At 44.7% G+C, this 72089-nt stretch overlaps 1 protein-coding gene across 1 annotated transcript; it reads right to left on the minus strand.

Moving 5' to 3' along the window:
* Window positions 1-2251: 2251 nt before the first annotated feature.
* On the minus strand, window positions 2252-40683 carry SNRNP70 (small nuclear ribonucleoprotein U1 subunit 70). Its single transcript, XM_068241140.1, has 10 exons — window positions 40546-40683; window positions 30964-31119; window positions 27250-27312; window positions 24212-24266; window positions 24021-24085; window positions 22553-22615; window positions 22172-22253; window positions 12597-12698; window positions 9459-9546; window positions 2252-3341 (listed from the first exon to the last, which is right to left on the minus strand). Exons 2-10 carry the CDS (start codon window positions 31108-31110, stop codon window positions 2570-2572), a joined length of 1437 nt encoding a protein of 478 aa, XP_068097241.1. The 5' UTR covers window positions 31111-31119; window positions 40546-40683; the 3' UTR covers window positions 2252-2569.
* Between the last annotated feature and the right edge of the window lie 31406 nt (window positions 40684-72089).

A 72089-nucleotide genomic window follows, 5' to 3' on the forward strand; every position in this document is an offset into this window, starting at 1 on the left:
TCCACAAGTTTGGATAGTGACATTAACACATTTACCTTTATTAATTTTCAGCCCTGAAAGAATATAAGAACGCCCAGAAAATCTTTAAAACCTTGGTAATTTGAGAAACCGGATCACCACAAAACACAAGGATGTTGACTGCAAAGGGCCTGTTGTAACTCAACAACCTTGATCTCAACTCCCCTAATGTGGTTCCTCAGTGTAGTAAGTGGCTTAAGTGCCAAGTTAAACAGTAAGGGCAACAGGCGGCACCCGTCTCACATAGGGAAAGCCTCTGAGACTGAGGCTGCCATATTGATTTCCTTGAAAAAATAAATAAAATAACCAGTTGCCTGGCAGCCCTGCTGATCTATGTAGCTGTAGTAGTGTCTGAATAATGCCAGAAATAAGCATGCAGCTAATCTAGTCAGATCTGACAAAGGTCAGAAACATCTGATCTACTGCACGCTTGTTCAGGGTCTATGGCTTGCCTTAACCACTTCAGCCTAACTGGACAAAAATTTTCGTCCAGTTAGGGTGCGCACACTCCCGCGGGTCGCGGTCGCTCCCGCCCCGCGCCCCCGCTGCTGGCCGTTAGCCCCGCGATCAATGAAAGGGATTATAAATCCCTTTCACTGATCGGACCCCCCCCCCCCCCCCCTGGAGAAAAGCCGACAGCGTCTCTGCAGACGCTGCAGCTTTTCCGAGATCAAAAAGTTCCCAGTCTTCATACTTCTTCCTGGCAGCGAGATCAGTCGCTCCCAGGACTTTTTGACTGTGGCCATCTTGTGGCCAAATAGAGCAAATTACACCAAAACACTTTCAATTGAATAAATACATTTTAAAACATTTAAAATCCTGTTTACCTCCCACACCAAAAAATACCCACATACAAGTTTTAATAAAAAATAAAATGAAAAATTACAATAAAAAAAACAACAAAACAAACAAACAGTTACCTAAGGGTCTGAACTTTTTAAATATTCATGTCAAATGAGTATATCAATATGATTTATTAAATTATGGGCTTCTAAATAGTGATGGACGCAAATTGAAAAAAATGCACCTTTGTTTCCAAATTAAATATCGGCACCATACATTGTGATAGGGACATAATTTAAATGGTGTAATAAGCGGGACAAATTGGTAAATAAAGTATATAGGTTTTAATTATGGTAGCATGTATTAACTTCAAACTATAATGGCCAAAAGCTGAGCAATAATTATTTGTTTCCATTTCTTTCTTAATATTCCTGTTAAAATGGATTTAGAATAAATTAATTCTCAGCAAAATGTATCACCCACAAAAAGCCTAATTGGTGGCGGAAAAAACAAGATATAGATCAATTTATTGTGATGAGTAGTGCTAAAGTTATTGGCAAATGAATGGGAGGTGAAAGTTGCTCAGATGTAAAATCTCAACCCTGTAGGCTGAAGTGGTTAAAGTATAAGAGGCAGAGGATCAGCAGGACAGCCAGGCAACTGGCATTGCTTAAAGAGGAGCTGTTATGTATAAGGTCTCAGAGAAAAATAACACATAGATCAGTAGCTAAAAATTGGCTGTTCTTACATTACATATGCATTTCACTGTCCACGTTTGGATTTCACAGAATTTTTTATATAGTATTTGCAGAGAATGATGCTCCTGACAACTCATGGCAGGTTCCATGTTTGTCTGTCTCCTATGAAGCATATTGTGTCGTCATGTCCTCCCTGCTTCCTGATGATTTGACTCACAAAAAAACCCCTAATGGCTCATGATCCGGACAACACTAATGTGCAGTGAATATTATTTAGCCTTGTGGCTAGGAACAATAGCGGACTCATGCAGTATACTCTAACGGAACATATGCCGTGATTTTTCAGTGCTGTGAGCTGGGCTGAGTTACAAGATGCTGTAACTTGAGCCTGTAACTTCCCACTAGCAGCCGAGGGGAGGACCCAAGGTGGGAAGAAGCAGCCCCAGAATGCTTTGCAGTATGTTTTGCGGCCTCTCGTACTTTTAAGAGCTTGGGAATAACAGCCTTGCTGTTCAGCACACATCAAAAGTAAGAGAGATTTTTAACTTCAGTATTGCCTTTTTGGCTTCCTTCTAAACTGTTTAACACAGGAGAATAGAGGTTTAAATTAGCTTTTGCAGCCTGACAGTTACTCTTTAAAAAAACAAATGGCAGCCTCCCATTTCCCCCTCACTTCAGTTGTCCTTTAATTTACCCTTTTTATGCCTAGGTTTGCTACGACTTCCCCAAAATAAGTCACAAGAATACATGAGTAACATTAAAATGATTTTATTCTTGAGAGGCCGTAAAAAAGAAAATAAAATAAGTCAGCAATTTTACACAAGTTTGGGGGGATGACAGTTACGCAAATCTGTAAAACATACCCACCTACGGAAAAAAAAAACCCTAATTCAGCTGCATGAAATCAATGCTGTATAGCGTTGCTGTTTTGGACTCCACAAATCATCACAGATGGCCAAGAGGGAAACCAGAGTCATACACACAAGTGAAATCATTGTGTAGATGTGGCTCATGGATACGCACACAGAAACGCTGTTATGGAAGAAAAGTTCAGTTGAGGATGAAGCAGGTCACTCCATAGGAGGCTCCATGATATAGCCATTCTCTGTGGATAAATACCCATCTCCAGACTGCATGGATTCCTGGTCTAAGTACATATCCTGGCTGGTCTCTTCCACTGGAGGTTCTGCAATTATACCATTATCGGGAACCCTCTCCTCTCTCTTCTCACTGCGATCACCCCGATCTCTGTCACGCTTGTGATCCCGGTCCCTATCTCTGTCCCTATCCCGTCTCCTATCTCTGTCTCTATCTCGATCCTTATCTCTGTCCCTATCTCTATGGCTACGCCTCCTGTCCCGATCCCGGTCTCTATCTTTATCCCGGTCCTTATCTCTATCCCTCTCTCGCTCACGTTCCCTAGGCTTTTCTTCTGGCTCTGGCTTGATCTCAATGCCATCCACAAGCCCATCACCTGCTAGTGTTTCTTCAGGAATACAATCCGCTTCTGGAACATCTACTTCTACACGCTCTTCCTTCTTTTCCCTATCACGGTCTCGGTCACGCTTGCGGTCTCTACTGCGACTCCTGCGTTTGCGTTCTCTATCTTTATCCTTATCCTTATCTTTATCCTTATCTTTATCCTTATCCTTATCTTTATCCTTATCCTTATCTTTATCCTTATCCTTATCCCTACTCCTTTCTCTGCTACGTTTCCTTTCCTCCTTTTCTCGGCTTCGGGTCCTCCTCCTAACACGCTCCCTGGAACGGCTTCTTCTCCTTTCTCGTTCCTTGTCTCGGCTGCGCTCTCGGCGGTCTCGCTCCCTTTCACGGTCACGATCCCTGATAAAAGCAAATAAAGGTCTTACAAAAAAATGCATAATGTCTAAAGAGTAGAAAAGTCACCTATATGAAAAAAAAGCTAAACAGAATTCAGGCAGGGTTCAGGGAAGAGCAGGGAAAAAATAATAATTTTGCATAACACTTTCTCATAATCCGCTACTGTGTTAAAACATGCAAGTTTAAAGTGAACCCAAGGTGAGAGCGATATGGAGGCTGCCTTAATTTTTTCCTTTTAAACAATACCAAGTGCCGGCCAGCACCACTGATCTATTTGGCTGCAGTAGCACCATCAGTAGTCCGAAAACCACCAGAAACAAGCATGCAGCTAATCTTGTCAGATCTGATAATATTGTCAGAAACACCTCATCTGCTGCATGCTTGTTCAGGGTCTATGGCTTAGAGTATTAGAAGATAAAGATCAGCAGAGTATCCAGGCAACTAGGATTGCTTAAAACAAAATATGGCAGCATCCTTATCACCCTCACCTCAGGTTCAACTTAAAAACACACAGATGCCGTAGTGTCAAAAAATATGCATGTACAAAAAGGCAGACAAATGAAAACCTTTCCTGTGTGACCAGCAGAGATTGTTAATGGGATGCTTCTAATTGAGTTGATACAATTTTGGGTAAAATGTATGAGCCTTGGAACTGGACCAATCAAAGCCATCAGATTCTGCATTTGATCCGGCCAGTTTAAACTGTTAGATTTGCGCCTAATTACAGGGAACCTGAACTGTGAAAAATGAAGCGTATCTACCATCCCCCTGCAGCAGTCCTGTGCCCACGCCAGTCCTCCACGATCCTCAGTTCTCCTGCTGACAGTTTAGTTTTCGCCGACTCAGCGGACCACTGCGCCTGCGCAACCCTGGCAACACGTATTCTTGCTTGCACTACCGTCCGCAATAGCGTCCTGCGCAGGACACCATTGTGGACAGCAATGCGAGCAAGGATACCAGTTGCCATGACTGTGCAGGCGCAGTGGCCCACCAAATGAAAATCCAGACTTTCATTTTACCTTTCACATCCAACACTGTGTTTGTGTGTGTTGCGGTTCAACGCTCCCCGGAGCTTTTAATCGCTCGAAGCTTGCGTTACGCATTACAATGAAAAGTCAATATAAAAAGCCCAAGAAAAGAGCAAGCGTTTTTAAAACGTTTCAACGCAGTTACAGTTGAAAATCAAAAAAATAATACAGTCACGTGCTGTGATGGATTGAAAAAGCATTAAAAACATATACTCATTGCGGTGAAATGAAACGCACCACAACGCATGAATCAAGATGTATGCATTGATCCATCACCAATGCCATTTCAGATGTGAAAGAGCCCTCAGTTCAGCTAGGAATATACACATGATGTATGTACAATATATCACTGGTAACATTTAGAGACTCTGAAGTCTAATTTTTTACCAGTTTCTTTAATTTAATCTTATTTAGCATTATAGCCTTAGTTGAATTGCCGCAATTTCGCCACGAAGAGTGTTTTTTTCATAGAGAAAATGACCTGCAAAGTTCCACAACTTTGCAGGTCGCAGATCGTGATGCCCTGGAGGCAGAGCATTGCGCTGTAGCTCTGCCTCTCCGCAATCAATCTCCGCCTTCTCACCGCCCCTCTCAGTGAAAGAAGAATGAGAGGGGCGGGAGGAGGCAGCGATCGCAGAGAATGATTGCAGAGAGGCAGAGCTACAGCTCAAAGCTCTGCCTCTTCAAGGAAGACCTGAGAGGTCAGGAACTTTGCAGGGCTTTTTTTCTATGAGAAAAAAAAAAAAACAACTTGTTTTGCGGCGGGACTGCGGTGATTCAACTTAGGCTATAATGCTAAACAAGATTAAATTAAGAAAACCTGGTAAAAAAACAAACAAACAAAAAAAAAAAAAAAAACGACTTCAGTCTCTTTAACCATTTCTGCCGCCCGGACGTGAAGCTCACGTCCGGGCGGCTGCTGGGATCAGTGAACAGAACATGGTTCCCGATCACCGATCAGTGTCCCCCGCAGAAAAACTGAAGCGCTCTTACAAGCAGTGTTGCCAACCGCCCGTAAATTTACGGGCAGCCCGTAATTTTTTATACAAATTAAGCTGCCCGTGAATTCCGTAAGGAATTCAGCAGCGTCCGTAAAAGGGCGGCCGATTGGCCGCCCGCCCTGTTTCAGGAGGACAGCGGCGCAGTGGAGGAAGAGCTGTTGGCAGCGGTGGAGAAGGGGGCAATCTTCCCTCCCTTCTCTCACCTTAGAGCTCTCCCTCCCTCGTTGACTGTCCCCCTCCTAAGTGCGGAGTGGCGCTTGGCAGCGGGCGGGACTTACCTTCCGTCTCGCTCCTGCGCCGGAAGTTCTGCTGCTCTGGTCTGCACCAGACCAGAGTAGCGGCAGATCATCCCGCGCCGGCGACGAGAGAAGTCGTAGGTAAGTTCCGCTCACTGCCGCCTGCCACTGCGCTACATCTACTGGGCACATATATACCCCTGGCTACATCTACTGGGCACATATATACCCCCTGGCTACATCTATTGGGCACATATATACCCCCTGGCTACATCTATTGGGCACATATAACCCTGGCTACATCTACTGGGCACATATATACCCCTGGCTACATCTACTGGGCACATATATACCCCCTGGCTACATCTATTGGGCACATATAACCCTGGCTACATCTACTGGGCACATACATCTGGCTACATCTACTGGGCACATATAACCCTGGCTACATCTACTGGGCACATATACCTCTGGCTACATCTACTGGGGACATATACCTCTGGCTACATCTACTGGGCACATATAACCCTGGCTACATCTACTGGGCACATATAACCCTGGCTACATCTACTGGGCACATATAACCCTGGCTACATCTACTGGGCACATATAACCCTGGCTACATCTACTGGGCACATATAACCCTGGCTACATCTACTGGGCACATATAACCCTGGCTACATCTACTGGGCACATATAACCCTGGCTACATCTACTGGGCACATATAACCCTGGCTACATCTACTGGGCACATATAACCCTGGCTACATCTACTGGGCACATATAACCCTGGCTACATCTACTGGGCACATATAACCCTGGCTACAGCTACTGGGCACGTATAACCCTGGCTACAGCTACTGGGCACGTATAACCCTGGCTACAGCTACTGGGCACGTATAACCCTGGCTACAGCTACTGGGCACGTATAACCCTGGCTACAGCTACTGGGCACGTATAACCCTGGCTACAGCTACTGGGCACGTATAACCCTGGCTACAGCTACTGGGCACGTATAACCCTGGCTACAGCTACTGGGCACGTATAACCCTGGCTACAGCTACTGGGCACGTATAACCCTGGCTACAGCTACTGGGCACATATAACCCTGGCTACAGCTACTGGGCACATAACCCTGGCTACAGCTACTGGGCACATATAACCCTGGCTACAGCTACTGGGCACATATAACCCTGGCTACAGCTACTGGGCACATATAACCCTGGCTACAGCTACTGGGCACATATAACCCTGGCTACAGCTACTGGGCACATATAACCCTGGCTACAGCTACTGGGCACATATAACCCTGGCTACATCTACTGGGCACATATAACCCTGGCTACATCTACTGGGCACATATAACCCTGGCTACATCTACTGGGCACATATAACCCTGGCTACATCTACTGGGCACATATAACCCTGGCTACATCTACTGGGCACATATAACCCTGGCTACATCTACTGGGCACATATACCTCTGGCTACATCTACTGGGCACATATAACCCTGGCTACATATACTGGGCACATATACCTCTGCCTACATATACTGGGCACATATATCTGCTGGCTACATATACTGAGGACACTGGCTGTTTGCCATTATGTGCATTTACTGGTGAAAAGCTGTCTCTCATTACGTGCATTTACTGGTGAAAGGCGGTCTCTTATGTGCATTTACTGGTGCAAAGCTGTCTCTTATGTGCATTTACTGGTGAAAAGCTGTCTCTCATTACGTGCATTTACTGGTGAAAGGCGGTCTCTTATGTGCATTTACTGGTGAAAAGCTGTCTGTCATTACGCGCATTTACTGGTGAAACGCTGTCTCTCATTATGTGCATTTACTTGCCATGCCCACTTTAGTCGCCGCAAATTTCCTCGAACATGTTGCCCCCTACCCATTTGACTGCCCCCTCATATGTGCCAGTCTAGAACCGGCCCTGTACCCCTGCCTACATATACTGGGCACATATACCCCTGGCTACCTGTTCTGGGGACATCTCTCCCCCTGGCTACCTGTTCTGGGGACATCTCTACCCCTGGCCACCTATTCTGGGGACACCTATAGACCTGGGGCTACCTATTTTTGGGGAACCACTGCTGTCAGATTAAATGTATTTTGGGGAACTGCTGCCAGATTATGTGTATGTTGGGGGAATCGCTGCTGCCAGATAACATCTATTTTTTGGGAACCACTGCCATATTATCTGTATTTTGGAAGAACCTCTGCCAGATTACGTGGATTTTTGGTGAAATGCTGTAAGATTACATGTATTTTGGGGGAAGGGGGGAGGGAACACTATGGCAGAGCTCAAACTTCCCTGGCAGACCTTTCACAGCAAAATTAAAATCATGTATATTTGGCTCCACCCATGACCACGCCCACATTCTGTTGCGTGGCCACGCCCATTTTTCGGCAAGCCACGCTACGCGCGGCGCAGGGGGTTTTGTCAGTAAAAAAAATCTTTTGTCAGTAAATTTTTAGGTATTAGTCAGTAAAAAAACAACGTGAAAGGTTGGCAACACTGTTTACAAGAGGCTTCAGTCTTTCTGCACGTAAAAATTTCAACATCCCCCTTGTTCTTCCGCTTAGGGAGAAGCACAAGGAGGGAAAAAAAAATTCAAGGCGGCCATCTTGTAGCCAAATAGTAAAACTACATCTACATATTTTTTACATTACAATTTACACATATAACATTAAAAATTAACTATTTCCCACACCAAAATATTACCCCCCAAAAAATTACAATTAAAAAAAATAACCCCCCCCCAAAAAAAAACAGACAAATAGTTACCTAAGGGTCTGAACTTTTTAAATAAGCTTGTAAATAGTGATGACTTAAAACGGAAAAAATGCACCTTTATTTCCAAATAAAATATTGGCACCATACGTTGTGATAGGGACAAAATTTAAATGGTGTCATAACCGAGACAAACGGGCAAATGAAATACAAAGGTTTTAATAATGGTATTTTGGTATTTTAAAGCTATAATGGCCGAAAACTGAAAAATAATGAATTTTTTCCATTTTTTTTCTTCTTATTAATCCTGTTAAAATGTATTTACAAAAAAATAATTTTTAGCAAAATCTACCACCCAAAGAAAGCCTAATTAGTGGCGGAAAAAACAAGATATAGATCAATAAATTGTGATAAATGGTGATAAAGTTATTAGCGAATGAATGGGAGGTGAAAATTGTTCTGGTGCATAAGGTGAAAAAATCCCCGCGGGCTGAAATGGTTAAGCACACAACCACTGATTGGCTCTAAGGAGATGATCCAGAAGTCACCTTAATTTCTAATAAAAGTGTCTGACAGCAAACCTATGAAAGTGGTGCTTTTAAATCCCAGATGTATCCTTTAATGGACAAGCTATTGATACAAGCTATTATACTGGCACACATTACCACCAGTACTAGCAGCAATTTAATCCACAAGGCCCTCCCCTCTCTGCTCCTAGTACTAGTGGTAATGTATGTGTATGTATGTTAATGTATACATTACAAAAAAAATGCATCGATAGTTCTTTAATTTTAACATTAGTGAAGAACTATGGAAAACACATGAAATCTGTATAAGTCAGTCTGCATAATACAAACAAATATATATCACGCTTTTCTCCAGGCGGACTCAAAGCGCCAGAGCTGCAGCCACTAGGACGCGCTCTATAGGCAGTAGCAGTGTTTTAGGGAGACTTGCCAAGGTCTCCTACTGAATAGGTGCTGGCTTACTGAACAGGCAGAGCCGAGATTCGGAACCCTGGTCGCATGTGTCAGAGGCAGAGCCCTTAACCAGTACACTATCCAGCCACTAACTATTAAACCCCAATAAGGCAGCACTGTAACACCCACCTCTCATCATATCTGGATGTATCATCTCTCCCAGAATGCCGTATGTTGACATCAGCGCCGCCACGTCTTGTGCCTCCGAGACCACCACCTAATAAAAGCAAAGGTGAATTTCATAGAGAATAATGAAGTCAAAAGTGATCCTACTGATAGGCAGCTAATAGTAAGCAGCGCTGCTGAGGTTACGCTAACACAAACTAGTAAAGATTAATGAGATGCAAATAATTCTGACTTGCATGCAAATTTGATGCACAATGCACGAAGCTTGAAACTGGGCCAATGCATACTGGCAGGAAGTGGTTTTGATTGGCCGAATTCTTGAATTTTGATTGGCAACTGCATACAATAAGCATGACATCTGTGTGCAAGTGAGAATTATGCCTAAAACATACACAGATTTTCTTGCAGATTTCTTGCCAGATTATTTCCAGCATGTCCATTCTGATTTCCGATTGATTTTCCATTCACTTCTATGGAAAAATCGGTTGGAAATCAGATCGGACATGCTGGAAATCAATCTGGCAAGAAATCTGCCAGAAAAGCTCATCGTGTGCATTAGGCATTACAGTAGAATCTCTTTATAGTAAACTCAAATGGACCTGGTCAAGTAGTTCACTATATCAGAATTGGTCGTTCACTAATCTATATTCATACAGGTGCATGGTCGAGACCCAGGGACTGAGTTTACTATACCCAGAGGTTTACTATATCAGAGTTTACTATAACAAGATTCTACTGTATTTCAATAACAATTTCTATTACATACTTTGAGGTTACACACGAGTGCTGCACAGCATGCTAATCCCAAATACGATTGGGTATATAATCTACTTAGATTTCTGTCTATCAAAAAACAACGTGTCCTGAGTTTTTAATTCCTTAACATATTAAGAAGCTGTTCTCTGAAATAAGGTGAACAGTAGGAGTCACTACAAGAAACTCAGAGGCAGTAAAGAGCTTGGTAATTTTGTATGCAAATTTATGTAGCTTGAAAATGAACCAATCAAATCCTGCTGAGGTAAATTTCAATTTGTCCATTTTCAAACTGCATAAATGTGCACATAAAATTTGCATAATCCTGCATCAACTCGAAATTTGCTTCTCTTTGACCATCACTAGTAACTAGTGCAGAAAATGCCACGCACTTCTGTCTACTTCACCAACAAGACTGCTTCCAGAGAAGGCTAGATCTGGTGTTAAAATGTACCTGAATGTATTTAGTAAAAATGCATTTGATGTTCACCTCTTCAGTATAAGCCATGTACTTTTAGCTTTATCTCTTAAGTCCCATTCCTCAGAAAATTCCTCTTCCTGCAGACTTTTTGCAAGCTTACAGGCAGGAAGTGGAAATAGAGTTCTTCAAAGGGAAAGTAAAAGCATGCAAGTCAATCATGCTTCAGAAGAACAGGTACACATTTTATTTAAAGAGACACTGAAGCGAAAAAGAATTATGATATAATGATTTGTATGTGTAGTACAGCTAAGAAATAAAACATTAGTAGCAGAGACATAAGTCTAATATTGTTCCAGTACAGGAAGAGTTGAACTCCAGTTATCTATGCAAAAAGAGCCATTGAGCTCCACGACTTTCAAAGTCGCAGAGAGCTCTGACTTCTGAAGCTTGTTATCTCAACTGTCACTGTATTTTCTTTTTCTCTCCAGAGGACAGGTCAATAGTTCACTGGGCTGCTCTGTAAAATTATTTAGAATGTTGAGTAGTGTGTGTGAACTGCAAATTGAGAATGATGCAATATTATAAAAACACTAGCAGAAAATAAATATTTTATCTGCTACTAATGTTCTAGTAATTATCCGTACTACACAACCAATTCGTTAATCATTTTTTTCGCTTCAGTGCCTCTTAAACCTCCTGAGCGTTACGCCGCTCAGGAGGGTTTGCAGCAGAGAATCCCCCAGTATAATTTTTAGAGATCCCATGGCTGTAATAGCTTCAGCTAGCACTAGGCTAGCTAGCAGTGGTGGCTAGCTAGCAGTGGTGGCCGGCAACCCCCCCCCCACCCCCCCCGATTACTTTTGATCCCCCCCGATCGCCCGCTAAATACATTACCCAGCCTGGATCCAGCGATCGGCGCAGCCTCCCCAGACAGCTCCGCTCTTCTCTATGGGGAGGATCGAACATGACGTCATGACGTCGGCGGCGTCATGTGCAGACCCGATACAGGGGGGGTAATGTATTTAGCGGGCAATCAAAAGTATTTGGGGGGATGCTGGCCACCACTGCTAGCTAGCCTAGTGCTAGCTGAAGCTATTACAGACATGGGATCTCTAAAAATTATACTGGGGGACTCCTGAGGACAGCCGGCGGAATTCCCGATAGTGTCGGGCATACCGCTAAGGAGGTTAAAGACCGAAGAATTTATATACACATTAAACTCTAGTTTCTTTTAGAATACAATGGACTCGGCATAGGCCTGAACGATTTTAGGAAAAAATTTGAGCGCTTTCTTTCTGAAATTGCGATTTCGATTTCCTTCAAATCAAGCTTTGTTCCCCCTCAGTGCCTGTTTGTACCCCCTCTCTTTGTGCCCCCTTTGCCTCTTCATGCCGCCTCTGGGTCTCTCTCTTGCCCCCTTTGTGTCTCTGTGCCCGCTCTTTCTCTGCGTCTCTCTCTGTGCCCCCTCTGCATCTCCTGTGTCTCTCTCTGTGCCTCCTCTGTCCCCAAAGCTGCATCAGTTCTGGACATAGCTTCAAGCACGAGTCCAGCGAAGCTAATATATCCAACTTCGCCTCCTGCAGGCTCTAATGCACAGAATACTTCCCGGCAACATTGGCAAAACGTTGGACTCATACGTAGGGTGTGTCCAACGCTGTGGGCCGCATGCGCCGGCCGGGACTTGGCCGGTTGAAACCACTTCAAACATTCCCTATGTGGAAATGACGTGATCACGATAATTGCTGCTTTGACGATTGTGACATTGTGATCTCGGTGATCGTGATTTCGGTTTAAATTAGATCTTTCAGGCCTAACTCGGCATGAAAGCTTCGGATTTATCACACTGCTAATCTAACATGTTCCTCGAGCAATTTAATCCATCGATATTTCTGTAGCCTCAACTGATGTTACTTTAAACACAAACCTTTGGTATTTTCAAGGGAGCAGACAGACAGTGATTATCTTACCCAGCCTCCGTGGGCGCCAGCCTTTCACAGTACGTCCTCTCTCAACATCAACCAACACGCGTCTTCCATCAATTTTCTTTCCATCTGCATGCTTGTAAGCCGCTGTAAACATACCATTTCCAGAAGGGCAGAACAGAAGCAATTAACCAAGGTGCACAACATTATTCCCCCCCTCCCACAAGCTTAACCTTTCACATGACACAAAACAGCATACAGAATTATGCAGGAGATCAAGCAGCTGCTCCTCCAGGAGGCATGTGGAGCACTGCAGAACATGGTGGTGTTGAGGTACAATAAATGCTCTTCTCTGTAGAAATGATTGACAGCTGATAATGCCAAAACCTCAGACAAGCAGAGGTGTATCTGCCCAATGGCTCTTTTCTGCCAGAGAACAGCACCTCTGTAAACAATGGTTATGAAAACCTTGACCGTTCCCATTCCCAAATGTGCCCCACTACCTCCCCGCTGAAAAGAAGAAAAACAGGTTATAGAAAACATTTGCTTATCCTCCTAAGTGCAACAAATCTGTCCTGTGTCTGCCTTAAGTGTTGCAGTAGGCCTCCCTCAACTACCAAAGAATAGGGGGGGGAAAAAAAAAAAAAGTGAAAAATACAGTTCTGGTCTTTCTTCTGTGTAGTCTTAGTCATCTTGTGAACAAAAGAAAAGGCTTAAATCCCTGAGACTAAAGTGTATGACTGAAGTGTGTCTGATAGGTTTACAGGTCCTTCTGAAAGATCACACACACACAAAGTCAAAGGCTACAGTTAAAATACAGCATAGAAGCACTAGACAGAACCAATAAAATAAAAGTTACCTGGTGAAGCTACTTACAAAATTTCTCAAATTACCGCCTCAAATTCAACGAATTTCATGACGATATCTTGGAAAAAGGAGGTCTGAATCTTGGCTGGTCCTTTTAAGGTTTTTTTTTTTGGAAAGTGATGCATTTCTTACAGCTGAGAAACGCTTACCTGTCCCAGCTGCACTACTGTATTCCACTCACATCGTTTCTTAACTTTGTGTTTGGCGAACAGCTGATTACTGCAGAGCATCATTGGCTGCTTGCTGACAGTAGCCAAAGTCCCACAGGCTCCACTGGGACTTTATAACTTTTTTTTTTTTAACCAGTCAATAACTGCCATCTTAATAGCAGTCCAAATAACGTGATTTGATATACTTAGCCTTAGGAGCGCTGAAGATTCTTTTATGCAGACTGCATTGGTCAGGAGTGGAAACTCCCATCAATCATTCTCGCCAGAAAGGTAAGCAACATTCAATACACAATTTTTTTTTAAACTTACAAAAACTGGTCCATGAAGCCAATGTTGCATTCAGTTTCCTGTTACCAACTGCCAGCAAGATTACCAAAACAGACCGGATACTAAAGCTACGTACACACAGGGGAAAACGTCTCATGAAACTATCTGGGATTCCTTTGTGGGACAACTTATCTAGGATAACAAAAATGAGCTACATTGCCCCCTGCTGAGCAGCCCCTTCTGTCCTATGAGGGGAAAGAGAAGGTTGATAGGGAGATCATCCTGCTGCAATGCACAGTGGGAACTACAATAGCAGTTGACTAAGCACTATCTAATTCAGCGGATTGGTGAAGATTTCCCATCTGAATCAGAAACTTTCAGGTGATAAAAATCGAGTGTGTGTACGTAGCACAAATCAAAACTATACCTTGGCAACACGATTACTGCCAGGACTGAAACTGACCTAACTTGCTAAATAAGGTGCTGTGCATTAAATGACACAGAAGATTGATGCAGTTCGATCCATTTGGGCCCAGCTTGCACTCTCATTTCTATTAGTACACTGTTGTCGAACTTCAGGCCTGGAGGGCCAGATCCATGCCAGTGTTTACGATGGACTGAGGAAGAGAGGAATGTGTTCTACCTGATGGACCACACATTCAGACCTATCAATTCATTTGAGCTGTGTCAAATATGTGAGGACCTCGGCCCTCATAGGACTGGTTTGACATGCCTGCATTAGTATGTGTGTTCCAGTGTGTGAATGGGTGCCAGAACACAACAAGCCAAACAGAAACAAATGCTCCAAAGAGGCAATCCTAGCATTACACTTTCTACAGTAAAGCAGCTTATTTAGCAAGAAAGGACTGCTCTATCTTTCATCTGTGGAGCAATCCTGCTGCCAAGATACAGTTAGTCTTTAACAAGGACAGCAGCAAATGGACTGGCAGTTATATTCCAGTAATTCAAGGGCTGGATAAGGTTCAGCCGGCAATAACACAAGCTTATTAGGATGGACTGAAGCAGTTCACGAACTGAACTGGCTGGCCCTCAGAATTAGTCACATACCTGTATGGATAAAGCCAAATGTCTGCACTGTATAAAGCCGCAAAAGTAGCAGTCATACATGGTCACTTACATAGGCAAGAGATAGTTCATCATGTGACTGCCACTTTCTTTTCCAGACAACTTACCAATTATCGATTGCTGGATTGCACCCCACCCCATTCAAAAAATCAATAAGTCTATAATGGCTCAATCCGCCATCACAATCTACATGGTGCGCATGCGCTGTTGTGTTCCCACCCATCAGGAGATATCTACTTCACCATGAAAGCTGAACAGCGATCCGGGGAAGGCTGTAACATTTGCGGCTGACTAGTAAAAACCAGTATCCCAGGGAGTGGATTACTTTGCAATCTTGTAGCTGCAATAATTTCACCCAAGCGATACATGCCCACAATGTGCAAATACAGGCATTATGTAATGGCTAAGGTAAGCATACATTTTCCCCAGGGGCTTGCCTGCAAAAATTTAGAAGTGTGCGCACAGTTGGCAGCCACAAAAGATTACACAATCTGTAAAGGCCCATACCCAACTTTTTACAAACAATTTTTGACCAGCAAACCTTTTTTGCGATATCGTGCAACATTAACGAAAATTTGTTAAACAAGGTTTCACGACTCATGCCACCTGTGGCGATCGTTCATTTTTGGACATCAACGTCTAATTGAATCGGAGGATCGTTCAAATCCTCATTGACTTTCGCAGGTTATGCTGCGATCATGTAAAGGATTGTTCATTTTCCAACACCGTCTAGATGGATTGGAGAACGATAGTTCGTCGGCGGAGATCCCTGAACCATTTGACCATGATCTTCCCGTGGGTGCTTTGCTTAAGGGATCATTGCAGACAGTGTGAGTTCCATCAAAAACACTGACTGCTTGGCAGAGAGAGACAACTGGCCATGCTGGATTTACCTGGCCACACAATAGCCCAAAAGAAAAAGGACTCCTGCTGATCCTCCCTATAGTACAATACACGTTGCTGCAAAGCAACCATGTATGTAAAAGGATCTCTGTAGGTCGAGGAGAATGGTCATATCTTGCCGAACCATTACCTCAACTGTGATCTACCTGTTTATTCAAAGGATTTAGTTTTTTTACTAAGCCTAAAAACAAAAACAAAGAAACCCTTGCTATTCCTGAAAAACCTTAGCTTGATGAACCAGTCCCCCACCAAGCCAAAACCTTAACCCATAAATAATAATAAAAAAAGAATCTTAACTCCTGGTGACAAGTGGCCTTAGACCGCATCAATTGGGTTGAGAGGGAGGGCAGCAAACACTGAAAACTGAAGAAAATGGCAGTGGCTGTTAAAGCTAGGGATTTTATTTTTATTAATCCAAATTGGGGGTTGTACCTTAAAAATCCATTTAATACCTGTATCACGGCCTTTTTATTACCCACACCTACCCCTCTCCATCCAAGCAGTCTTCAGCTTCGTCCTTTAACAAAAGTGAAGATTTACCATTGCTGGCTGGCGATTCTTTAATTGCCTCTATTTGATTGAAGCATCAAGTGCCAACGAGAAGGTGAAATAGATGACTCCACTTGCCGTGGCTTACCTGGGCCCTAACATCTCACTTTGCACAGCCTTACCAACTGTATCATCTGTGGCCGATGACAGCCAGCAACTACAACAAAAAAAAAAACCACTATCCCTAAACTGTCTCTAATCCTCACAAAATATGTCAATACTCTTCTACGTAGACTTACAGTAATGACACTGTACGCTAAACGTTTCCTTACATCTATGCTGGAGGAACTCAACTTGTCTAACCATATAAAAATTATATGGACTATAAAAAAAAATAAAATAAACTAAAAAGCAACTACTTTGGCTTATCTATTTTCTGACAAACTAATTAGCAGCTTTTTTTTGGTTCTGGGAAACTATGAGGTAATCTAACCGTATTCATCTTTTTGCTTAAGATACTGTATAAAAGCTAAACTAACAGAATGACTGAGTAATTGCTGCAACAATGCAGTTTACAGGAACTTTCAATTTCATGTGTACAATGGCCTCAATTCACTAACGTTAACTCCTGTCTTTATTAACTTTTCTGAGCTGTTTTACAGTTATCACAATGATATCACCATGGTGATAACTGTAAAACAGCTCGGAAGAGTTATTAAAGACAGGAATTAAGCTGAGTGATTTGAGGCCATTGTGTGCTACCACAGCTCAGAAGTAGTATGTGCTACCCATTTTAGTGACCCACCCACAGGATCCAAGCAGCAGAGTCTTTGCAGTTCACCTCAGTCTATTAAAGGGAACCAGAGACGCCAGAAAAAAAGATTTTATACATACCTGGGGCTTCCTCCAGCCCCATACGCACGGATCGCTCCCACGCCGCCGTCCTCCGCTTCCTGTATCCGCCGGTTCTGGGTCCCGTAGTTTCAACCGGTCGGCGTTAGCACGCGGCCAATTGTCCGCTTCACATGGGCTCCCAGCATACCCTTACGCGTGCGGCTGCATACTGCGCAGCCGCACGCGTAAGGATATGGAGGGAGCCCCTGATCATGCGGACAATTGGCCGCATCCGCCGGAAGTGACGGGACCCGGTACCGGCAGATCCAGGAAGCGGAGGATGGCGGCGTGGGAGCGATCCAGGCTTATGGGGCTGGAAGAAGCCCCAGGTAGGTATGAAATCTTTTTTCTGTTTCAATGTCCGGCGTCTCTGGTTCCCTTTAAGCCCCATCTACACGATACGATTCTTTGTTTCGATTACGATTCTATTTACGATCCGATTAAATCCGACATGTCTGGATCGTAAATAGAATCTTAATCGAATCGCACAAAGAATCGTATCGTGTAGACTGGGCTTTAGTCAACACCCAGATGAAAAGCCAAACTCTGCTGCAGTGATCAGCAGGCAAGCAAATACCAAATGCCCCACCAGTTTCTCAAGAGAAGAAAAAAAAAAAAAAAAACAATTTATGAACTATATTTAAGTTGACTGGGGATTGGAAGACTTTTTTTTCCCTCTTAAATGGTATGAGTCTCTAAAATGTCAGCAGACTTCCTGTGTGCTGTTGAAGCACACATTATGACCTTACTTTAACTACACGAATCCTGACAGGTGTACTTTAACCTATGTTACACAGTTCTCATTTAGCAAGTCGGAATTTAGAACACACTGTTTTGAGAAGTATTACAAGGCAGGCAGTCTCGTAATCCAAGTCAAAACCTTTAAAAGTATGTATTACATACTCAGAACCAGTGAGTTGCACAAGCAAATTAAAAAAATAAAAAACTGTGTCTCGAATCAGATTAAAGTGATGCTTTGTTGATAAGGTTACGGTCATCTTATTGGGTATCAATGAAAACCACCTTACATGGGGTTTCTGAATGATAAACCAATACCATCCAAAACAAACAAACTTATGGACAAACTTCCATAGGTTTCTTATATCTGTCAGGGACCCCACCAGAGTTCTGCTCAAACTACTTGACTACAAACAAGAAAACTTGTGCACAGCAGAAATCTTAGCAGAGTTCCTGAGACACACAAGTCAGTGGGCGCTGTAATCCACCAGCACACCTATGGGTTTTGGGTGATGACCCTTCAAAAGTTGTAGGATCTAAATTTCAATTACCTAGTAGCTCTAAGTATTTAAGTATTATGAAATAAAATTACTATAAAACAAAGCCACCCGTGTATCCCATTGTGTACATAACAAAACTACTGCCTACAGAAATTCAGTCCAGCCCAAGTTAATACTGTACTTCTTTGTAGTGTACTTTGAGGCCCCCACGGTCAGATTTTGGTTTCAATCCCATCTGTTAGGCTAGGCATACACTAAAATAATTATTTTAATTAACTGTTAAAATGTGATTAAAAAACAAACAAACCTGAAGCCAATAAAACATCCAATCAGTGTGATCCCTCCCATAGGCATCAGCCTACGAGGGGGATCACTTTGTGTGCCTCTCCTGTACAGCGCTGCAGTAGATCGCAGTGCTGTACCAGTGATTACGGGATTGTTTTATTTCAACCTGCCAGCCGCGATCGCGGCTAGCAGGTTGTTCACGGAGCTCCACAACTGAGCGGAAATGTGTGCATCGGCATATGTGATCCCCCGCTATTCTCCGCCTCCAGGACTTGACGCCCATCGGCGTTAGGCGGTCCTGGGGCTGCCACCTTCCCAACATCTTTCGGCGTTAGGGAAGGGGGTTAATTGCTTCAAATGTTGATTGGGTAAGATTAAACATCAAGCAGCTAGGATGTAGGCTGAAAGCTGGCGGTGTATAAAGTTAGCGTCTGTTCAAACTACCTTATCTGACCTAATGCCGGGTGCATCAAGGTGGCAAACCGGTAGATATCAATTGTTGACCACAATAGTGTATGCTTTCCTCTACAGTAACTAGACTTGCCAACAACTGTATGCCTAAACAAACCAATGTAATTGCATCAAGAAACCCACATGCTATACCCAGCGTTTCCCAAACCAGCCCTCAGGTTCTACCAACAGTACTTATTTTGTGGATTTCCATACAGTTAATCCACATAGTTCAAACGCTAGTTAACCCACTAGTTACCAGATCTAAAACGTTATTTACAAAACAAGCATTGTCGCTAGGCATGGAGGACGGCTTAGCAAAACACTGTACTGAAGTGGTTGTTGACAAGCCTTGTTCATCTGAGATCAAAGCCAAAACCTGAGTGTGTGAAGCCAACATTGATGCGCTGTATGAAATTTTGTGAATCTGCATTTGCTTCAAACATCCAAGGCACACTAAGGGCCCTTTTCCACTAGCAATCACTAGCGTTTGTGCTAAACGCTAGCGATTGCGATTCAGCTAAGTCCTTTTCCCGGCGATTGTGATTTTGCTATGCACTGCACAGCAAAATAGCGGCAATAATCGCTCCGCGTCGCGATCGCACTTTTGTAAGAATCGAATCGAGGTAGTGGAAACTACCTACCGCGATTCCTATGTTATTTAGTAAACCCTAGCGATTGGCGATTTTGTGATTCAGCAATCGCCTCTAGTGGAAAAGGGCCCTGTATCAGATACATGTTACAAAATGGTTATTTGAAGCAAACTATTCAAAAATCTGATAAACTCTTAAGCAAATGAACACATAGCCACCCATAATTCCTACCTGTAATACCCAACATCCCTGATGGGGGTCTGTTCACACCTCTCTAGCAGATCTGCCACCCCATAAATGCTGCACAGATGTTTTCTATCTTTGTTTTCAATGGCAAAGCTCACATTTGTGCAGTTTATAGTGGTTCATAATTGCAACTCTACAAGCAGGTTTTTGGCCGCAGCACAACTTAGTGCAGCAATACGTTTTGTTGTAAAACTCTGGGCTGGATACATAATTAATCTATCTGGAGAAAGACATCTCTAGAATGGCTCCTTATAGTAATTTATCCTCTTCTTGTTTAGCAGGTCTTTTCTTCAACAGAGGAGAATGTCCTTTAGTTGTGTATTCGGCTCCTTTCCAGTGGCCCACTAAAGTAAGGTAATAGGCAGCTCTACCTGAGAGTCTCTACTCATGGTTATGTCCATAAGTTACAGGGTGGACTGACACTGGAGGACCGATACCTGCTGCACACTCAGTGTTGTGCAAGGCAAGAAGAGATCTGTAAACTAAGAAAAGGAGGACAGGCCACTAGAGGGAGCCTTCCTAGTGACAAGAGCATAAAAAGCTTTTCTCCTGACAGACTTTTTCGGACTATAAGATGCTCCTGATCACAAGACGCAGGGGCATCCCCACACTAATTATTGAGTGTCCCTTGTACCTCTTCTGTCCACCCCTGTCCCCTTTGTGTCCTTTATTGTTCCCCTCCATGCCCCTTTTTGACACTCCACCCCCCCCCCCCCACACACACACAGTATAGTAGCGGAAGCTGATCATGTCTCATCTGATCCCCGGGCACCCACGGCAATCAGAGACCTCTCCCTCACTCCCTCCTCACCCCCCCCCCCCACTCTGTTAGTAGTGGAAGCGGATCACATCTCATCTAATCCGAGGTCGCACGCAGGGATCAGAGACCTCTCCCTCACTCTTCCCCTTAGTGCCGGTCACGTGCAATCACATGATCAGGAACAATCAGCACTAGGGAAACAGTGATGGAGATGCATATTATATTCCGAAAAATAAGGTATTTCTTTTTACAGCCCTAAGTCTTTAAAACGCAGAAACCTACAGATGTAAATTGCAGTTTCCACCACAGAAGTGTGAATAGGCCCACAGAACCTGGATTTTATTAAGTTTAAAATAAACTACTAGAAATACATGTGTACCGTTGGCAATATTTCTTTGCCTGTGGCACCTAATGAAGAGCAATGTTAATGATTTTTGCCTACCCCTCCCAGTTGTGTCTCTTTAGCCTAGTGATGAAGGTGTAATGCAAAGACTCACTGTCTGCTCTACATAAAGGCTGGGCTGTTGCTTAAACTACTCCTCTGTGTCTTGTGTGTAAATGCTGCAAAGTCTTACCCATCATACAAACCCTTATACCAACCATACAATGAGATGTTGTAAAGGGGAGCATTAGCATCAGCTGCAAGCCAGCAGTGACAATTGCCATCACAATGGTGGCTGCAGTGGCAATAAGAACACAAAATTAATACACCCCACTCACATTGCACTTTGTACAGTTTTTTTTTTCTACTAGAAAAACATTACACAGCACAGTGATGGGCAACAACTAGGGGGAGACATTCTAGATTCTAAAAGTGAAAGCACAGGGAGAGAGCTGCTGCATTACAGGCGGGTAAATGCGGACCTATAAACTAATGCAGCATTGAAATTAAATGCCATGGTAAAGATGCATTAAACATATTGTTGGGGGGGGGGCAGATTGCTACTGGAAATTATAATAAACTCATGGCATTCATAATTTATAAATTATTGCCCATCAAATTCAAGCAACAAATCATGGAACCCAAACTCCACTAACTCAAACTACCGTCAGCTGACAATGCCACAAGGAACTTCAGCAAGTACAGAATTTCAAAATAAAAATCTATGGAGATCATATGCAAAGAAAAAAATTGTAAGACGTCATTCAAGGTATGGGAAAAAAAATTGCTCATTTTCATAATCTGCACGCTGAAGAAGACCCACCCTCACTATGGTGAGTGCATCGATGTGGTTAATGGAATTTGAGTAGCCACTTCAGCAATACAATAACTTACCTTCTGGATCCAGCCCTTTAAGGGCATTTAAACCAAACATTTAGACAGACAGGACATGGTATATAAATAATGTACGGTTTACAAATAGGAACTTACAGTGCATGTCTCGCTCATGTTCATACTCTATGAAGGCATAACCGCGAGGTTTCCCAGAACGCTTGTTATAAACCATGTGAATCTGAAATGTGAAGACAGACAATGAGAACATGCTCCTGGAGTGCTCTGATGCACACCACCATACTAGCTTTAGGGGAGAGCACTCGACTAATGCTGCTGCTTAGTATGTGAAGTCTCATGCATTTTTAAATAAAGCACAGCAGAACCTTCCACAACATGGCAAAACAAATACTGGTACACAGAATGTATCTTTAGTTGTGGTCGCGTCTTTCTTCTGAGCAAGCAAAGCAAGAACAAAGCAAAACCCTGAAAAAAAGGGCGTATTATATGAAAAGAATAGCAGTGTAGAGATCAACATACCCGTTTAATGGGTCCATAAACTTCAAACTCTCTTCGTAGTTTAGACTCTGTTGTGTCATAGTTCTATAAGGAAAAAAAATAAGATGCTTACATTTTCGAACGTTACAGTAAAGCAGTTTCAGGATCCCAGATACACAACACAAGCCATGAACTCACACTTAAAAGTTAGCTAAACTGATAAATGAGCAAGGCAACATTTTTGATCAGGTTGGTAAATATAACCAACGTACACACAGAAGCAGTGGACAGAATAATTTTCATGGGCCAAAATGTGCTTGCCACTGTTTAATTCCTTCACCAAAAGCAGGAAGAACAGTGGTCTACAGCTACCAACGCGTCAGAAGTACTGGAGAAGCCATGTGTCTACAAGAGATAGGGCAATTTGCAGGCACAGGAAGTAGATGAGTGACTGTAGGACCTCAATTTTGAAACAGACCAGTCACCTGAAATCAGCAAGGGTAGGTGCATAGCTCTGTGGGGAAAAAAGTTGCAGAAAGTGCTACGCTGAAAAGTTAATATGTATAATTTACATTAAATATCATTGTCCTATTCAATTTCCAGCTTAGTTGGACTTTAAAGCAAATCTGAGTTTTGCATGGCATATTTATAGATAATTCCCTTGGGAGGGGGAAGCCTCTGGATGCTAAAGAGGCTTCCCTTGTGGTCCTGCATAGTCTTGTTTCAGCACCTCCGAAGTTTGGCCACCTCATACATGCACAGTAGCTCCATCCCGCTCTGCTTTCTTTGGTAGTAGCCGGTCCCATGCTATTGTGTAGGCGACTCATGCCTGTGCAGTAGCGTGGACCCCATCAGGCTATTGCAGGAGAAAGCTGAGTAGGACAGAGTTACTGCGCAGGCAGAAGAAGCCAACTTTTGGGTGTCCCACCACTGTTACAGCCACTGCTTACAAAGCGGACTAACCTGCCCATTAGCATGTGAAGTACTAACTAATCAGATGCTTCCCTCTGAGCTAAAGGTCAGAATCAAAACTAGAATCAGCAGTCATTTAAATCAAGACCTAAAACTGGTAAATAGTCCTGAAAAAGAGCTGCTGAGAAGTTTGCTTTCAATATTGTACCCTGTTCATATTTACTCGCTTTTTCTTAGTGGAAACCACATTCCATTATTGCAGTAGCACCGCTGACCACCGAGATTAATTTACTCCACCACTCCCACAAGTAGCAGTACAGGTGTGATTTGAAAATTTCATACTAAAATTTCAATAGCTGTCATGAATAATACACCTATTTTATAGACCACTGATTCTGTATGAAAGTATGCACCACGTTAAACCAGGTCATAGTAGGGGGTCATAGTAAGGTTAACATTAGCTCCAGTAGTTCCCGAATCCCAACAAACTCCCATTAATAGTATTCCCAAACTTGTAGAAAATTCCTAAATGACCTTTTGTGCTTTTAATAAACTGGAACTTATACATTGTTCTTATAAATGAAACAGAGGAACGTACCACTCTGGCAACAAAAAGTGTTTTGAAGGCGTCTCCTTGAGCATTCTGATCATTATGAGGATCCCCTGGTAAAGTGAAAAAACAAACTAAGGTCAAAGAAGTTCTTTGTTTCAAAATCTGCATGACTATAATGATATATAATTAAAGATTGAATCAAAGAACCTGTGTTGTATACAAAAAAAAGCACTTACAGATCTTCAGCTCGTTTTCCACGTCTTGCTGTCTTCTTTCGATCTTCTCTCGCCTCTGCAAAAGTTGTGTTTACATTAAATTCCTTAAGCCACAGTCATACTGCAAGCACGCTGCGCATGCATGTAACATTCCAACATTACCAAACAGACATACCAAGAAATAGGGATGATCAACGTGATGAAAACAATTCTGTATTGATGCAAATTTTATGATAATATGTACATTTATACAGCTTGGACATGAAGCTGCATGGATTAGTATACTTACTGCATCAACTAAGAATTATTTGCATCAACTTAGATTAACATCTCATTGCCCATTCCTACCAGGGCTGGTCAGAGTAACTCCACAGCTCTTAAAAAAATGAGCTATACAGTATTTGTCTAAGCATTTACATGTTTATCAAATTAAATAATAAAACACTTGACAAGGTGTGCAAATGTCTAAATACTGTATATTCCTGCGTATAAGACTACTTTTTAACCCTTGAAAACCTTTTGAAAAGTTGGGGGTCGTCTTATACGCTGGGTGTCATTGATGCCGCCCTATCCTGTTACCGCCTCTCAGATCTCCCTGCTAAGGGGACGCAATCTATTCTTCCATGCCGCTCTGATAAACAGGTAGACAAGGAGAGCTGACCAGTCTACTTAGTAGAGTTGACCAATGCAACAAGTCAATTGACTATATACTGTTATATACTGGGTAACACATACAGTACAGCACCAGTATCTGTTCATACACAGCACCAGTACATTTTTTTTTATTTTTATTTTAATTTGGTGTACATTGGAAGAGGGGTAGTCTTATACGGCGAGTATATCCCAAACTCTATATTTTAACTGGAAAAGTTGGGGGGTCGTCTTATACGCCCTGTCGTCTTATACGCCGTAATATACGGTATATATGAATATATATGACTAATATGATTTCTTAGCAAAAGAATGCTAATAGTATGAATGAGGACAATATATAAAAGCAGACCTTTGAAGTGAAGAGTAACTTTAAAGCTTAATGACTGAGATGACTATGACATGAACATACATTCTCTCAAGGCTCTGATCAGTTATTTGTCAGTCTATTTGTATTCAAGCATCAAGAGCACCAATCATAACAGTGGAAGCCCTAAGCAATAGATACATGAACATACAACTTAAAGTGGTCTAAAAGTCAGCATTTCTACTTTGCTGTAAAAGATTCCTCACAGCTTTAAAGCTACTATCACATAAATTTTTGTTTAGCAGAACATCACTGAAATGGTTAAACAAAGCACTTTGTCCTGCTATTCAAGTTCAAATCCACATCCAAACTGGAGATAACAGTATCTTTGTTTACATTCCAATGTTGATACATGTGTGTAACAAGTTAAAAAAACTGAGAAGCTGTCTCTGCTTCAGATTTTAATATATAATAAAAGCAGTTGGACTAAAATGCAATGGTAGCTTTCAGGGCAAGAAAACCTACACTTTGGAAACTTGTAATTTGTAGACAGACAATATTACTTGTGCACAAAAGCAAATATGATAACTATCTGAATAATAAAAAGTTGAAAAACATTTTTATTGAATGTCAGAGTTTCAGACCACTTTAATACTAGGCAACCTGACATTCTATAGAAAACGACACAATACAGCCACAGGTCCATGTCTGCATAGTTCACTCTGCACTAATAACCAGTCATACCAAACAATCTCTATGGCAGAATTTAAAATGTTCTCATTTGTAACACAAAAGTCATGTTAATATATGGCTTTGGCAGAATGACAAACTATTAAGCCCTAGTCTATCAGTAAGATTTGCAGATCTATTATTCATCATATGTCACTAGCAGATTAAATATTGTGAATACTGTAAAATATACGTGTAATTGTGCATTAGTCTCAAAGTAACATGCACTACAAATTACTTTTTTCCTTTGTTGCCCTCACTTACTGGAGGTACTGACAGCTCTAACCTTCGCAAGATGTTTTGGCCTACCGTAGTTCATCTCCTCAAGGGAAATTCGTAGGGTTTCCTTTATTATTTTCAAAAGTTTTCCCTGGAAAGGAGCTATACAAAAGGTAACAGCTGGTCTGCTCATTTGCATGCACACAATGTTGGCAATCGGATTGTACCTCTCCAGTCCAAGGAGTGCTTTTGAAAATAAAGAATCCTGAGAATTTCCAATGATAATTTGGTCTAGACCAAACCCAGAGGGTTCAGAGCCATCACATTACCAATGACCAAAGTGACTACAACTAATTTGGAGCACATTGTACTTTTATTTTAATTTATGTATGGGTTTTTTTTGCGATGGTGGTCCTGTAATGGTTTATAAAATGTGCAGAGAGATATAGGAGCAAACGCCCAACGCCTGCGGATAACCGTCTGAGCCCACAAATGATCCCATCCTAATGTTCTGTGCTTATATTGATGTCTGTGTCTCCTAACCATTTATTGTTGAAAACTCTGAAGCCCCTTAACCTCCTCGGCGTTCTATTGAGATCGCCAGGGAGGCTGCGGGAGGGTTTTTTTTTAATTAAAAAAAAACTATTTCATGCAGCCAACTGAAAGTTGGCTGCATGAAAGCCCACTAGAGGGCGCTCGAGGCGTTCTTCCGATCGCCTCCGGCGCCCATAATAAACAAGGAAGGCCGCAATGAGCGGCCTTCCTTGTTTTGCTTAGATCGTCGCCATGGCGACGAGCGGAGTGACGTCATGGACGTCAGCCGACGTCCTGACGTCAGCCGCCTCCGATCCAGCCCTTAGCGCTGGCCGGAACTTTTTGTTCCGGCTGCGCAGGGCTCAGGCGGCTAGGGGGGCCCTCTTTCGCCGCTGCTCGCGGCGAATCGCCGCAGAGCGGCGGCGATCAGGCAGCACACGCGGCTGGCAAAGTGCCGGCTGCGTGTGCTGCACTTTATTTGATAAAAATCGGCCCAGCAGGGCCTGAGCGGCAGCCTCCGGCGGTGATGGACGAGCTGAGCTCGTCCATACCGCTCAGGAGGTTAATGAATGCAAGAAGGGGGGGGGGGGGGGGAAGAGAAAGAAACAGAACAGCTTACCTTCCTTTCCATCCGCTCATCTCTGGTCTCTGCTCTTGTTGGTGGTGGAGCATCTCTTGGGTCCTATACATACAAAAATGTAAAAAAAAATAAAAATCTCAGGAATGAAAACTGGTTAAGGAAACAAAACAAAACTTTTGTTAATAAAATTAACTAATTTAATACTAATACAATAAAGATTTTGTAATTCAAGTTATATAAAATCATCTACTTCCGCCTTCATCCAGCTATGATTTTTCATTTGAGACAGCTTAAAATATGCTTATTTGCAACAGCAGCCAGTTATGCTATGGCAGGTTACCTGCCGCATCATTTTTGGTTCACAAGAGTCAGTCACCCTACAAAGTAAATCTCCAGGCAAAATCTAAACTCTTTCAGCAGACAGTATCCATGTATATAATTAAAGCCAGATCTATATCAATCTAAGCAACTCACTAAAGGGGCCCATACACCGAACGATTTTCCCGCCGACATACGGCCGATTCGTTTACAGCGAATGAATCGGCTGTGAAATCACGCACACCGCTGACAGAACGATCGATTTCCGTCCGAAGTCGAGCGTTCCCGCCGATTCGTCCGTGCGGAAGATTTTTCTCGACCGCCGGCGGGTCGGGAGTGTGTCGATAGCGGCGTTCAAATGCCCGACGCAATACATCGGGTATACATTACCTCAAAAGACAGCAAGCAATGGGCAGCGCTCACAGGCTGCAAGTGAAGTGAAAGCTCCAGAGATATGCCCAGCCCCTTGGGGCTAAATACACACCTTGAATACAAATCAGATGCAAATTATGTGCTAACACTAATCTAAATTCTAAAATTTGAATGCAAGCTGACACCCCTGGAGGCAGCTAGCCTGAAGTATACTTAAATTTTGTACAGCAGAAGGAAATGGCAGCGCTTCCAAACAGACGCTGCACCTGAATTGACTACCTGCACAAGTATGCAGAGCTCGACTAACGGGCAGGTTACACACCTTGCATTCAAAACAGGTACAGTAAAGGGGGCGTTAGCTTCAGCATAAGTTGTGCACACATTATCCCTAATAGACTCTCCTACGGCAGTGACGTGCCCCAACAGGAGAGAAACTAACCACTAATCTAGCAGTGAAACATATCAAAAAGTGAAGCATGTTCAAACAATGAAAATTGTCCAAAAAAGGAAAAAAAAGGGTTAAAACCTCAAACTAATGTAACAGTGAAGCATATTCAGCAGTGAAACATCGGGTATACATTACCTGTTCCGGCCGGCGCGAGTCCCCGCTGCTTCTTCGCGCTGGGCTCCAGCTACACAGAACTTCCTGTCTCGGCAGGAAGTTTAAACAGTAGAGCGCCCTCTACTGTTTAAACTTCCCCTGGACAAGAAGTTCAGTAGCTGCAGGAACGTTCTGGAGCCCGGAGCGCAGAAGAAACAGCGGAAGAAGAAATCAGGGGACTCACGCTGGCCGGAACAGGTAATGTATGCAGGGGGCGGCAGAAGCAGCAGCTCCACAGATTGTGATCGGTTTCAGGCTGAAGTCGATTCACAATCTGTTTGCAGTAAAGATGGCCATACAATCCCTCTCTGATCAGAGAGGGATCTATCTGTTGGTCGAATCTGATGGCAAACCGACCAGTGTATGGCCACCTTATCACAACCGTTAAGAGTACTTACATGCATTAGATTTTCTAAGGCCAATTGTTACAATTATTCATCGATATATTTTTCAGTTATCTAGCGATTACAGGTGACCAGACACTAGGCCTGAACAATTTTAGGAAAAGATTAAATCGCACGATTTCTGTCAGAAATTGCGATTTCAATTCGATCCACGATTTTCTTCAAATGAAGCTTTAGCAGGCTGTAAGCCTCATTCAGAATTCTACTGTGCAAAGGAGGCGGGCGCTGAACTGTGATCCTGTAATTCCATTTCCTGAGCCTGATTGCCTGCCACACTATTTTTAACTGACAGGCCCAGCTAGCAATGGAGGGAGAGGGAAAACAAGTGTGTGGAGGCTCTGAGGTAAAATAAAGCTTTACTTGCCGATGCACCTGCTTCTTCCAGCCACTAAAAGTCTACCTGAGGCAGCTTCCACTGTCCTGCAGAGGAAACGAGTGAGAGCCTGATGCCCGGCGCCCGCCCAGCTGATGACACGCTAGGCAGAGGAAGAAGCCAAAAGAGCTGATGACGGAGGAGGAGAGGCTGCGCACAGCGGGAGAATGAAGTTTGCAGGCGAACCGCCGGGAATGAGAGCCGCTGAGCTGCCGCGAGCAGCGAGGGGGAGTGCAGAGCGGGAGGGCGCGGGATATCGTAAAAAAATCGCCACTCTGACGATCACGGAATCACCGCATCCGTGATCGCGATTTCGGTTTAAAAACGATAAATCGTTCAGGCCTACCAGACACCATCGTTTAGTAATAAGTCATACTGTATCCCCAAAGAGCAACCTCTATAGCTACTATAATGTAGTTCCAACAACTCTCACTCATTCTCTTCACAGAATTGAACAAAATGTCAAGTTGTATGTATAACAACTTTCAGTAATTATTCTGTAACAATTGCCATACAGCTACTCCAACACGTGCCAAATCAAAAACTATTCTGACTAAGTACCCACTGTAATGCATCTCTGAAGGAGCTGCCAAAATACAGAGGTCTGGCATCCAGATTCAGATAAACTGTATGCATGCATGCATGCATGCTCCTGCCCTTTTAGCAATTTACATGTTCAAAAATCTGCCTCTGTAAGGGGATTTTGTTGTGAGAACCCCACCTCGGGTTTTCTTTAACCACCCCGTTTTAAAAGAACAGGCAAAGGTTTCTGATTTCACGGGGCAGCCAATTTTTTTGGTTGAAAGGAGGTGACAGGGAGCATGAGACAGTTCCAACTGTCCTGTGTCCTGATCACCCCACCCAGCTGGGCGCGCTAGGCTTCAAATCTCAAAAAAAAACAAAAAAAAAAAAACACAACAAACTTATGCCAATACAGCAGAACAAAAACATCAGAAATCCCATCATGCTTTACACAGCATCAGGGGAAAGATGCCCGGACGGTTATCTTTGATGGGGCGGCGCTTAGGTTCTGTGCAGCTAAAAATTAGGCTTGGGTAAGAAAAACAAAGTTCTGATGCTGTGAAATCTGCGCAGTTCGCCACGGCCCACGTGGCCATGATTGACAGCGGCGCTTCGCGCGGCTGCAGTAAGGCCGAGCAGGCGGCGTGGGACAGTCGGCTACAAGGTGCTGGAGAAAGCAGGTGAGTAAAGCTCATTTTACGAATTTTAGCCTGATAGCTCCTTTAACGGAACACCAAGCCTTTTCAGTGCTGCTGAGTAGATTTTTAGTCTGGAGGTTCACTTTAATATACCAAATTTCAGGACCCAAAGTGTCTTGTATGAATTTTTTTTTTTACAATATATCTATTACTGTAGCAACAACAGGGCTTTTTTCAGTGTAATGCCCAGATTTCCAACATAAAGGGTTAATTCATAACATTTGATTTCAGTTGAAAGTAGTTATAACATATAGAAGTTTCTTGCCGATTCTGATAGTGCTCAAAGGACCTGCTCACCAGTATGGCCACTACAAGATGGTTTAGAAGACAAGGCAACAAAAGTGGGATATGAAGAAAATAACTGCTGCAAGAGATTGCCATTTAAATGCAAGATGTACAAGAAACCATGTTTCTACAAGAATTCTGCCCACTTTACAATAAAGATCAAGCAATTCAAATTCTCACCTCAAATTCCTTAATATAACCAGCAATTCCACAGTATGGCTGATTGTGGTGCTTTTCATGAGGTAGTTTCTCCAAAGGCGGCAAATATGGAATCGGATCTCTTGGAGCAAATAGTGCTAACAAGTTGGGGGGAAGGAACTGCGTCATTTTGAAGACCTGTCAGAAGAAGGGAGAGGAAACAAAACAAAAAAAGGTTCAAACCAAGAATATAAACAGGTGAAAATGAACGTTTCATTGCATAGCTGCTCTCAATGTGTGCAATCTACCTTTAAATATTACATCAACTACTGACTCTCCAGTACAGCACAACTACAGATTGGCACAACTTGCAATTAAAAAACTAACTTCACTGCCTAGAAAGTCATTCTACCTGACTTTGGCCTAAAGTAATATTCTTGTGAAAATCAAATTGTGTCGTATTAAACCAGAAAGCAATGCAGGAACACAACAGACTACTAATTAGAATCATTGTAACACACACACAAGCCTTGTGTCCTACATTCAGATACAACATAATTTGCAGGTAGCCTGGACAGCCTAATAGTGACCATTAATTCCTTCCAACACTTAACCAGTTCGGCCGATAGGCACTGGTGCTGCCGCCGGCTCGTGCGCGCGATCGGGCGCGCCCCCGCTGCCCGCCGCTAGCCCCCCGATCAGTGAATGGGAATATAATTCCCATTCACCGATCTAACTTCCCCGCAGAAATACCGATGCTTTCTCTCCAGAGAGCGCGGTATTTCTGCCCCCAGGAAACAACTCCTCAGCATTTTAGTTCCTAGATGCGAGCTGGTTCGCATCTAGGACTTTTTTCACTGTGGCCATCTTGTGGCCAAATAGTAAACTGCACCCACATACATTTTTGATTAAAAAAAAACATTATTTTACATTTAAAATTAGCAGTTTCCCTCCCACACCAAAAATTACCCACATACACTTTTTTTATAAAAAAAAAAAAAAAACAATTAAAAAAACAAAACAAAAAACATAAATAGTTACCCAAGGGTCTGAACTTTTTAAATATGCATGTCAAGAGAATATGTTATTATATTATTTAAAGTTATAAGCTTATAAATAGTGATGGACGCAAATTGAAAAAATGCACCTTTATTTCTAAATGAAATATCGGCACCATAAATTGTGATAGGGACATCGTTTAAATGGTGTAATAACCGGGACAGATGGGCAAATAAAATACATGCGTTTTAATTACGGTAGCGTATATTAATTTCAAACTATAATGGCCAAAAACTGAGAAATAGAATTTTTTCCATTTTTTTCTTATTCTTCCTGTTAACTATTTCACATTCCTGGACGTGAAACTCGCGTCCAGGAAGCCATGTGCGCTCCTGCGCGTCCACGCGGCCGATCGCGCGCGTGCACGCGCGCGATCGGCCGGCGGTTTGTTAGCCAGTGAATCAGTGAATCGGGCAACGGTGCCCGATCACTGATTCCTCTCCCCCGCAGAAAAAGCGACAGCTTCTCTCGGAAGCTACGCTTTTTCTGCTTCCTATGTCGCTCTAAGCGTACGTGGTACGCTTAGAGTGACGTCACTGTAAACAACTCATGGCTGCCATCTTGTGGCCAAAAAGTAAACTACATCTAAATGTTAAATAAAAATAAAAATACACATATATTTACAAAAAAAATACAATTTCAATCCCACCCTCCCAAAAATACCCACATAAAATGTTTAATTAAAAAAAACAAAAAACATTACAATTAAAAAAAAAAAAAAACACAAATATTTACCTAAGGGTCTAAACTTTTTAAATATCTATGTAAAGATGAAATATTTCTTTTTTTTTTTATTATAAGCTTGTAAATAGTGATGAATGCAAAACGGAAAAAATGCACTTTTATTTCCAAATAAAATATTGTCGCCATACATTGTGATAGGGACATAATTTAAATGGTGTAATAAACGGGACAAATGGGCATATACAATACGTGGGTTTTAATTATGGAGGCATGTATTATTTTAAAACTATAATTGCCGAAAAGTGAGAAATAATGATTTGTTTCCGTTTTCTTCTTATTCTTCCTTTTAAAATGCATTTACAGTAAAGTGGCTCTTAGTAAAATGTACCCCCCAAAGAAAGCCTAATTGGTGGCGGAAAAAACAAGATATAGATCAGTTCATTGTGATAAGTAGTAATAAAGGTATAGGCTAATGAATGGGAGGTGAACATTGTTCGGATGCATGAAGCGAAAAACGACTGAATGCGAACTGGTTAAAATGCATTTACAGTAAAGTGGCTCTTAGCAAAATGTATCACCCACAGAAAGCCTAATTGGTGGCGGAAAAAACAAGCTATAGATCAATTCATTGTGATAAGTAGCAATAAAGTTATAGGCGAATGAATGGGAGGTGAACGTTGCTCGGATGCATGAGATTTTCGGCACTGCGGCGCTGAACCGGTTAAAGTAAACCAGAACCAAGATTGATATGGAGCTGACCCATTTCCTTTTAAAAATGCAGACTGCCTTGTCTGTTTTGCAGATCCTGTGCCTCTAATACATTAAGCCATAGACCATGCAATCTGACTGTACAATCAATTTTACCACTTTCATGTAGTATAAAGCGCCATCTACACGCTACGATTCTTTATACGATCCGATTAAATCCAACATGTCCGATCGGGATTTGATTCGGTTCAATTCGATTTGCCGTTTTGCAATGGCAAATCAAATCGAATCCCGATTGGACATGTTGGATTTAATTGGATCGTAAATAGAATCATAATCGAATCGTATAAAGAATCATATCATGTAGATTGGGCTTTAGAGACTAACTGAAAAATATAGCCACATCACAGTGAATCTGTTGCTGTTATACTACATGTATGTTGGCAAGATTGTATAAAAATTGTACAGTCAGACTGCATAATAAGTGACCACCTTAAAGAACAGGCGACACCCATGCTAACCTAGAAATAAAAAACACATATAAGTAGATAAATACTACTTCTACTTACGTAACAGTTGTATTGTGCTATCCAAGTAATGATTCCTGTGAATTGTATAAAGGAAAAGCAGAAAATCCTATTCTAGGCAGTGGCCATTTTGCCAAGCTAATACTGACATCATAACCTCCCTGACTCTTGTTTTCCCCCCTCCCTTCTCATGCTCATTGTGTATTAATTAGCTGCCCTCCTCCCAGAGTCTTCAGACACTCTCACTGAGGTGTATACTAACAACTGCACTGTCAATTTTTTTTATTTACACATCCAATCACTGAGTCACCTCAGCCTTGCTTGTTAACACAAGTAATCAGAGGGTGTTTCTGATAAGCAGCTAGATAAAGAAATAAATGCAGAGTTCTCCCCAGGCTCTTTTAGCCGGGTGCTCCACCCAGATAGTTTTGGCGAGCACCCGGCTGTCATTGGCTCACCTCCTCTGCTGTAAGCAGAGAAGCGCCGGCCGCTGCATTCTGTCATATCGCCCCACCCGGCTACTTTTTCATGCCACCCGGCTGGAAATTTTTTCTGGGGAGAACACTGAAATGGAAGAGGAGGAATATATCAGGGCTGTGGAGTCGGTACAAAAATCCACTGACTCCTCAGTTTAGGATTCCCTCGACTCCTCTAATTTTCATATTACAATCTTGTTGATTGAAAGTATGTAACATGAAATTCGTCTCTTAAAGAGACACTGAAGCGAGGCTAAATCTTGCTTCAGCTCTCATATATAGCAGGGGCACGTGTGCCCCTGCTAAAACGCCGCTATCCCGCGGCTAAACGGGGGTCCCTTCACCCCCAACACACCCCCCCGCAAAAGTTGGTCGCTAGGTTGGTCGTAGAATTTCCCTTCCTGGAGGCAGGGCTAACGGCTGCAGCCCTGCCTCCAGTCGCGTCTATCAGACGCGCATCGCCGCCTCTCCCCCGCCCCTCTCAGTGAAGGAAGACTGAGAGGGGCGGGGGAGAGGCGGAGATACGCATCTGACAGACGCGCGTGGGGCAGGGCTGAGGCGGCTAGCCCTGCCCCAATGCGAAAGCGCTCCCCCGCATTACGGAGGGACCCCCGTTAAGCCGCTGGATAGCGGCGGTTTAGCAGGGGCACAAGTGCCCCTGCTATATATGAGGTCTGAAGCGAGATCTATTCTCGCTTCAGACTCTCTTTAAAGAGACACTGAAGCGAAAAAATTTTTATGATATTATGATTTGTATGTGTAGTACAGCTAAGAAATAAAACATTAAGATCAGATACATCAGTCTAATTGTTTCCAGTACAGGAAAAGCTAAGAAACTCCAGTTATCTCTATGCAAAAAAAGCCATTAATCTCTACGACTAAAGGCAGCCATACACTGGTCGATGTGCCATCAGATCGACCAGCTGACAGATCCCTATCTGATCGAATCTGATCAGATAGGGATCGTATGGCTGCCTTTACTGCAAACAGATTGTGAATCGATTTCAGCCTGAAACCGATCACAATCTGTTCAGCTGCTCCTGCCGCCTGTCCCCCCCCCGTATACATTACCTGACGCTGGCTCCCGGGCGTCTTCTCGGCATCTTCTCAGCGCTGCACCCGCTCCATCCCGGCGCTTCCTGGGTCACTCCGTGACCAGGAAGTTCAAATAGAGCGCCCTCTATTTGAACTTCCTGGGTCACTGCAGTGACCCAGGAAGCGCCGGGATGGAGCGGGTGCAGCGCTGAGAAGATGCAGAGAAGACGCCCGGGAGCCCGCATCAGGTAATGTATTTTTCATCGGATCGGCCGCCGCTAGCGACGCGCACTTTACCCACGGGCGATCGAGGGTAATTTCCCGCATGGTGCGATCGACGGACCGATCCGATTTCGGGAGGAAATCGGATCGTCGTCGGCGTTTACCGCGAACGATTGGCAGCAGATTCGATCCCAGGATCGAATCTGCTGTCGAAACGGCCGGGAATCAGGCCAGTGTATGGCCACCTTAAGTTAGTGGTGGAGAGGGCTGTTATCTGACTTTTATTATCTCAACTGTAAGTGAACTGTTTTCTTTTTATCTGCTAGAGGAGAAGTCATTACTTCACAGACTGCTCTGAAAGACTCATTTTGAAAGCTTAGTGTTGTGTAATCTGCACATAATATAGAATGATGCAATGTTAGAAAAAAAACACTATATACCTGAAAATAAAAGTATGAGAATATTTTCTTTGCTGCTAATCTTCTAGTAATTATTCATAGTAAACAACCAATTCATTATATCATATTTTTTTTTTCGCTTCAGTGCCTCTTTAAAGAGACTCCGTAACAAAAATTGCATCCTGTTTTTTATCATCCTACAAGTTCCAAAAGCTATTCTAATGTGTTCTGGCTTACTGCAGCACGTTTTACTATCACCATCTCTGTAATAAATCAACTTATCTCTCTCTTGTCAGACTTGTCAGCCTGTGTCTGGAAGGCTGCCAAGTTCTTCAGTGTTGTGGTTCTGTGATGCATCTCCCCCCTCCAGCCCCCTCTCTGCACACTGCCTGTGTATTATTTAGATTAGGGCAGCTTCTCTCTTATCTTTTACAAGCTGGATAAATCCTCCTCTGAGCTGGCTGGGCTTTCACATACTGAGGAATTACATACAGGCAGAGCTGTCTGCACTCTGCAGGAAGAAACAGCCTGACACTTCAGTGGAAGATAGCTGCAGGGGGAAAGAAACACACAAATGATCTCTTGAGATTCAAAAGGAAGGGTGTATACAGCCTGCTTGTGTATGAATGTATTTCCTATGTGTGGACATACTGTACATCAACCTACTTCCTGTTTTGGTGGCCATTTTGTTTGTTTATAAACAAACTTTTTAAAACTGTTTTTAACCACTTTTAATGCGGCGAGGAGCGGCGAAATTGTGACAGAGGGTAATAGGAGATGTCCCCTAACGCACTGGTATGTTTACTTTTGTGCGATTTTAACAATACAGATTCTCTTTAATACACAGTTGCTGTTGAAATTTGATTGTTATGGTGACAATACCGCTTAAAGCCACAGATCCCGAACAAGCATGCAGCATGCAGATCAGATGTTTAACTGAAGTCTAACTGGATTCGGTGCATACTTGTTTCACATGTGTGATTCAGACGTTACTGTAGACAACGATCTGCAGGACTGCCAGGCAGCTAGTAGTACTGAAGAGAAAAAAATATGGCAGCCGCCTCTTAGTTCAGCGGTACTTTAAAACAAGATTTGCTCTTAGATGTTATGGTGTTTGTAGGCATTCAAATAGACAGGAGTTGGAGAGTGAGTTATTTCGGGTACCTGGAGTCGAAGGTTTCATAAACCGATTGGAGTCGGAGTATTCTCATACCGACTTCACAACCCTGGTTGCTAGTAAAGACTGCCAACGACGTTACAAGTTATTCTACCGAACAATGTCTACAGAACCAAGAATGCAGTGGAGAACAGTGTCACCATTTACTGCAGTCACAGGACCTTCACCTCTTATGTTTGGCCAAACAATAATTCATTCTTGCAGACAATTTTGAAAAAAATAAAAATGTTTTCCTTCCAGCCCAGTTGTAGATATTCAGAACGCCTTGGGCTATCTCCAGAACTACTCATGTCCACAAGTAGCTCCAAGGACCCGCATATACACCGTATGGATGGGCTTATCCTCAGAAGTACACATGTCCCTGAGTTTGCCGTAGGACTTCTGAACAGCAATTCGACTGAGTAGGTCAAAAAGCTACCACCAGGGACTGTGCTGCAACAATGAGCCAGAGAAAGGAATGGGAAGTCCCTATACTACGGGTGCCCATTGGGTAGATTGTGATCTACTAGTAGATCACAAAGGATTTCTGATTAGATCCCAACTGAGTCCTGTGCATGTGCTGAAGTTGTGGCATGCATCTGTAGGTAGATAGTACCTGGTGGATCATTCCTAATTTGTAATTTTTTGAAGTAGCTTGCAAGCTGAAAAAGTGTGGGCACCTCTATTCTATACTATTCAGAGCCTTCTCTCTATTTAGCTAAATATCAAACTGAAAGTGAGCTCACATTAGGTTAACTTCGACCTCCTTGTCACTAATCCCAAGGCAGCCTTGGGTGGGAAAGATGCTACTAGCAGTAATCTCGAGCCTGACTCAGGTTTGCCACTGGGAGGAATATACAGAGCATGCACTTGTAAATCCAGACGCTCAAAACCCATCTACTGGTCCTCGGAGGCTCTCGACCCCTTGGATTAGATCAACGTCAGTTACAGGCGCAAGTCTCCTGCGCAGTAGAGCTGACCCGACTGAGATCGGCTATTTTCGCCGATCTCCGTGGGAAGAGCCGCAACAGCGCCCCGGCTGGAGCCAGAAAAGGTAACTATGGCACAGCGCGACAAATTGTCGCCTGTGTGTTCCGGGGGCTGCAGCGAGACCGCCGTGGGACACAGGACGACGGGGGAAGCTTCGATAGCAGTGTTCTCCCCAGAATTTTACTCCAGCCGGGTGGCATGAAATAGTAGCTTAGTGGCATGAAAAAGTAGCCGGGTGGGTTGAGATGAAAATGCAGGGCAACTCTGCTTACAGCATAGGAGGAGGTGAGACGATAACAGCCGGGTGGTCACCAAAACTAGCCGGGTGGAGCACCCGGCTAAAAGAGCCTGGGGAGAACACTGGATAGGGTCCAGAGGCTTTCCTCTACTGAGGCGAGTACCCCCCCAGGGGAACTTTTTTTTTCAGTACAGGTTTTCTTTAAGTCATTTAAAAATGAATGGTTACGACCAAATTGCCAAAAGCAGGACACGGACTTTGGTCTACGAGGTTTTCTGTTGGGTCCCCTCAGCTAGACTATTGACTAATTCTGTTCAAGCAAACATTACAATTACATCCACTTCATTTAAATGGCGAACTTTTCAGCAGGCTCTCGAAGCACAAACATTTCCGCAACCAATGCAATTGTACAATTAAAGGGATACTGTAGGGGGGGGGGGGGGGGGGTCGGGGGAAAATGAGTTGAACTTACCCGGGGCTTCTGATGGTCCCCCGCAGACATCCTGTGTTAGCGCAGCCACTCACCGATGCTCCGGCCCCGCCTCCAGTTCACTTCTGGAATTTCTGACTTTAAAGTCAGAAAACCACTGCGCCTGCGTTGCCATGTCCTCACTCCCGCTGATGTCACCAGGAGTGTACTGCGCAGACAGACCATACTGGGCCTGCGCTGTGCGCTCTTGGTGACATCAGCGGGATCGAGGACACGGCAACGCAGGCGCAGTGGTTTTCAGACTTTAAAGTCTGAAATTCCAGAAGTGAACCGGAGGCGGGGCCGGAGCATCGGTGAGTGGCTGCGCCAACACAGGATGTGTGCGGGGGACCGTTAGAAGCCCCGGGTAAGTTCAACTCATTTTCCCCTGACCCACCTACAGTATCCCTTTAAAGAGACTCTAACAACAAAAACCTCCCCTGGGGGGTACTCACCTCGGGTGGGGGAAGCCTCCGGATCCTAATGAGGCTTCCCACGCCGTCCTCTGTCCCACGGGGGTCTCGCTGCAGCCCTCCGAACAGCCGGCGACAGAGCCGACTGTAGCTTCAATATTTACCTTTGCTGGCTCCAGCGGGGGCGCTGTGGCGGCTTTCGGCACGGAAATACCCGATCTCCGTCGGGTACGCTCTACTGCGCAGGCGCCGGAAACTTGCACCTGCGCAGTAGAGCAGACCCGACGGCGATAGGGTATTTCTGCCTACTTCGGCGCCGACAGCCATCAGAGCGCCTGCGCAGGAGCCAGGAAGGTAAATATTGCATCACGGCTGTACGGAGGGCTACAGCGAGACCCCCGAGGTACGCAGGACAGCGTGGGAAGCCTCATTAGGATCCTGAGGCTTCCCCCACCCGAGGTGAGTACCCCCCAGGGGCCGTTTTGTCGTTACAGTTCCTCTTTAAGATTGCATGGTGCATTGCCAGATGTGAAATTAGGGCCATAAGGCCATGCTAGAAAGCATTTAATAGAGAACATCGTGGTCATTTTCAGCGCGTATTTCCACCACCCCATGCAGTGGTGTAGCTAAGGAGCTGTGGGCCCCGGTGCAAGTTTTACAATGGGGCCCCCCCAAGCACTCTATACATAATTGTTACGGCGCACCAAAATCTGCCAATGGTAACTAGTGTCAGGTGCAAGAAGGGGATGGGGAGCAGTTTGTTAATGATTACCACTATTCAAAGTATCTACAAAAGTGATTATTATGAGCACAGGACCAATAGAGAGCTAATACTGTAGTTGAGTGAGGGCCCTTCAGGCCCATGGGCCCCGATGCGGTCGCAACCTCTGCAACCCCTATTGCTACGCCACTGACCCCATGGGCACAAGCAGATTTCGGTCCCATTCCCAGAGGCCTACATCAGCCGATTCCCAGAGGCCTACATCCCGCTGACGTCACTCGGAGGGCGCCATGCCATTCCTCAGCATGGAACAAAGCGGGAGAGCGCGGCAATATGGCCTCACAGGCAGCTAGCCGCGCTGCAGAGCATTCCTCTTCCGACCTGAGTACAAAGGGGCCATGCGGCGGGGCAATGAACATCGGCCTATCCACCCGCGCCTGCTCGGGCCTTCCCAGCCTGCACCTTCCCGCCTCCCTGTGAGGCCTACATCCCCGCCCGCCTCCCCATCACACCTCCACCCATGCTCACCGAGGCGGTGTCCTGTGCCGCCGCTGCAGCTCCGCTCACGTCAGGGCTCCGCTCCTCTCCCAAACACCAGGCCGCACGGCGCGTGTATCGGTCTCACCGCGTCATCAGCGAGAATCACTCCGCCTCACACAACAGTCATGTGTGCTCTACAGAGCCCACCCACCGCCGGAACTACTAACGCGTTACTCACGTCTGTGTGTTCTGCGGCACGTGACGTCACCAGTCCCTTAGAGAAAGAAGTTCGATAGTTTTGAATTTCGGTTACTTTGGCTGGTATCCTGCTGCGTGTCGTGATTGTTGTTGCATCCTCTCGCCATTTTCTTTATCAAGATTGACGGAATAAATAGAGCCTTTAGCTCCCAACTGTCCCTCTTTTGGAGGTACAGTCCCTTTTTGGGAGCCCTGTTTCCTCCTCATTCGTCCCTCTTTCAAGACTTTGTCCCTCTTTCTATGTAAATATATATATTTCTCTACTAAAAATGTGTTTGACTCTAAACTTTACAGCCTTTAAATTGATATATTACTAATTTTAAAATGTTAATATAAAGAAAAAAATTAACCAGGATAGAAAGGACCAGTGTGGTTTTATTTATAAAACAACATAGTTTTCTAATGAAATCTTTAGGGCCTGTTCAGACTATCTGCGTATGAAGAATGCGTTTAAAATCAAAGAAACGCAAGTTGAAAAACGCATGCGTTTTTCTTGCGTTCTAATGCGTATTCTATTGCGTTTTGCACACACACGAGACCCAGGGGAAAAAAAAGAATTATGGGAACCGCAGAGGAAAACGGACGCTAAAAACGCAATAGTACGCGTTTTTGATACGCGTCCATAGACTTTCATTGCATCCGTTTTAATGCGTGACGCACAGAACTGCGTGCAGCAATGCGGATGAGAAACGTATGCGTCTCATACGCATACATGTGAACTAGCCCATTCAAAACCCTTATGAGCCGTTTCTATGCGTATTTGCTACCCGTACGCGTTCCCTGAAAACACCTAGGAACGCGCATAGTATGAACGGGCCCTTATTGTCTGCTTGACTAGTGGTGTGATGGGGGCATGATTAGAGGTGTGGCTTAAATGTCCCTCTTTCTCATCTCTAAAAGTTGGGAGGTATGCTAGACAGAAATTAAAACCTTTTCTTTAGGTGCTCATAAATAGTACAATTTTTAGTGAATCATCATGTTTTCTCAAATCGTGTGAAAACAGAGAGGCTGGTGGACTCAATGAACGATTGCATTATCGATCTGTTCCTTAACCCCCTTGGCGTTCTGATTCTTTCCGGATTTTAGGGTCTAAAAGCGGTACAATTTTTTTGCACCCTTTCAGACACTAAAACCTGGAAAAAATCATGCTGCCAGGGAGATCTGCACAGCCCCAGTAATCACTTACCTCCCAGGCTCCAGCGCTGCAGTTATGCCTCCATATTCCAGGTGGTGCTGCAACCAGGGCTGTGGAGTCGGGACAAAAATCTTCTGACTCCGAATCCTCAGTTTATGAAACCACGACTCTGACTCCGGGTACCCGGGGGCTGCAAGCGCTGGATCCTGGAGGGTGAAGAGGATGGATCGAAGCCCCATTAGCATTCAAAGGCTTCCCCCTCCCGAGGTAAGTATCATCCTGAGGGGTGGGGGGTTTACAGATTCTCTTTAAAGCAAATCTGAAGCACATGTGCAGAGCGGCTGCAAGCAACATTGCTAACTATTATTATTATTTAGTATTTATATAGCGCTGACTTCTGCAGTGCTGTAAAGAGTATATTAACACTTGACTGTCCCTCAGAGGGGCTCACAATCTAATCCCTACCAGAGTCCTCCCCAGGCTCTTTTAGCTAAGTGCTCCACCTGCTAATTTTGGTGAGCTTCCGGCTGCCATCGGCTCGCCTCTGCATCCTCCTCCAATGCTGTAATGCAGAGTTGCACAGAGAAGCCCCCCCCCCCCATATATTCCCCCGTTGTACCCACCAGCTACTTTTTTATGTCACCTGGCTGGGAAAAAATTCTCGGGAGAACATTGCCTACCATAGTCATATGTCTATGCATGTATGGTGTAGGGTATGTATCATAGTCTAGGGCCAATTTTAGAGGAAAGCCAATATATGTAGGTAGAAAAAAACAAAGTCTTGTAAAAGTAATACGGTTAGAGGAAAGCCAATTAACTTATCTGTATGCTTTTGGGTTGTGGGAAGAAACCTACGCAGACACAGGGAGAACATACAAACTCCATGCAGATAGTGCCCTGGCTGGGATATCGACAATATTGCTGATTATGTTCAATGGATCCCAGTGCAGGAGAGGAAGAGTGTAAGAAGACCGGGGAAGCCTCTGGACCATACAGAGGCTTCCCTCTACTGAGGTATGTATTGTTTCCTCCAGTTTAGAAACTACGATGGTACACTGAGCCTGATTTATACTTACCTGGGCTTTCCTCCAGCCTCATGTGGACCGTGGGCTGCCATCCTCCCCGGTCGCCCCGTTCTCCCGTGAAAAACTCTGATAGTTTGGCCAGTCGCAGCTCTTCTGTGCATGCGTGGGCCCTAATTGGTTGGGTAAGCAAAAACACTGCACACAAGTTTATGGTGCTTTTTCCATTTGATTTATAAACATCGAATTGGTTGAAAATCTATTAAAAACTTGCACATTATCAATTAATACTTTATAAAAATGTTGATTGGGGAAAATATGTTTTATTTTTTTACAAGTGAAGCCAGTGGAGGCAGCAGGCTTTTACAATATTCGAGTGATGCTCTAATAGGCAGAACAAAGCCTGTTGTCCTTTAGCTTGGTCGCCTCCTCTCACTCCCGCATCCCACTGCCAGTCTGTCATGTTTCGAGCCTGAAAACCTTCTAATGTCCTTTCAAATCACACCTATTCAGACAAGTCTATAATTTGCTATAAGTAGCATTGGAGGTTTTGCTTCCTCATCTGCTAATCTCTGTGTTTCCTCCCCTAGTGTCTCCAACCCACTACCTTCTAGCTTGTAAGCTAGCAAGGGCAGGGACCTCCTCCTAGTGTTTCTTATTCTGATGTAATTATCATATGAACATGCACCAGAACTGATGTCTCAAACCACACATCAACAATGTTTGTATTTGTATTGCTGATTGTACAGGTTGGTTTTACACTTAATTTTGGCATTGTGGTGCGATGCGCCTGTCACATCGAACCGCAACGCCAAAAATGACAAATATATGACCCTGTGGCGGAGCGCGCCAACAGGGTCGTATGCATAGCCCCCTCCCCCGCTCAGTGACGGACTTCATGCTGGACAGGAAGTATGTCACTGCACTATGCTTCCATGGATTCAATTCCTGCATCGCCCATTAACGCCAATAACTGTCTCATCGAAAGTCATATGGTAATGCACTGCAGACTTTGCTTTGGCTCGGTGGTGATTGGGAAACTTCTGGTGCAAAGCGGTAAGTGTAAAAGGTCCTATACACTAGCATTGCCGTTGTGTTATTTTGCAGTAAAACAGTAACGCAACAAACACCTGCAATGCAAGTGTAAAAGAGGCCACAGAATTTTGAACTTCTCATGTATCTACGCTCCCCTTTATTTTGTACTCTGTACAGCACATGGAAGATGCTGGCACTATGTAAATAAAAAATAATATATAGTGGTGATCGATATTAGGCATGTTTTCTATTGAAATCTTGACTAATATCTTCTGTTGTGTAATTGTCTTATCAGGGGATACATACTACTGCTGTGCTATTTTGGGAACAAGCTGCTTAAAGTGTACCTGTACTGACAAAATTGCCCCATTTAGGTACTTACCTTAAAGAACAAGCAACACCCATGCTAACCTAGAAATAAAAAACACATATATAAGTAGATAAATACTACTTCTACCTACTAGTGTTGGGCGAACAGTGTTCGCCACTGTTCGGGTTCTGCAGAACATCGCCCTGTTCGGGTGATGTTCGAGTTCGGCCGAACACCTAATGGTGTTCGGCCAAACTGTTCGGCAAAGAGGCCGAACTAAGAGCGCATTGCCCAACGTTACCCGAACGTTCGGCTAGCGCTGTGATTGGCCGAACGGGTCACGTGTAGTGTTGGGCGAACATCTAGATGTTCTGGTTCGGGCCGAACTTGGCCGCGATGTTCGGGTGTTCGAGCCGAACTCCAAACATAATGGAAGTCAATGGGGACCCGAACTTTCGTGCTTTGTAAAGCCTCCTTATATGCTACATACCCCAAATTTACAGGGTATGTGCACCGTGGGAGTGGGTACAAGAGGGAAAAAATTTAGCAAAAAGAGCTTATAGTTTTTGAGAAAATCGATTTTAAAGTTTCAAAGGGAAAACTGTCTTTTAAATGCGGGAAATGTCTGTTTTCTTTGCACAGGTAACATGCTTTTTGTCGGCATGCAGTCATAAATGTAATACATATAAGAGGTTCCAGGAAAAGGGACCGGTAACGCTAACCCAGCAGCAGCACACGTGATGGAACAGGAGGAGGGTGGCGCAGGAGGAGTAGGCCACGCTTTGAGACACAACAACCCAGGCCTTGCATGAGGACAAGAAGCGTGCGGATAGCAATTTGCATTTTGTCGCCATGCAGTCATAAATGTAATACAGATGAGAGGTTCAATAAACAGGGACCGGAAACGCTAACCCATCACAGATGTTCATTGTTCATGTTACTTGGTTGGGGTCCGGGAGTGTTGCGTAGTCGTTTCCAATCCAGGATTGATTCATTTTAATTTGAGTCAGACGGTCTGCATTTTCTGTGGAGAGGCGGATACGCCGATCTGTGACGATGCCTCCAGCAGCACTGAAACAGCGTTCCGACATAACGCTGGCTGCCGGGCAAGCCAGCACCTCCATTGCGTACATTGCCAGTTTGTGCCAGGTGTCTAGCTTCGATACCCAATAGTTGAAGGGTGCAGATGGATTGTTCAACACAGCTATGCCATCTGACATGTAGTCCTTGACCATCTTCTCCAGGCGATCGGTGTTGGAGGTGGATCTGCACGCTTGCTGTTCTGTGTGCTGCTGCATGGGTGTCAGAAAATGTTCCCACTCCAAGGACACTGCCGATACCATTCCCTTTTGGGCACTAGCTGCGGCTTGTGTTGTTTGCTGCCCTCCTGGTCGTCCTGGGTTTGCGGAAGTCAGTCTGTCGGCGTACAACTGGCTAGAGGAGGGGGAGGATGTCAATCTCCTCTCTAAAGTCTCCACAAGGGCCTGCTGGTATTCTTCTATTTTGACCTGTCTGGCTCTTTCTTCAAGCAGTTTTGGAACATTGTGTTTGTACCGTGGATCCAGAAGGGTATAAACCCAGTAATTGGTGTTGTCCAGAATGCGCACAATGCGTGGGTCGCGTTCAATGCAGTCCTAGGCCGAAGAGGTCATAGCCTAGGGTCACAAAAACCTGTTTATTTGGTCAATTTCAATGGTGGCGAGTCTGACGTACATAAATCGCAGCAATGGCCATTAGCAACGTCTGAATCTCACGAAATGTCTCATGCAGGTAGAAGACATATTGTTAGACTTGGGCTCCAAAGATGGGTTCCCTACATCTCTGCAAACCAGAGTTACAGGGCTCCAAATTTGGTAAAATCCCCCATTGGCTTTCATTGGGCCTCCTATTTACAGTTCCAAAATCTCACATCTTTTCAAAGGGCAATTGCTCAGCAGTGGCAAATTTTCTAGCATTGTAGGGACCCTTAGGGGGAACATGACTGGTGAGTTTCGGGCCCCTAGGCCGAAGAGGTCATAGCCTAGGGTCACAAAAACCTGTTTATTTGGGCTATTTCAATGGTAGTGATGGTGACGTACATAAATCTCAGCCATGGCCGTTAGCAACGTCTGAATCTCACGAAATGTCTCATGCAGGTAGAAGACATATTGTTAGACTTGGATTCCAAAGATGGGGTCCCTACATCTCTGCAAACCAGAGTTACAGGGGTCCAAAATTGGTAAAATCCCCCATAGGCTTTCATTGCCTCCCTATTTCACTTTCCAAAATCTCACATCTTTTCAAAGGGCAATTACTCAGCAGTGGCAAATTTTCTAGCATTGTAGGGACCCTTAGGGGGAACATGACTGGTGAGTTTCGGGCCCCTAGGCCGAAGAGGTCATAGCCTAGGGTCACAAAAACCTGTTTATTTGGGCTATTTCAATGGTAGTGATGGTGACGTACATAAATCTCAGCCATTGCCGTTAGCAACGTCTGAATTTCACGAAATGTCTTATGCAGGTAGAAGACATATTGTTAGACTTGGATTCCAAAGATGGGGTCCCTACATCTCTGCAAACCAGAGTTACAGGGGTCCAAAATTGGTAAAATCCCCCATAGGCTTTTATTGCCTCCCTATTTCACTTTCCAAAATCTCACATCTTTTCAAAGGGCAATGGCTCAGCAGTGGCAAATTTTCTAGCATTGTAGGGACCCTTAGGGGGAACATGACTGGTGAGTTTCGGGCCCCTAGGCCGAAGAAGTCATAGCCTAGGGTCACAAAAACCTGTTTATTTGGGCTATTTCAATGGTAGTGATGGTGACGTACATAAATATCAGCCATGGCCGTTAGCAACGTCTGAATCTCACGAAATGTCTCATGCAGGTAGAAGACATATTGTTAGACTTGGATTCCAAAGATGGGGTCCCTACATCTCTGCAAACCAGAGTTACAGGGGTCCAAAATTGGTAAAATCCCCCATAGGCTTTCATTGCCTCCCTATTTCACTTTCCAAAATCTCACATCTTTTCAAAGGGCAATGGCTCAGCAGTACCAAATTTTCTAGCATTGTAGGGACCCTTAGGGGGAACATGACTGGTGAGTTTCGGGCCCCTAGGCCGAAGAGGTCATAGCCTAGGGTCACAAAAACCTGTTTATTTGGGCTATTTCAATGGTAGTGATGCTGACGTACATAAATCTCAGCCATGGCCGTTAGCAACGTCTGAATTTCACGAAATGTCTCATGCAGGTAGAAGACATATTGTTAGACTTGGATTCCAAAGATGGGGTCCCTACATCTCTGCAAACCAAAGTTACAGGGGTCCAAAATTGGTAAAATCCCCCATAGGCTTTCATTGCCTCCCTATTTCACTTTCCAAAATCTCACATCTTTTCAAAGGGCAATTGCTCAGCAGTGGCAAATTTTCTAGCATTGTAGGGACCCTTAGGGGGAACATGACTGGTGAGTTTCGGGCCCCTAGGACGAAGAGGTCATAGCCTAGGGTCACAAAAACCTGTTTATTTGGGCTATTTCAATGGTAGTGATGGTGACGTACATAAATCTCAGCCATGGCCGTTAGCAACGTCTGAATCTCACGAAATGTCTCATGCAGGTAGAAGACATATTGTTAGACTTGGATTCCAAAGATGGGGTCTCTACATCTCTGCAAACCAGAATTACAGGGCTCCAAAATTGGTAAAATCCCCCATAGGCTTTAATTGGGCCTACTATTTACCGTTCCAAAATCTCACACCATTTCAAAGGGCAATGGCTCAGCAGTGGCAAAACTCACCAGTCATGATCCCCCTAAGGGTCCCTACAATGCTAGAAAATTTGGTACTGGTGAGCCATTGCCCTTTGAAAAGATGTGAGATTTTGGAAAGTGAAATAGGGAGGCAATGAAAGCCTATAGGGGATTTTACCAATTTTGGACCCCTGTAACTCTGGTTTGCAGAGATGTAGGGACCCCATCTTTGGAATCCAAGTCTAACAATATGTCTTCTACCTGCATGAGACATTTCGTGAAATTCAGACGTTGCTAACGGCCATGGCTGATATTTATGTACGTCACCATCACTACCATTGAAATAGCCCAAATAAACAGGTTTTTGTGACCCTAGGCTATGACCTCTTCGGCCTAGGGGCCCGAAACTCACCAGTCATGTTCCCCCTAAGGGTCCCTACAATGCTAGAAAATTTGCCACTGCTGAGCAATTGCCCTTTGAAAAGATGTGAGATTTTGGAACTGTAAATAGGAGGCCCAATGAAAGCCTATGGGGGATTTTACCAAATTTGGAGCCCTGTAACTCTGGTTTGCAGAGATGTAGGGACCCCATCTTTGGTATCCAAGTCTAACAATATGTCTTCTACCTGCATGAGACATTTCAAGAAATTCAGACGTTGCTAACAGCCATGGCTGAGATTTATGTACGTCACCATCACTACCATTGAAATAGCCCAAATAAACAGGTTTTTGTGACCCTAGGCTATGACCTCTTCGGCCTAGGGGCCCGAAACTCACCAGTCATGTTTCCCCTAAGGGTCCCTACAATGCTAGAAAATTTGCCACTGCTGAGCAATTGCCCTTTGAAAAGATGTAAGATTTTGGAACTGTAAATAGGAGGCCCAATGAAAGCCTATGGGGGATTTTACCAAATTTGGAGCCCTGTAACTCTGGTTTGCAGAGATGTAGGGAACCCATCTTTGGAGCCCAAGTCTAACAATATGTCTTCTACCTGCATGAGACATTTCGTGAGATTCAGACGTTGCTAACGGCCATTGCTGCGATTTATGTACGTCAGGCTCGCCACCATTGAAATTGCCCAAATAAACAGGTTTTTGTGACCCTAGGCTATGACCTCTTCGGCCTAGGACTGCATTGAACGCGACCCACGCATTGTGCGCATTCTGGACAACACCAATTACTGGGTTTATACCCTTCTGGATCCACGGTACAAACACAATGTTCCAAAACTGCTTGAAGAAAGAGTCAGACAGGTCAAAATGGAAGAATACCAGCAGGCCCCTGTGGAGACTTTAGAGAGGAGATTGACATCCTCCCCCTCCTCTAGCCAGTTGTACGCCGACAGACTGACTTCCGCAAACCCAGGACGACCAGGAGGGCAGCAAACAACACAAGCCGCAGCTAGTGCCCAAAAGGGAATGGTATCGGCAGTGTCCTTGGAGTGGGAACATTTTCTGACACCCATGCAGCAGCACACAGAACAGCAAGCGTGCAGATCCACCTCCAACACCGATCGCCTGGAGAAGATGGTCAAGGACTACATGTCAGATGGCATAGCTGTGTTGAACAATCCATCTGCACCCTTCAACTATTGGGTATCGAAGCTAGACACCTGGCACAAACTGGCAATGTACGCAATGGAGGTGCTGGCTTGCCCGGCAGCCAGCGTTATGTCGGAACGCTGTTTCAGTGCTGCCGGAGGCATCGTCACAGATCGGCGTATCCGCCTCTCCACAGAAAATGCAGACCGTCTGACTCAAATTAAAATGAATCAATCCTGGATTGGAAACGACTACGCAACACTCCCGGACCCCAACCAAGTAACATGAACAATGAACATCTGTGATGGGTTAGCGTTTCCGGTCCCTGTTTATTGAACCTCTCATCTGTATTACATTTATGACTGCATGGCGACAAAATGCAAATTGCTATCCGCACGCTTCTTGTCCTCATGCAAGGCCTGGGTTGTTGTGTCTCAAAGCGTGGCCTTCTCCTCCTGCGCCACCCTCCTCCTGTTCCATCACGTGTGCTGCTGCTGGGTTAGCGTTACTGGTCCCTTTTCCTGGAACCTCTTATATGTATTACATTTATGACTGCATGCCGACAAAAAGCATGTTACCTGTGCAAAGAAAACAGACATTTCCCGCATTTAAAAGACAGTTTTCCCTTTGAAACTTTAAAATCGATTTTCTCAAAAACTATAAGCTCTTTTTGCTAAATTTTTTTCCTCTTGTACCCACTCCCAAGGTGCACATACCCTGCAAATTTGATGTATGTAGCATGTAAGGAGGCTTTACAAAGCACGAAAGTTCGGGTCCCCATTGACTTCCATTATGTTCGGAGTTCGGGTCGAACACCCGAACATCGCGGCGATGTTCGGCGAACGTTCGCGAACCCGAACATCTAGGTGTTCGCCCAACACTACTACCTACATAACAGATGTATTGTGCTATCCACGTAATGATTCCTGTGAATTTTATAAAGGAAAAGCAGAAAATCCTATTCTAGGCAGTGGCCATCTTGCTAAGTTAATGCTGACATCATATCCTCCCTGACTCTTGTTTTCCCCCCTCCCTTCACTTGCTCATTGTGTATTCATTAGCTGCCCTCCTCCCAGAGTCTTCAGAAACTCCCACTGAGGTGTATACTAACAACTGCACTGTCTTTTTTTTTATTTACATATCCAATCACCGAGTCACCTCAGCCTTGCTTGTAAACACAAGTGATCAGAGGGTGTTTTTGATAAGCAGCTAGGCAGGGAAATAAATGGAAGAGGAGGAATATATTATAGATAAAAAGAACTTCCAGCATTCAACTGTTTGGCACTATGGCCAGTGCTCATAAAGTATGTGATAACTACAAACCATAACAGCAGAAAAAGTTTTGCAAGTTTTGAATGCAGGATTAGCATCTTTATCACTTAATACACTCAGACCAGTTGCTGTTGAAATTTTATTTTTATGGTGACAATCCCGCTTTAATGGAAAAAAGCCTCTTGATAATCCCGAGGTTTCCTTGTCCTCCTGTACTCCACCTATCCATCTCTTGGACCCCGCCAAACCTCTTTGACAATGGTTTCTTGAGCAGTGCATTCGGTTTCTAGAAGTGGTTGTTATAGAGAGCTGTATACATATTGTCTTTACCAGGCCTGGGCAGAGTTTAAGCTGCCCAGGCCACCGGCTGCAGACCATGGGCCACGGGGTTCTTTCAGGTACAATATTCATGAAATAAATTTTCCTGCATTTGAGGCCATTTTTTGTGTGCAAAGCAATGATGGTTGCATCATGCGTTCCTTGGGAGGTGACCATTGCAAACACAAGAAGACCATAATTTCAGACACCCCTGCCCCTCTTTTATCTTAAGTAGTCTGTCCTTATAATTCAGTCAGAATCATAAAGTGCTTTCAGCTGTATTCCTTCACACTTTCCCCTGTGCTGCTGACACGACTATACCGAGATTAAGTTAGCTGATCATTTTGGGTCATAGGTTAAAAAAATAAATAAATGTTTTTTATGAGACAAAGGCATCAATTCATCAAGGGTGTTCAATAAACAAAAAACAAGTTGGAAAAATACAGCATTTGGTATTTTAGACTTTTGTGTGCTTATTCATCAATATTTTCACAGGTGCGGTAGAAGTTCAGTAGTTTCCCAAAGCCCAATTGTCGGTAACAGCAGAAGAGTGTGAGTTGTCTGTGTTGTTACATGCGGTTCTCCGTGCAGAGCATTACTGTAACAATTGGTGTCAGCACGCAGAGAGAATCTGATTATTATATCAGTATCACCAAGAATGCAGATATATACCCGATTATTGATGACCTGCAGTATCACCGATAATCAGATATATTGCTAACCTCTGGACACCCAGCAAGAAAACACAAAAAGGAGATGTTTCACTGAAGGGAGAAGGGTCAGACAGGCAAGGGTTCAGCAACAGAGATGACGGCAGAGGTACAGGAGCGGAAGGCAGAAGAGTAATCGATAATCAGACAGAGGTTGGCAACAAGAATCAGGCAAAAGTACAATAACGTAGAGAGAGAGAGTAGTCAAGGATAGCCGAAGTCAAACACAGATATAATATCAAAATACAATCCTAACTAAGGTGTGAAATCCTTAGTATCAACACCAGGGCACTGAGCTAAGGTCTGAGCGCTAACACAGAAGTGTTTTCACGACAGCAGACAACTTGCTACTGACAAGCAAGTCCCATATGTAGCCAGAGGGCTCCCCAGCGCCGCCCCAGAGTCCCAGCCAATCCACAGCCTCGCTGGAGTCAGCTGACCGGCCTGGTCAGCTGACTCCCCTCCTCAAGGAATAAAGTTCCTGTCTCCTCGCGTGCGTGTCAAGCGGAGACTATTGGCCGGCGAGGGGGACCCCACATGGAGTGAGCGTACGGCGGAGTCCGTCGGGCATGCGGACTCCGCCGTCCGCATTGCCCTTCTCGGAGGTGCGCCACATATACGAGGCTGAGAAGCGGAGCCCACTGCCACGTGCGTGCTGGCAGCGGGTCCGCCAGCCCTTACAGTACCCCCATCCCCTTGAGGAGTGGACTCCGGACACCTCCTACCTGGCTTCTCAGGATGTAACTGATGAAATCTCCTCCTCAATCTGTCAGCATGCATGCGGTCCTCTGGAACCCATGACCTGTCCTCCACACCATACCCCCTCCAATGGACCAGATACTTGAGTGAATTCTGCACTAGACGAGAATCCAAAATCTTCTCGACTTCAAACTCTTTCTGGCCCTCTACCACAACTGGGGGGGGGGGGGGGAGAGGAATCCACATACACTGCCGGCTTCAGCAAGGAGACATGAAATGATCTCCCACATCTCATGCTGGCTGGAAGATCGATAATATAAGAAACCTCATTGATCTTTTTGACCACCGGATAAGGTCCTATGAATCTAGGACCCAACTTGGTGGACGGTTGTCTGAGTGCCAAATGTTTAGTTGACACCCACACCTTGTCTCCTGGAGCGAAGTGCCACTCAGCAGACCGTCTCTTATCGGCCTGTTTCTTTTGTTTCTGAAAGGCTATGCCTAAATTCTTCTTCACCTGTCCCCAACGTTCCTTCAAAGCCCTCTGCCAATCCTCTAGGGCAGGGAAGGGGGGAGAACACACAGGCAATGGGGAAAACTTAGGGGATTTTCCTGACACAACCTGAAAAGGGGACAACCCTGTTGACAAACTCTTCAGGTTGTTGTGCGCAAACTCGGCAAAGGGCAAGAATTTAACCCATTCGGTTTGCGCGTCCGCCACATAGCATCTCAGGAACTGTTCCAGGGCCTGATTAACCCTTTCAGTCTGCCCGTTGGTCTGTGGGTGATACCCTGAAGAGAAGGACAGGTTCATACCTAATGTATGGCAAAAAGCCCTCCAAAACTTTGCCACGAATTGGACTCCCCTGTCAGAAACTACATCATCCGGGATTCCGTGTAACCGGAAGACGTGTTGTACAAACAGATCGGCCAATTCTTGGGCCAAGGGAAACCCTTTAAGTGGCACGAAATGGGCCATATTGCTGAACCTGTCTACAATTACCCAGATGACTCATACCTTCGGACCTGGGGAGCTCACCAACGAAATCCATGGACAAATGGGTCCACGGTTCGCTCGGTACTGGCAAGGCTTGTAAGGTGCCCACCGGAGCCAGGCGAGAAGGTTTGTTCCTGGCACAGACAACACACTCTCTAACAAATTCTCTACAATCTGAAGCCAACGACGGCCACCACACGCACCTAGTGAGCAGATCTAGCGTGCGAGTGACCCCAGGGTAACCTGCATTCTTATGGGCATGGAACAGCTGCATGATTCGTAATCGGAACGGAAGTGGCATGAACAGAACCCCTTCCGGCTTCCCTTCCGGGGTATCTAACTGATAATTAGCTAGTGTGGCTGCCCAATCCTCCCAGGTCTCAACTGCAGCTAGCACCACCTTGGGAGGCAGAATACCCTCGGGAATGTTGACTGGGCTGTCTCCGGCTTAAAACATCTGAAGAGGGCATCTGCCTTGACATTTTTAGAACCTGGAGTGTACGTGATGACAAATCTGAAGTGTGTAAAGAACAAAGACCAGCGGGCCTGTCTGGGAGTAAGTCTCTTGGCGCCCTCAATGTACTCCAGGTTCTTATGATCAGTAAAGACAACAATGGTATGTTCTGCCCCCTCAAGCCAATGACGCCACTCCTGAAAGGCTAGCTTGATGGCAAGGAGTTCCCTGTTGCCTACATCGTAGTTTCTTTCAGCAGGAGAGAATCTACATGAAAAGTAGGCACAGGGATGTGTCTTGCCCTGCACACCTGAACGTTGAGACAGGACTGCCCCTACCCCAATCTCCGAGGCATCCACCTCTACCATGAAGGGAAGGGTGACATCGACATGTCTCAATATTGGTGCAGAGCAAAATAATTTTTTAAGGGTGTTGAAGGCTGACTGGGCCTCTGAGGACCAATGGTACGGGTCAGCCCCTTTCTTGGTTAGACTAGTCAGAGGGGCTACTACAGAAGAGAATCCCTTGATAAATCTCCGGTAGTAATTAGCAAAACCAAGGAATCTCTGAAGTGCCTTCAAGCTTACCGGTTGCGGCCACTCTAAGACAGCTGAAACCTTTTCTGGGTCCATAGAGAGACCTGACGTTGAAATAATGTATCCCAGAAAAGGAATTTGAGTGACCTCAAAAAGGCACTTCTCTAGTTTTGCATACAATAAATTTTGTCTCAATCTCTTTAATACATATTTGACATGCTTGCAATATAAACAGAGATTCTCTGCCCTTCTGCGTTCTTTCTCGGCCCGAGTCAACCGAGAATGTCCGATTTGCATCGGTTCGTCAGTGGGAGGCGTAGGTGATGAGGATGCATAAGAGAGAGCTCTGACTGCATTCCTGCCTCTTGATTGGCGCTGATAGCGCAATCTGCGGTCCGCACGTATCGGCAAGGAAATGGCGTCGTCGACAGACTTGGGTTCTGGGTGTCCTAACATCAATTCTGAGACTGTATCTGACAGGCCTGAGAGAAAGCAGTCTAATAAGGCATAGGACCCCCACCTGGATGACACGGCCCACCTTCTGAATTCGGCCGCATAAACTTCAACCGAATCTCGACCCTGCTTGAGAGTTTTGAGCTTCCTCTCAGCCGTGATTGAAGCATCCGGGTCATCATAAATTATAGCCATTGATTTAAAAAATTCCTCAACTGACGTTAATGCTGTATCCTCGGGCGAAAGACCATATGCCCAGGTTTGTGAGTCCCCGGACAATAAGGTCTTAACAAAGGTCACCCTTTGCTGCTCAGTACCTGACAAAGTTGGTCGTAGCTCAAAATAAGACAAAACCCGGTTGCGAAAGTTTTGGAAGTCGGATCTTTGCCCTGAAAATTTTTTGGGCACTGACATACGGAGATCTGTGACTGGAGGGGATTGCACAGTGGCCACAGTCGTCTGCAAAACCCGTACAGACCCAGCCAATTGGTCAATCTGAGTCTGCTGTGACTTAACCACCTCAATGAGGTTGTTAAGTGAGATGGTTAGGGTCTCGACCTGACTGCGTAGTGCTTCCATATTGTATGGTCTGCTGTTCTATAATGATCGGTGTCAGCACGCAGAGAGAATCTGATTATTGGCGATCTGCAGTATCACCAAGAATGCAGATATATACCCGATTTTTGATGATCTGCAGAATCACCAATAATACAGATATATGACTAACCTCTGGAAACCCAGCAAGAAAACACAAAAAGACAGTAATATATCACAGTAATGTGGAAATATCCACCACACGGCAATTCCTCAGAGGTGTGGTTACCTCTGAATGGGAACCCCATGCGTGAGATCCTCTAACCAGGCGGAGTGAGGAATCTCGACCCCTAGCAGCAATCATCTGCTTGGGGCAGGTGTCTCGGAGAGGCAAGCCTCAAGATAACCCTCCAGTGGGAGACGTTCCACTGAAGGGAGAAGGGTCAGACAGGCAAGGGTTCAGCAACAGAGATGACGGCAGAGGTACAGGAGCGGAAGGCAGAAGAGTAATCGATAATCAGGCAGAGGTTGGCAACAAGAATCAGATAGGCAAAAGTACAATAACGTAGAGAGAGAGAGTAGTCAATGATAGCCGAAGTCAAAACACAGATATAATATTAAAATACAATCCTAACTAAGGTGTGAAATCCTTAGTATCAACATCAGGGCACTGAGCTAAGGTCTGAGCGCTAACACAGAAGTGTTTTCACGACAGCAGACAACTTGCTACTGACAAACAAGTCCCATATGTAACCAGAGGGCTTCCCAGCGCCCCCCCAGAGCCCCAGCCAATCCACAGCCTTGCTGGAGTCAGCTGACCGGCTTGGTCAGCTGACTCCCCTCCTCAAGGAATAAAGTTCCTGTCTCCTCGCGCGCGCGCGTCGAGCGGAGACTATTGGCCGGCGAGGGGGACCCCACATGGAGTGAGCGTACGGCGGACTCCGCCGTCCGCTTTGCCCCAGGAGGTGCGCCTCATATACGAGGCTGAGAAGCGGAGCCCGCTGCCACGTGCGTGCTGGCAGCGGGTCCGCCAGCCCTTACAATTACAATAGTAAGAGGCATCCTGACATCCCTTTATTTGTACATGTTTTGTTATACTGCCTCTGCTCGCTCTGCATCTATTAGTCTTTCTTAACATTTTATTTTTTTGCCACAGCTTAGATGAACTTCCAGGAGACATTGCACATGCCCTGCTTAGGGGATTTCCCCCACTAGCTCCTCCGCATCTTCAAACAGTAATGGAAGAGTTTAAACTGCCGAAGGGAGGCAGGGGAAGCGTCTTTTGTTCTATCTGTTCTATCTCTCACTGCTCGCTGCCTGGGGAGTAGGAAAGCAGGACCCACCGGAGAAGGCTTCAGGTCCAATCAAAATCACTTGCAGGTGAATAGGGTTGTTCCTATTGGCTTCGGCTTCTGTTAGTCATAGGGAATCATCTCTGCTTCTGTGAGTCCCACACTGATTCCAACAGACGAGAACTTCTGGTAATCATCCAGGGCTTTACCATATGCTGTAACCTTGATGAATTGACATTTACTGACATTTGTTGAGGTATTTACCGCACAAGTAATTTACCTCACTGCTTGGAAAATTTCAGCTTTCCATGCAGTAACAGCCTTGACGAATTGACCCTTTCTTAAGTGCTCGGTAAAAAACAGCTATTTTCAGCATTACCGAATGTGGTAATGCTTGGTGAATTGACGCCAAAGTTAATTTTCTATGCCAATAAAGCCCATTGCAATGAATTAATAAGCATTTGGTAACTCTGCCCAATAATCCAAAAACAATTAGTTACCACCACAAAAACGGAAGCTGCAAATTTAGCAAAAACTTTTGTCTTGACCAAAACTTATGGCAATGACTGCACTGCCTAACACAGTCTGTTATGCAGATAGTGGGCAATGATCAAAGAAAGCAATTATTCTAAACATACAGAAAAGCATTACCTACCAATTTAATAAAGGACCGTGGCAGCAAAAGCATATTTATTGATTTCTATTATACCTGAAAATTGGCATCCCATAAGGGTGGTGAAAGCACAGGACAGTGTTCTACCCAGCTCGGTTTTTGGAAAAAAAAAATATCTGATCATTAAAGAGAATCTGTATTGTTAAAATCGCTCAAAAGTAAACATACCAGTGCGTTAGGGGACATCTCCTATTACCCTCTGTCACAATTTCGCCGCTCCTCGTCGCATTAAAAGTGGTTAAAAACAGTTTTAAAAAGTTTGTTTGTAAACAAACAAAATGGCCACCAAAACAGGAAGTAGGTTGATGTACAGTATGTCCACACATAGAAAAATACATCCATACACAAGCAGGCTGTATACAGCATTCCTTTTGAATCTCAAGAGATCATTTGTGTGTTTCTTTCCCCCATGCACTGAAGTTTCAGGCTGCTCTTTTCTTCCTGCAAACAGCTTTTCCCTTGTTTGTAAATCCTCAGTATGTGAAAGCCCAGCCAGCTCAGAGGACGATTTATCCAGCTTGTAAAAGATAAGAGAGAAGCTGCTCTAATCTAAATAACACACAGGCAGTGTGCAGAGAGGGGCCTGGAAGGTTGAGTTCATAGCAGAGCCACAACAGTGAAGAACTTGGCAGCCTTCCAGACACAGGCCGACAAGTCTGACAGGGGAAAGATACATTGATTTATTACAGAGACAATGATAGTATAAAGAGCTGCAGTTAGCCAGAACACATTAGAATAGCTTTTGGAACTTGTAGGATGATAAAAAACAGGATGCAATTTTTGTTACGGAGTCTCTTTAAAGCGGTATAAAACCCTGACATAATATTCAATAAAAATATGTTTTCCTACATTTTATATGCCATACGGTTATCATATTTGCTTTTGTGCATAAGTATATTTTTTTCTCTGAGAGCTGACTTTGCATTTTATTTATAACTGCTTTATTCATGTTCTAGCGTAAGCAGAAATGCTTTCTGATTGTCTGACTTTGTTCAGCAGAGCCTGCAGTGTCAGAGAAGTGTTTATTTACATTCCTCACTTGATACAGTTAAACACAAGATAACATTATTTGCACTTCGGATGCGTCCAGCTTTGCTGGCAGAGAACACTAAGTCCTGTGTGTAACCCTTTGAATGCTGCTCTAGTAAAAAAAAATGCTGGTTGTATATAATATGCTGTAAATAATCTATTGGAGCAAAGAAGAAATGCTGGGTTTCATTCCGCTTTAAGGGGCCAGAGATTCTTAGTTTAGAAGTGGTTAAAGACTTACAAAGCCTTTAGAGGAGTCCTGATGGCATGGACTTTCAATAGGGAACAGCGGAGGAAGGAGGGCATGGAGAGAAGACTGGGAAGGCTATACGGGATCCAGAGCCTTCCTTCTACATAGTTGAATATCTATTTAAAAAAAAAAAAAAAAAAAAAGTTGGTTCAGATTTTCTGATACTTTGCATCAACACTATTGTGTGGGGGAGGGGGGGGGGGGACAATGATGCCGTAACCAATGGTGCTCGGATTTCCTTCTAATATGGAATGTTATTATTGCCATCACAATTTTACCCCCCGCGGTACGAATTTCTCCGTCCCTTTTTTCCTCCCGCCGCCCGTGCACGCCACCGCCCGCTCGCCTGGAGATCAATGAACGGGAAAATCCATTCCCGTTCGGTGATCTAAGCCCCCACAATGATCTGCTGCTTCTTTGAGAAACAGCGCGATCATTGTGATTTTCCCAGCCTCGTACTGCTTCCTGTAAGCGTCCTTCCGGACGCTTACAGGTCGCATGTAAACAAACTCACTGTGGCCATCTTGTGGCCAAATAGTAAAACTACACCCTAAAGCATTTTACATATACAAATACATTACTTTTACACAATAAATTAACTCATTGGCTCTCACACTCCCCAATTTATTTATTTTTTGTAATTAAAAATAAATAAATAAATACAATTAAAAAAAAACATAAATAGTTACCTTAGGGACTGAACTTTTTAAATATTTATGTCAAGAGGGTATAACACTGTTACTTTATAAACTACGGGCTTGTAATTAGGGATGGATGCAAAACTGAAAAAAATGCACCTTTATTTCCAAATAAAATATTGACGCCAAACATTGTGATAGGGACATAATTTAAATGGTTTTATAACCGGGACAAATGGGCAAATACATTTCATGGGTTTTAATTACAGTAGCATGCATTATTTAAAAACTATAATGGCCGAAAACTGAAAAATAATAATTTTTTCCCACATTTTTTCCTATTTTCCCATTAAAACACATTTAGAATAAAATAATTCTTGGCATAATGTCCCACCTAAAGAAAGCCTAATTGGTGGCAAAAAAACAAGATATAGTTAATTTCATTGTGATAAGTAATAATAAAGTTATAGACAAATGAATGGAAGGAGCACTGAAAGGTGAAAATTGCTCTGGTGTTCAAGGGGTAAAACCCCTCAGTGGTGAAGTGGTTAATTTTTGGAAATAAAAACACACAGTCTAACTAACAGTTTTCCTATACCACTGGCCTGGACACCTCTAATAGATGATCTGCAGTGAGGGCTCGTTTCCACTATAGCGAATCCGCATGCAGGCACTGCATGCGGATTCGCATAGGCAATACAAGTGGATGGGATTGTTTCCACTTGTGCGTCGTGCGGGTGCGTTTCGGCGTGCGGGGAAAATCTGCACAACAGGGTCGTCAGATTTCGCGTGCGGCAGGAATGCGGGCGAATCGCCGCTAATGCATTCAATAGGGAAATCGCATGTGGCTTTGTCATGCGGATTTCCCCGCGATTTCGCCTGCGATTTTGCATGTAAAGCAATGGAGCTTTACACAGGCAGTGACATGGTTAAATTCGCCTGGCTCCTTGCCATGCGAAATCGCATGCAAAATCGTGGGTAAATCCGCATGCGGAAACGCAGCCGCATGCGATTTCTTCTGCGGTGGAATCCAGGCGATTCCGCACCGCTACAGTGGAAACGAGCCCTTAGATCTTTGGGCAGACAAAGAACACTGGGGATGGATTTCTCAAGTTTAGAAGTAGCTAATTGGATGACAGTAATTCTGATTGCAAACACTAGATGTCACTAACTGACAGTATTGTAAACTAGTAATAGCTGGACAGAAAATGTTCAGTATAGCTTTCATAATAAATATAATCCAGGGTTTCTCACCTTAGGTGCACCTGAGGCGAGAAAAACTTTGATAGTTATGCATATGTTGCACATATGAATAGTATGATGGGGTGGGTAGAGGCTGGGTGTTTATTGAGGATCAAACAATCTGGAATGAGATGGAGGACACCCTTTGATTAGGGTAGGAACAGTGCAACTAAGAGAACCTCACACCAACCAAGTAAAACTGGTTCCCCCTCCCATAGGAAGTGCAGCAGCTATGCTGGAGGGAACTGTGTGTCCTCTCTATAGAATTCCAGGATTACAAATCTGGATACATTATGATTATATGAATATATGAAACTGACATTAACCTCCCTGGTGGTGCATTTCTGGAATTTTGAGTCTAAAAGCGGTACATTTTTTTCAAGAATTTTAGGCCTCCAATTCTTAAAGTGAACCTTAAGTCTCCTAAAAAAACGAGTTTTACTCACCTGGGGCTTCCCTCAGCTACCTGCAGCCGATCGGTGCCCTCGCCGTGTCTATGCGATGCTCCCGTCCCCGCGGGCGACCACTTCCGGTTTCGCCATCAGGACCCGACAGGCATGGGAACGCGAGTGATTATTCGCATTCCCAGCCACAATATCTCCCCCTATGCAATAGCAAAACTCATTTTTCTAGGAGACTTAAGTGCCTCTTTAAGTCATAACTCGCCAAAATATATCAGAATAAAAGCCTGGTAGACATCCTGCATATAAATAAAAGACTGGAACACAAGATTGTTGAAATATTTAAATTTATCAATAAAATGAAAAAATAGTGAAACTGTACAAATAAAGCAGCAGATTATACAGTATGTACATATACACTCACCTAAAGGATTATTAGGAACACCCGTTCAATTTCTCATTAATGCAGTTATCTAATCAATCACATGGCAGTTGCTTCAATGCATTTAGGGGTGTGGACCTGGTCAAGATAATCTGAACTCCAAACTGAATGTCAGGATGGGAAAGAAAGGGGATTTAAGCAATTTCGAGCGTGGCATGGTTGTTGGCGCCAAATGGGCCGGTCTGAGTTTTTCACAATGTGCTCAGTTACTGCGATTTTCACGCACAACCATTTCTAGAGTTTACAAAGAATGATGTGAAAAACATCCAGTATGCGGCAGTCCTGTGGGCGAAAATGCCTTGTTGATGCTAGAGGTCAGAGGAGAATGGCCCGACTGATTCAAGCTGATAGAAGAGCAATGTTGACTGAAATAACCACGCGTTACAACCAAGGTAGAAAGCAAAGCATTTGTGAAGCCACAACATGCACAACCTTGAGGTGGATGGGCTACAACACCAGAAGACCCCACCGGGTACCACTCATCTCCACTACAAATAGGAAAAAGAGGCTACAATTTGCACAAGCTCACCAAAATTGGACAGTTGAAGACTGGAAAAATGTTGCCTGGTCTGATGAGTCATGATAGAGGCAGAACTTGGTGTAAACAGAATGAGAACATGGATCCATCATGCCTTGTTACCACTGTGCAGGCTGGTGATGGTGGTGTAATGGTGTGGGGGAGGTTTTCTTGGCACACTTTAGGCCCCTTAGCGCCAATTGGGCATCGTTTAAATGCCATGGGCTACCTAAGCATAATTTCTGGCCATGTCCATCCCTTCGTGACCACCATGTCCCCATCCTCTGATGGCTACTGCAGCAGGATAATGCACCAAATCACAAAGCTCAAATCATATCAAATTTGTTTCTTGAACGTTACATGACAACGAGTTCACTGTACTAAAATGGCCCCCACAGTCACCAGATCTAAACCCAATAAAGCATCTTTGGGATGTGATGGAACGGGAGCTTCGTGACCTAGATGTGCATCCCACAAATCTCCATCAACTGCAAGATGCTATCCTATCAATATGGGCCAATATTTCTAAAGAAAGCTTTCAGCAACTTGTTGAATCAATGCCACGTAGAATTAAGGCAGTTCTGAAGGCGAAAGGGGTTCAAACACTGTATTAGTTTGGTGTTCCTAATAATCCTTTGGTGAGTGTAAATACATAATATGGTAAGACATTACACTAGGAGTGTGGTAGGATTAGATTGTGCGCTCCTATGAGGACAGTCAGTGGCATGACTATGTACTCCGTAATGTGCTGCAGAAGATCATGATGTCAGAGTCAGAGCAGGACAAGAAGAATTCAAGGGGGGGGGGGCAGTCAGAATAGGAGGATGTATTATAGCATTGCTTGCTTATTAAAAATCAATATTGCCTGCCATATTCCAGTCATTCCAGTGAGTGGTGGTCTGTCTCGCTCGGTGGACGGGTGGCTTGCTGGCTGCGGCTGGCTCTGGCTGCCTGTGACCGCTCACACTGCTGGCTCGCTCGCAGCGTCGTCCGCTCCTCCCCCGTCACCCGGGCCGAGCGAAAGGTGGGGCTGCCTGTTTCCCGGGATCCATGCCCCATTCATTTTGATAAAGGTGAGGTACTGAACACTTTTGTGACCTAGGTGTCTTCTCTTCTCCGTGACAAGGCCTCCAGGTGCGCTGAAGGTCCTTTCTGACTGGACGCTTGAGGCAGGGCAAGACAGAAGTTGGATGGCAAATTGTATTTGTGACAGCTCTCGCCACAGGTCAAGCCTGCCCACCCAGTGGTCCAGGGGTTCATCGCTGCTCACAGTGTCTACATCCACACTTAAAACCAGGTAGTCGGCTACCTGCCGGTCAAGGCGTTGGTGCAGGGAGGATCCGGAAGGGCTAAGGCGAAGCGTTGGACTAATGAATGTCCGCATGTCCGACATCACCATGAGATCGCTAGAGCGTCCAGTCCTTGCCTGCGTGGACATGCGAGGAGGAGGATTACTGGCAGTGGCACTTTTGTTCCGTTGTGCTGTGACATCACCCTTAAACGCACTGTAAAGCATAGTTGCCAGCTTGTTCTGCAAGTGCTGCTTCTTTTCTGACTTCTGGTGATTTGGAAACATCTCCACCACTTTGTGCCTATACCGAGGGTCTAGTGGATTGGCACCCAGTACAGCTCATTCCCCTCGAGTTTTTTTTATACGGGGGGTCCCTCAACAGGCTGGACAGCATGAAAGACGCCATCTGCACAAAGTTGGATGCCGATGTACTATCCATCTCCTCTTGCTCTTCCTCAGTGATGTCAGGTAAGTTCTCCTGCTCCCCCCAGCCACGAACAATACCACGGGAAAGGTGAGCAGCTCAAGCCCCCTGCGAAGCCTGCTGCGGTTGTTCTTCTGCCTCTTCCTCCTACTCCCAAAAAAACACCTTCCTCATCATCTGACTCCTCTTCCCCACACTACTCTTCCTCCTCCTCCTCCCCCCTCTGTGCTGCCGCAGGTGTTGAGGAATCATCTGCTTCTGCTGAGAATTGATCCCACAACTCTTCCTACTGTTCCAGTTCCTGTTCACGCTCCTCCACAGCTTGATCCACCACTCTACGCACGGCAAGCTCCAGGAAGAAAGCATATGGGATCAAGTTGCTGATAGCGCCTTCACTGCGACTCACCAGGTTTGTCACCTCCTCAAACGGCCACATGAGCCTGCAGGCATTTTGCATGAGTGTTCAGTACTTCGGCCAGAACATCCCCATCTCCCCAGAGCATGTCCTTTGACATGATACTTTTTGACGGCATCCTCCTGTTGTAGCAGGTGGTTGAACATCAGGAGCATTGAATTCCAGTGAGTTGGGCTATAGCAAATCGAGTGTCTCACCGGCAATTTGTTTCTCCGCTGAATATCGGCAAAACCTGCCATGGCCTTGTAAGCCTGAAATGCCCACACACCTTCCTGGACTGCTTCAGGACATCCTGTAAGCCTGAGTACTTAGACACAAATCTCTGAATTATGAGATTCAGCACATGTGCCATGCATGGTACATGTGTCAACTTTCCTAAATTCAAAGCCGAAATGAGATTGCTGCCATTGTCACACACCACTTTGCCGATCTCCAGTTGGTGCGGGGTCTGCCACTGATCCACCTGTTTGTTCAGAGCAGGCAGGAGAGCTACTCCAGTGTGACTCTCTGCTTTGAGACAAGACATGTCTAAGATGGCGTGACACAGTCGTACCTGGCATGCAGCATAGGCCCTGGGGAGCTGGGGCTGTGTAGCTGGATTGGAGATCGCAGCACCAGTAGAGTTGAACTGCCACTCAGCCAAGGAGGACGACAGTGAAGAGGATGTAGCAGGAGGAGAGGAGGTGGCAGCAGGCCTGCCTGCAAGCTGTGGAGGTGTCACAACTAGGTCCGCTGCACAGCCACGTACTCCCTGCTTGCCAGCGGTCACCAGGTTGACCCAATGGGCTGTGTAAGTAATGTACCTGCCCTGACCATGCTTGGCACACCAGGCATCCATGCTCAGATGGACCCTTGACCCAGAGATGACACCACTTGCCTTTCAACTTCACGGTACAGTTTGGGTATCGCCTTTTTGGAGAAATAATTGCAGCCTGGTATCTTCCACTGCGGTGTCCCAGTGGCCACAAATTTTCGGAAGGCCTCAGAGTCCACCAGCTGGTATGGTAACAGCTGGCGAGATAGCAGTTCCGCCAACCCAGCTGTCAGACGCCGGGCAAGGGGGTGACTGGCAGACATTGGCTTCTTCCGCTCAAAGATTTCCCTCACGGACACCTGGCTGCTGCTGTGTGCAGAGGAGCAGGAACCACTCAAGTTGAGAGGCGGAGTGGAGGAGGGTGGCTGTGATTGTGAAGGTGCAAGGGAGAAAGCGGCTGAAGATGATGCACCTGAAGGAGGAAGAGGAGAAGGAGGATGGCTTTGCTTTTGTGTGCTTCTTTTCCTCAGGTGGTCTTCCCATTGCAGTTTGTGCCTTTTCTCCATGTGCCTTCGTAAGGCAGTTGTCCCTACGTGGCGGTTGGCCTTTCCACGGCTCAATTTTTGGTGGCAGAGAGAACATATGGCATTGCTCTGATCTGAGGAAAAAAATGTCCAAGCCGCTGAGCCCAGGGGTGTGGGCACTATGGTGGCATCAGCAGCTGACGTTGAAGGGCATGTTGGCTGGCTGTCCATAGGTGGCGATACATGGCGCCGGACACTACCACCAACTGTTTCTGACGACGAGCTCCCACTGCTTCTTTCAGGAACTCGTCTCCTCCTACTCCTCTCTGACTCCCCCTCTGAACTGTCCCCTTGGTTATCTTGTCTATTAGGATCCCAAGTGGCATCCGTGTCATCATAATCATCCTCCCCAGCTTCGCTTGCCTCAAAAACCTCATAAACTGCACTAACAGCAGGTACTTCATCATCCTCCTCCTCACACCTTACGTCCATAGTGTCGCCTAACTCACACATATATCAGGTGGTGTAACTTGCTTAGCGCCTTCATCTTGTTGTAATAATAATGGCTGTGAATCAGCTAATTCCCCACCAAATAACTCCTGCGAAGTGTCAAATGCAGCGGATGTGGTGCTTGTAGTAGTGCTGGTGGCTGTGGAAGATGAGGTTTTCTGTATTAAATAGTCAACCACATCCTGACAATCTTGGGAGTTGATGGGACGTGCCTTCTTCAGAGCACTATACTTTGGGTCAGGGCTGCACGAAATCACGTCAGTACAACCTCGAACAGACCTGCCGGGTGGCCTGCCTCTGGGTCTGCCTCTGGCTCTGCATGTTGCTTTGTCCATATCGGGGGAGGGGGGGGGGGTGAAGTGAAAGGTATGCACTGACTTGACTAATACAATGTGCAGTCACACAGGTGCAGTGAAAGGTATTACAATACAATGTGCAGCTGTCACACAGGTGCAGTTAACAGGTATGCACGGACTGGTATATTACACAGTGTGCGGTCACACAGGTACTGTGAACAATTATGCAATGACTAGTATTACAAATTTACAGCTGTCACACACACAGGTACCGTGAACAGGTGCAGTGACTGGTGGTATATAACACTGCGTGCGCTCATGTAGGTAAGTAGGTGCACTGAACAGGTGGGTATGCAGTGATTGGTATTACAAATGAGCAGCTGTCACACACACAGGTAGTCACTGAATGTGCTGGGCCTGGCAGTGGCACAGTAGGAAATACCAAGGGCCAGCTGCGACTGACTGACAGGGCTGTATATGCAACACAAGTGTCTGTGGGACACGCACACAAAAAAAAAAAAAATCACAAGAACAACATTAGCTCTCAAAAGAGCTGTTAAGGATGAGGAGTGCTTTTTAGCAATAAGTATCAGCAAGAAGGAGCAAACTAACAAGCCTAAGACAAGAGCCTAACTAAGCTTTCCTTATGTCAGAAGATTCTCTCCCTTTTCTAATTACTGCAGCCACACGAGTGAGTGAAAAGGCTATCGCCGCCTGCCTTTTATGAGGGGGGGGGGGGGGGCCTCCAGGAGGGAGTGTAGCCTGGCTACAATGTGTCCGCTGACTGTGTAGTATAGGGTCAAAGTTGACCCTAATGATGTAGTATAGGGGGCGGGTCGAACTTGCATATAGTTCGAGGTTCACCGCGAACACGAACCACCAAAGTTCGCGCGAATAAGTTAATGGTCGAACCGTCCGAGCCATCTCTATTGGTTTATAGTGGTAAGTATTGTCATCAAAACATTCTGTAGTTCCTGCATATGTAGAACTTGGCTTCAGCAGGACTGCATTGTTTCCTGAATAGAAAGTTCTAGCATTTTATATTCTACCACATGACACAGAGGGTTATGTGCACTAAACTGCGGTAATATTGCTGTGTGGACAGTGCATGGCAATATTACCGTTACTACCGGCAGCAGTGAACTGCGAGTTACGCAATTAGCACGACCCGTGGTACCCAAGTACAGGGAATGTTGCTACGGTAGCATACTAACAGGGCCAGATTTACCATAAGGTACTGTAGGCAGGTACCTACAGGCACCTGCTGATGAAAAGGCGACTCACTCCCCTCCCCAAGGGCTTCCCTCCCTCCTTCCCTATGCAGAGTCCTGATGAGAATGTAAATGAGAGGTTACTCACCCTGCTATCGGCATTGTATTGATGAGATCTCCCTTCAGCCAGGGGCTCCTCTAGCTAAATACTGAGGTTTATCTAGCTACCTAATACTTGGGGGCACCACTAGCTACTTAATATTGAGGGCTACCTTATACTAAGGGGCACCTGTAGCTACCTATGACAGGCAGGGAAAATAAGGCAGAAATGACAGCTGGGACTGCCAACCGAATTGCGGTGCGGTTCAGCACGGGGTTTGAAGGTTTATGGAGGGTGACATCTGTGCCTATAGGCTCCTGTGAAGTAAATCTGGGCCTGGTTACTAATGAGCATTATCTTTACCAATGGGCATTACCTTAGCAACACTCTCGCTACTCAAGTACCGCGGGTTGCACTACTCGAGTACCGTGGGTTGCGCTAATACTATAATTTGCTGTACACTGCTGCCGATAGTAATACTAATAATGCTGTGCACTGACTGCATACCGCAGTCTAGTGCATAAACCCCCATTATCACTTTAAATGTTTATATATTTTGTGCACATTATGATCTATTCTTGGTCTCAGTAAAGGTATTTCGTTATAAGCTGATTCCTTTAGTTAATCAATTGGCCAATAAAAATAATACTGTGTAAAGAGAAGTGGTCCTGTTATTCCTCTTGAGCTGTAAATAAAGGGATGACAACACAAGAGGAATACCAGGGCCACCTTTTTTTACACAGTATCATCTTTTGATTGAATCTGCCAGGTAAAATCAACAAGTGTATGGGCACCTAAATTGCAGCAGATAACACAAAGATCTTTGGCCAGAAGATTTTAAGCATGCCCACCAGTCGGGTATAATCCTTTATATAGTGAAGGATCAAAACGCAGTCCTTTTTAACGGGCAGTCCACCTCGCCCACGTAAACCTTTGTTGCTTTAGAAAAGGACTTTATGTCAAAAAAGAGGAACTGGTATGCAATCTTATAGTACAAAAACTCTTTAGAAAAACTTTATTGACACATGTAGCAAAAAATATTAAAAAGGTTCTTCAATTTCATAAGGTCAGTCTTCATATAATCAACAGAATATAGAAACACCAATGATTAGAACTGACAAGTACTGTTGTCTGGCTTGACTTGATGAAAAGTTGTTACCTTTATAGACGTGTGTTTAAAGGCAACGACACGTGTTCGTTTCTTTTTTATATAATGTAAGCACCCTTCATCAGGCCACAATTCTGTATGGCTCAACCAGAAACAAAAAAGCCAGGAAAATGCGAAGGCAAAAAAAGCCAGGAAAATGCGAAGGCAAATATATGGAAAAAGGCATCTGAACCCACCAGACGCACACAATGGCTTTCCCAATGGCGTAGAGGAGAAGACGCTGCTATATCGGAAACCCAACGTTTGGCTCCAGATATAGCAGCATCTTCTCCTCTACGCCATTGGGAAAGCCAGTGTGTGCATCTGGTGGGTTCAGATGCCCTTTTCCATTTATTTGCCTTCGCTTTTTCCTGGCTTTTTTGTGTCTGGTTGAGCCATACAGAATTGTGTATTACGGTCTGATGAAGGGCGCTTACATTATATAAAACAGCCCGAAACGAACATGTATCGTTGCCTTTAAAGGTAACAACCATTCATCAAGCCAAGCCAGGCTACAGTACTTGTCAGTTATAATTATTGGTGTTTCTATATTCTGTTGATTATATGAAGACTGACCTTATGAAATTAAAGAACCTTTTTAATATATTTTTGTACGTGTCAATAAAGTTTTTCTAAAGAGTTTTTGTACCATAAGATTGCATTCCATTTCCTCTTTTTTGACATAAAGTCCTTTTCTAAAGCAACATAAACCTACACTACACTACGCCACCCCTGGAGTGGGCCAGATGATGTACAAGCTCAGATGGATATTGGCAGCGTGGAAGCTGAGGGTATGGCTTGGGATGGTTGGCCAATACTTCTTACATACAAATCAGCAGTAACCTGGGTTGATGCCATCACTACATACTTTTAATCATTTATACATTTGATGGTATATAAACAATGGAGCAAAAAAAAAAACCATAAACAATTAGTGCATTAGCAAATGAAACCGACCTGCCAGTTAATTAATAAGCAGTTAGTGGCTTTCATTTGCTAGCATGACATCTAATTCCCGAGTGACTAAACATTTAACATGTTAGGAAGATATTTAGCTACTACTTAAGTGACCAGTGGCTGTGTCATTGCAAAGATGCTGGTCTTCTTGTAGGTCCAGGCTGCATGTAACAGAGCTCAGGATGGCTGGAGTGGTGGGCGGCAGGCAGTGTTTGGCAATGTAGAATCCGCTCTAGCTTCAGGCCTTCCAAGTCTGGGCACAAGTGGTCTTCATGGAAAAGTTTTAACCAAAAAGCCATACCTGGTGCATACCTCAGGTGTAAAAACAAGGCCAAGCGACTCAAGTATCCACAAAAAATAGGAACTGGGGTGCAGAAAAATGACAGCAAGTGCTCTGGACTGATGAGTCAAAATTTGAAATATTTAGCTGCAGGGCCGGTTCTAGACTTTTTGCCGTCTGAGGCAAACATGTGAGGATTTCCCCCCTCCCCGAATTTGGAATGATCACACAACACCAGAAAGTTTCATTGCTTCATTTAATATTCTCACATGACATGCTGCAGCTCAACACAATAGCACACTGGCTGGCTGTGAGTCTGTGACAAATAAACTGCTCACCCTCAGCCACTCCATTCCTCTTCAGGAAGGTACACACAGTACAAAAATGCTGCCCCTGAAATCTCTTCATCTGATGCAAATGTTTCACCCTGCTTCATGAGAGAACCGGCCCTGTGTAGCTGTAGCAGAAGGCAGTTTTTTCATCAATGGACGGAGAGCGGTACACTAATGAGTGTCTGCAGGCAACAGTGAGGCATAGTTGGAGGTTCCTTAAATGTTTGGGGCTACATTTCTGTAAATGGAGTTGGAGGTCAGGATTGATGGTATTCTCAATGTTGAGAAATACTAGCAGATACTTATCCATCATGCAATACCATCCGGGAGGCAGATGATTGGCCCCAAATGTATACTACAGCAGGACAACGACCCCAAACATACAGCCAAAATCATTAAGAACTATTTTCATTTGAAACCCTTAATGTTACACAACTCTTATATATTGTGACGGATTGCTGAGAAACCGCCGCGCGTTCTGGCAGTGAGGTGGCGGAATCCGCGCTCAGAGCGGCGGTTTCCCTGCAGCAACATGCTTCTGGTTTGCCTGGACCTAGTAGTGCACACAGATGGAGAGCTACGTGCGCGCGCGCCGCAAGACAGGCTCTTTATGCCAATAGGAGAAGGGTCAGCTGATCCCAGCTCAGCAGGTGATTGGTCGATGGGAGCTGGGCGGCGCTGTGGAGCGCTTTACTATATATATCTCTTGCTGTTCAGTTGCTGGTTGTCTGGCGTTGCGAATACCTATGTGTTAGCACTCAGACCTTAGTCAGATCCTTCAGTGTGGTGGAACCAGGAGGACCTGGGAATCCACACTTAGCCAGTTCACTGTATTATCATCTGAGTTATTCTCTAGCATAGTTCCAGGGTGTAGAGACCACGGACCTCACACCCCAGACTAGGGAAATTGTATATCATCTGTGTTACTCCTTAGACCAGTTCCAGGGTGTAGAGACCACGAACCTCACACCCCAGACTAGGAATATTGTATATCATCTGTGTTATTCCTTAGACCAGGTCCAGGGTGTAGAGACCACGGACCTCACACCCCAGACTAGGAATATTGTATATCATCTGTGTTATTCCTTAGACCAGTCCCTGTGTGTGAGACCACGGACCTCACACTCAAGACTAGGCATTATTGTATATCGGTTTATGAATTGTATCTCTCCTGACTTCTCTTCTGTTTTCTGATTCGGTACCTTCGCACATCTGATCTACTGTTGCCGACCCTGCCTGTCCCTGGTTACCGAATCTGTCTCCTGTCTCTGTATTTTATCTGTCTGTGTGTTGCCGACCCGGCCTGCCCGACCCTTCTGGCAGTCACCCAACCTTTGGGTGCTCAGTCGTCCTGCAGGGGTCCCCTGCTCCTCAGAGAGGGGCCCTGCCGCAAATCCAGTCAGGGACTCCCCCTCCTGGAGCCCTTGACTGCAGTAGAATCTTTCTCTACTTATTGGACCACCTGCTACCCCGGTGATTCAATTCCTACTGTTACACCAAACACTTACACGCTTCAGGTGTCTAGAGGTTAGTACTATATCTGTATTATTGGTGATTCTGCAGATCATCCATAATCAGGTATAGATCTGTATTATTGGGGATACTGCAGATCGCCAATAATCAGATTCTCTCTGGTTGCTGACACCCATCGTTACATATATACAGGGAGTGCAGAATTATTAGGCAATTTAGTATTTTGACCACATCATCCTCTTTATGCATGTTGTCTTACTTCAAGCTGTATAGGTTCAAAAGCCTACTACCAATTAAGCATATTAGGTGATGTGCATCTCTGTAATGAGAAGGGGTGTGGTCTAATGACATCAACACCCTATATCAGGTGTGCATAATTATTAGGCAACTTCCTTTC

The sequence above is a fragment of the Hyperolius riggenbachi genome, chromosome 6, assembly GCF_040937935.1.
Source record: "Hyperolius riggenbachi isolate aHypRig1 chromosome 6, aHypRig1.pri, whole genome shotgun sequence".
In the NCBI taxonomy this organism is placed as follows: domain Eukaryota; kingdom Metazoa; phylum Chordata; class Amphibia; order Anura; family Hyperoliidae; genus Hyperolius; species Hyperolius riggenbachi.

Bases quoted from the DNA above. Each gene is read 5' to 3' on its own strand.
- SNRNP70 (XM_068241140.1), bottom strand. From the start codon at position 31,110: ATGACGCAGTTCCTTCCCCCCAACTTGTTAGCACTATTTGCTCCAAGA. The intron at 24,086-24,211 runs GTAAGTGCTTTT...TCACTTTACCAG, and splicing joins GGAAAACGAGCTGAAGATCT to GGGATCCTCATAATGATCAG. The intron at 12,699-22,171 runs GTAAGTTCCTAT...GTATGTTTACAG, and splicing joins ACATGAGCGAGACATGCACT to CGGCTTACAAGCATGCAGAT.